The 60,948-nt window shown below is 37.0% G+C and overlaps 1 protein-coding gene across 1 annotated transcript; it reads left to right on the plus strand.

Moving 5' to 3' along the window:
* The first annotated feature begins 5,828 nt into the window (after window positions 1–5,828).
* IMPG1 (interphotoreceptor matrix proteoglycan 1) lies at window positions 5,829–58,846 on the plus strand. The gene is made up of 17 exons (XM_050314258.1): window positions 5,829–5,895; window positions 18,618–18,851; window positions 21,618–21,784; window positions 22,007–22,035; window positions 24,608–24,675; window positions 25,171–25,256; window positions 28,173–28,319; window positions 29,570–29,628; window positions 31,397–31,417; window positions 32,768–33,021; window positions 34,499–34,575; window positions 35,397–35,922; window positions 51,439–52,010; window positions 52,790–53,009; window positions 56,091–56,301; window positions 58,213–58,389; window positions 58,486–58,846. Exons 1-17 carry the CDS (start codon window positions 5,829–5,831, stop codon window positions 58,844–58,846), a joined length of 3,276 nt encoding a protein of 1,091 aa, XP_050170215.1.
* Window positions 58,847–60,948: the final 2,102 nt, after the last annotated feature.

Raw genomic sequence — 60,948 nt, forward strand, 5'->3', positions numbered from 1 at the left:
TTCCTGTTCTAAATAAAAAGGGGTGCTAGGACTTCATAACTCTGCTGTCAACAGCATAACAGCAAAGCTTTTAAAAGACCTCAAAGAAACTTGGAGATATTTTTCAACACAGGATTCTAGGTTTACATTCATTAAAGGAGATGAAGAACTGCATTAATGCATCACCTGCTCCAATTTTGAGTTCAGACTAGAATTCCACAATGTTCTCTGCTAGTGCAGAACAGAAGAACATCAGGTTTCTTGTTTTGGAGGAGAGACGTTTTACAGAAAATAGATAAGTTTGTTCTACCATTCAGTCTGAGCAGGAGTTGTAACCACTGAGTAAGCTTGACTTTAATGGCAAATTAATCTGAGGGATTACAGCTCTGTGCCTAATGGTAGTCATAGATCAGATCAAAGACTCAGTCAATCTACTATCTTATCTATATTTACAGCAAATAAATGGATAAGGAAATCACATAAAAGATGGGCAAGCAAAAGTGACTCAGTTCCTAGCCTGCCTTTAATGTGTTTAACTGACTTTGGGGAAGAGGTTACAACAGGAACACCACATGTATCCCAATCCTTGGTGGTTTTACCATTCAAGAATTTCTCAAATTCCTTCTTATTCTTATTTAAAGGAAATAATTTTTTATAAAATCATAATTAAATTGGAAAATTTATTGTCTCAGCAAGTTGTGGAGACCAAAAATATGAAAGGCTCAGGTAGAAGCTACACTTCAGATACCTGAAAATTAAATTCAGTATTTTCCTGTGCTCATACTACAAGCAAAAATAAGTAATTTAATCATTTCCTCAACTCTTCTGTTCATTTCTCTTTCAGGCCAAAGACTCCAAGCCTGTGTGACATTTCCTTCTATGGAAATATTCTGTTCCTCTGATAATCTTCATCGCAATCCCATTCAAATTTCAAATTATTCTAGGCACTATTGCTATTGCAGGACAACAGTACTGCCATTTCAGATGCCATTTCAGTTTTTAAACATTTGCTTTCCTTTCTATCCCTTCTTAGTAAACCACTAATGTTCTATTTCCCTTTTTGATCATGGCTAAAGATTTAAAATTATTCTTTCAATGTCTCCTTGCCAAATGGCTGTTACCGATTCAGTGCCAATAAATATCTGTTCATTGGTAGCTTTATTTTTTCCCCATTGATACAGTTTATCTGCAGTCTTATGATCTACATTCAGCAGCCAGCACACAGGTCTGCATCTGTTCACTAGTATTGTAAATCTTAGAGATTTTGAGCAAATATGCACCATCAGCAGATTTGCTCCACCTTCCAGCATAAAACCTTCAAATGGGAACACCTTTGAAATGCTTGATTTTTTCCTGTATTTGTCATCTTTTAGCAAGCTATTAATAAAAATGATCTTCCTTTTTACTCCACAAGAGCTTAGCTGGTTTAAGAGCAGACTCATGAAAAACAGCTGGGTACCAAGGGCATCGTATCAGCTAAATCATTCTTGTTACTGTGTTTGTTTATTTTATTATTTTTTTAATCCATCTCCCTAGTACAGAAGTCAGACGTGCTGAAGCGCAGTTCTCCAGATTTGTGCCACAACCTTCCTGAAAACTTTCCTTTGATATAGAGGCTGAGTTAAACACTCAGTGGCACAGTCCACAGCTCAGAACCTTAATCTCTGAGTTTCTTTTAAAATCTTGAATCTGTTATTGGCTATTTCTTGTAATTCAAATTTACAGCTTTATTCTAAACCATACCGTTATTCCACTTCTGACACTTAGTCAGACTAAAAAACATTTTCGTTTTCACAGCATTTTCTGCATTACTACTCTTGGGATGAAAGGGTCCAAAGCAAAAGACTTGGTGAGGAGGCAGTAGGTTTCGCTCAAGAGACTGGCAGCTGGCCATGTGAAGCCTGGGAAAGATCAGTGGGGGAAATCCCATTTTTTTACACCTACTGATGTTTATCCTGTGCCTGTTTGAGAAGCAGGATTTCCGTGTAGAGATAACACCTTCTCACAGAGTAGGCTTGAGGGCCCTGCTGGAAGAGAGGGAGACCATAAAGGACAGGGGAGTGCACAGCCTTGAGGTAACGCACACGTGCCAGGCCTGTTGTGATGCAGAGGCCAGGAACAGCCCCCACACTGCTGTTTTGCCCACTGCATGATTTTACAGCAGTGTATTTGGAATAAACTTTTCCTTAATACCTTAGCTATGCTTTGGTCATCTGGGTTTACCTGCATGCAAATCACTTTTAACACTATTATTTTAATGACAACCCAGTAGAAATGTAGTGCATTAGCCCATTGCTGTCACAGCCTATGGCCATCAGCAAAGGAAGTTGTGTGGCAAATTTCCAGGATATACTGGTTGAGTTCAGTTTTGAAGGAAGAATGTAAGAATTTCCAGAAGGAAATGTGTTTTAAAGAAGAATTGGTTTGAAAAATAAGAACATTTGCAAGCACAGTGTCTGGACGCCAATCTGTTCTTTCAGGGAGCAAATATTCAGCTCAGTTTCAAACTGACTTTTCCTGATGTGATCATATTTGTTCCCTGCTCTTAAGGTATTGTCAGTGAAACATAAAAAAACCCCAGTAAAAAAAAGTAGGTATTTTTTTACCTGACCTGAGAGATATGTATTTCTTTTCCTTTTTTTCTTTTTCATTGACTGAATAAATATAAATCTGATATTAGTTCAGTTAGCAAATAAAAACCTGGTGGTTGGGCAAAACACAAATACTGCCCAACTGGAAAAGCTCAAAAAGCAAAAGACATTTTTGTTCTTTATGGCAAAGTCTTTAAATCCACTACAGAGCTACTACTGATGCCTAACTTTGATATGCAAACCAGCATATCTAAAAATAAAATATTTGTAAAATTCAAAATATTACCTTGTGAAATAATTTTATCTGCATTTTAATGCATGAATAAAGGGTGAAAAAGCCATTCTTGCTTACACATAGCATCTTGTTTGTTCCTATTGAGTTTTTCTCAATCTCTCCCAGGATCATTCCCTCCATTTGCAGATATGGAGGCTGAGAAACAGGGCTTGGTTTGGTCAAACTCAACAGCAAAGAAGGGAGCAGAAGAACCCAGGTTTCCTCACTTTTAATCAGAAGCCTAAAGCTGTGCCTGGTGTATGTTGGCTGATAAGTACCAATCTGGCTCTTGTGGCCTGAAGGTCTAAAGGGTCATTTTTCTGCAAACAAAGGAAACCGCTTTAGTTGTACCTAAACAGCATATCATTGTATTATTCTAGGTATGTGAAGAGATTCACTGAGATGACCAGTATTGTGTCTGATTTAACCCATTTACAAGCACCTGTCCTGGGTGAGTGGATATTTTAGCATCCAGTTTTGCCCTTCCCATGTCATGGTAGTATATTTGTAATGCACTATTGAATTTCAGCAGAATATTTTAATCACCTTCTTAACAATATATAATTATTGTTGACAGCAAACCAACAATAAGAAACACTTCTAGATTAATTAACAGTGACCTATAATTAAACACTGCAATACTTAGAGATGGAGTGGTCCCTAGATAATATTGCTCTAGTTTTAATGAGTGTTTATCATTCTTGTTTGCTTCCCCTGTGGCATTTATCAAGGTTAGTTACAAAATTTCTTAATTAAATGGAAAAACATAGAAGACACTGTCCTAACAGAAAACAGCTTGAAATATTCATGGCTTAAGCATAATCTCAAAGTACGCAGACTCCTGCCCTGCAAATTTTTAATCACAGTTTACCTCTTTTCCTTAAATCATACCCTGACACTAAACAACAGTGCTGCATTCTAGGATTGTTCCTGTTCCTTTATCTCTGAAAGATAGAAATAGGTGTTATTAAATGCTTATCTTCTCCAACATGTGAATGGCTCAAAAAATATGTTTTCAAATTAAGCTTTGGTATAGGATTTGTCATTCCTGGCCCAAGCTTTGCTAACCAGTTTCTACAGCAATTAAGTAAATCTCTTTATTGCACATTTTCAAAATGCAGTCTGACTCTTAAATTAGATTCCTAATGGAATTAAAGGATCACATTCCTAACAAATTCCATATGGAGTTTGGTACCCAGAGTGCTCTGAGGAAATAATCTGACTTTCACCAATTCTGCATTTTCAGACATCACCAGAAACAGCAAATTCCACCACCTTGAGAAAAATTCTCTACAATTCCTATTGTTTCTGTTTGAAAGCTGAAGTAACTAAAAAGAAGTTAACATATAGGAGGAAGCTCCATCTTTCAGTTATAATATGCTTATAAATTCTTACTAAAGCTCACCTGGTTCATACAAGTAATATTTCTACGATTACACTATATACAATATGATTATTATATGCAAAATATGTAAAGACAAATATTGGTATAGGTAAAGAATGATCCTTATATAATATGAAATTTTTCTTCAGTAGAAATCCTGATCATCTTCACTGTTGCTTTGCATTGTACTGCTGGCAATGTATTCTTTATTTGCTTTCTTAGAACAAAAAAACTATGCATGAAAGGTTATACATAAAACATTAAAATGAGCACAGGAAAAATCAGAAAAAAAATGTGAAAATAAAAAAAAAAGATCTTGTTTGATCCCAGCCCAGTCTCTGTACTAGCTGGTCTGAGTAGTTAAAATCAGACAATCTTGGGAAGGGAGGGAGGTTATCATTGTTTAAATCCTAGGTAAAAATAGAATACTGGTTGGGTTCAAATGAAGGTTATTCTTAGAGTAACTTATTCTTACAGATTCTTGCTGCCAGTCTAGATACCTTTTATGTTAAAGCAGAGTTGCACAAAAATCTCCAAGGGGGACAGACCATTAGAAATTACAATCTGGTAGCATTTTTAGGTCTAATGCAACAATAAAAAAGGTCTTGAAAAATAGAAGGTTAAGGATGGACCACTTACACATGTCAAATATGTAACCAGAATAGTTATCTGGGAAGCTGAAGGAGAGCTGTCTGAAAAGTGTATTCACTCACTGCCAGTTCTTGGCCTGGTTAGAGCTATGTGCTTGAAAGAGCATTTCCCAACCCTTTCTGTTTTTCTCCCACCATGCAGCACTTCCCATTCCCCGCTCACAGTCTGGCATCAGATTGTGCCAGCCCTGAAAACTGCTGCAATTTACTGCTGAGTCATCACTTCACCACTGTCACAGAATATCATCATCACTGCTCTTATAGGAATATCGCAACAGCAACCTTTTGGTACGAGAAGGAGAGAGGATTCCAAGACATAGGCAGTGGAAGAACATAGCATAGTAGGTTCTTTCAGAAAAAGCTATCTTCTTCAAAGGAAGTTCCTTGGGTTTTGTGATCACTGGTTTGGAAAACAGCAGAATTAGTGCTCCCCGTGCTTTCACCTCTGCTCACAGGGTATACTTCCAGAGCACCCAAAGGATCAATGTTTGAAGGCAATGGGAACTAGAAGAGACTTCCGTTGTTTATCATGGTGTTGCTGAAGTCTTCTGGGGTTGACAGATGCCACTGCAGAAGGTTAATAAGATGAAGAAAGCTCTTCCAGCTGGACCGTAAGAGGGATTATGTCTGAGCAGCAGATAAACAGATTATTCCAGAAACAGACACTGCTTTTTTTTAAAACTTCGTCACTCTTGTCTTACCACTCCAGTCCCCCAGGGTAGAAGTGTGTGTGTTGAAGGGGTTTGCCCAGCTCTTGCATTCTGGCACCTGTTGCACTCTTCCTAGTTGCAATTCAATGCAGTCCAAGGCTGGGGACACCTGAAAAATAATAAGACAAAAGACGTTTGGGGATTTGAGTTCCTTAGGAAAACAGAATTCTTCTACTTGACTGAAACATTCTTATTTCCTGCATGATTGGTCTTGAAAACTGTGAATGATCAATAGACAGCATGCATTTGAAAACTGGATTAATATTTTTGATCATTTGCCTTGCTCTCCAAGTTCAGGGAAGCAGAGGTAAGTTCATGTATTAAAGGTTTAGATTAATTTTACATTGCATATGTTGAGAAAATAATTTCAAGATCAGAAGTTTTCATACTACAGAATTTTGTGTTTGGAGCGTGGTGTTTTGACAATTCAGCTAGAGACAGTACAGTTACTGACACTGCTATAAAGCTGAAAAAGGAAATGTTGGCCTCAATTCTCATGTATGTTTCCCAGGCTTTACAATCTCAATAAGAGATGCCATCTAGATTCATTTTACCTGCATATGTTCTGTTATTACAAAATATATTTTCAAAAACAACCATAATGAAGGTGAAAAATAGTTGAAAGAACGTCTAAGTGCAGACGTTGTAAAAGATGGTCTTTCATCCCTGAAATGAAGAGAGAATAGTAAAGTCTATCTTTGCTTTTACTCGCCATTGTCAGAAAAAAACTTCAAAAACTTTTAGATAAACAAATTCTGGAGAAATACACCGTTCTGACAAATATACAAAACCCAGCAATACTAGTAAGGATTACTGCAATAATAATTGTAAAATGATTTGCAAGAAAACAAACACAGACAACTCCTCTGTACTTAATTCATTAGCTAACTATGTCGCATTTTAAAAATATTTAAAGGGTCACAGCAATTTTAAAGCTTCTTCAACAACAAAAAGGAAATGATGGTATATGATTTTCCCAGATTATTTCTATATTCAGTACATTTAGAGCTTTGGTGAATATGTTTAATTTTAGAGGAGGTTCCTTAATAATGTTTCCATCTATGCTTTGATATTTACATAATTGAATTAAAAGCCAGCATAACAACTGCTTTATGTGCCCCCAAGTCAATGATTTCTATTTTTATGTCAATCTCAGGCCTGTTAATTAAATGCAAAGAATGTAAAATGATAAAAGAGAGGCATCCTCAATGTTCTCTAAATATTTGTTAAAGAGACAGTGTGAAATATAGTCTTCTGTCAATAATATTTGGAAAGTTTTATTTACACTTTTTGTCTTTCTTTTCTGTGCCCAGATTTCCTTTAAGAAATACAGTTTTTATATCTCACTTAAATGATGTAAATCTTCTCTAGTGGACAATTAAAGCACTGAAAAAAAATCCCTGGAAAAATGTACTATATAAGTTAACACTAGATTCATACTGTGCTGCTCTTTGATTTTACTTTTTAATACCATGTAAATAGTGTCATTTAATCACTAATGATATTTTAGAAATGCGGCCAACAATGAGAGAACGAGTGATATTTCCTGCCCAACAAGAAGAAAAGTTCTATGAAAATGCACTGGTTTTGCATTTAAGTTGCATATTCTGTGATGGAAAGAGACGGAATGAATTCCAGGCAATTCATGCATTGCAGTCCATATTTCTAATTATGAACTGAGAAAGCAATAATGTTAAAAGTGAGGTCACATTGTTTCACCCCATTGCAAACTGTGACTGTGCCTTACAACACATTTTGTGTAAAACACCAGCAAAATGCTGGGAGGCTATCTGGACAGAGAGGAATACAAAATTGGTGTCACCTCCCTAAGAGATGCAGTAGAAGACTTGCTACATAAAATGTTCATCAACATTCAGGAAACCACGACCACTCATGAACTTTACTTAACATCTTGCTTATTTAGCCATGTTCAATTTTTCTCATTTTTGATAGCTTTGAGGGAAAAAAACATTTCTATACATTCATGTGAATAATTAGAAAAATGTCTCCCCTTTATAAAGTATATGCAGTATTGATAAATGTATAATAATTCCTTTTTATTGACAAGAAGTCATGCCATGCATAATATTTTTTAACTATGTTATTTCAAATGTATGTACACAGATCTCAAAAAACTTAATGGTTGTGGTAAGAAACTTCTTTTTCAGAGCAGAGATGTTTCCAGAACTGTTATTTTATGACTTAGCTTTAGGGTCACATACTTAGACAAAGTGTTTTTCAGAAGTACACAGGCTCTCCCAATAGTCTGAACACTTGTACGATTCACTCAGTAGTGAACCTAACACAGATGTTTTGAGGCTTTTATGGCTGTTCAAGTTTGCAGGACATGTAAACTGTGACAGACTAGGAAGTGAAACTATGTTATAAAATATCCCCATTTTAAATGAAAAAACATACAGACAATTTCTAAATATTTATAGAGTTAATCAGTTGATATCTTTTTCTTATTAAAAAAACAAACAAAAAAACAACCAAACCCCAAACAAACCTATCTTAAATTCAAAATCTGCATTTACTCACATTTATATTTAATAAAAAGTGGGTTAACTTTTTAAAAGTGGGACTTGCTTAGTAATGTCTTTTGGTTCTTCCTCCCTCTCCCTATTTAAGGACCAAAAGAGTGCTTCTTCCAGACATTTGGAGGCTGTCCAGGAGCACCTCCAGTTCCACAGTAAACAAACAGAAAACAGTAGGAAGCAAAATAAAGATTGTAGAGACACAGTGGTTAACTTTGGCTGTAATTTTCCCACTGTCCTGACACAAATTGTCTCTAGCAATGGGAAGGGAAAGTGAGGGGAATAAAATCTTTGTGACACCACAAAATCTATGCAAAAAATCTGAATAGTAAAATCACTGAACACCCAGACTAAATACCAAAATCCAGAGAAGCTTTGAACACTCAAAACTATGCCTTGTGGCTGGATACATCCTGGCATTTGATACTGAGAATGTAAGGGAGCCAGAGCATGTCCAAGGCTGCTTTGTGTTATTTTTTATTCAGCAAGCAACTATTTGCTATTTACTCAGACATTCCTTAGGACACAAAGGCTTTGTGTTTGCTCTATGAAATCATTTTAATTCATTCTGACTCACCCCTTCCCGCTAGGCTGTTCCAGTTCAGCAATAAATGTTGCAGATCTTCATTACTATAATTGTCCAATAAAAAAAGGGTTAAGCAAACTTGTTAAGCCAACAGAAAAGGTAATTCAAAGAACATAAAGCTTCAAAGAAAGAAAGGACATCTGCCTTTTGCCCTAACATTATCTTCTACCTTCATCCATAAAATAAGAATTATCAAGTTAAAGTTAGGTTTCTTGGTTGTGCTTATAAACAAATTAAAACCTTTTTTTCAAGCAAATGTAGAACTGCATTCTATATGGGTTTTAACGTTACCTATTTTCTGGATAAAAGCCAAACTTGAATACAAATACTAGAACCTTGTCACTGAATCTTAAAGATTAATTCCAGAAATAGTCACACCCGTGACAGAGGGATCAGTGAACTATATGTGAATGAACAGCTAGGTATGCGGGATTTTTTTCTCTGAAAACACCTGTGGACAAGATGATCACTATTAATAGGATTTCTCCTTTTACAGGACATTATTTTACAGGCTGCAATAAAATAACCTGGAGTCTTAACCTTCTAAAAATGCAGATCATTTACCCTATTCTTTATTTCTCAGCTAACTGTGAAGTCCCCATGGCTTCAGCAGGGCACAAAGTGACATGGCCAACACCCATCAGATGTAGCAAACAATGTCTTCTTTACAGAGGAAGACAGTTCTTCCTCACAGAAGGAAAATTGTGTATGCATTCTACTACATACATTTCAATGCTTTAAAATATTTTGTATATGTTTTCCTCCTGCTTTTTTACCTCTGTCCAACCTAGTTCCCTTGGGATTAAAATTAGTTTTCTGCTCATTTTCTATCACACAATTCTTCTATTTTTATCAGGAATTAGATGCACTATCCTGCACATTCCATGCATTTTGTACTTTGTAAGCCCAGCTGTGTTTCAATTTCTTCCCCGTAGGAATGTATGATATTGAATAACACATGTTCTAAAGGAAATATCTATCTCTCTGCCTTTATATACATGTATACTAGCATCTAGTCACTGTCAGCTGCTATTTACTGGACAGACAATTCAGAATAGTAACCTATGTGGGAAACATATGATTAACAATCATCTGGGAGTAGCCTGACACCTGCCACAGTGTAGGTGTGTTTATACACCCATCCATAACTGTAGCACACCTTATCACTCTGTGCAAGCACACTACCAGTCTGACAGAGTAGCACTATCATCCTCATTTCACAAAAGCATGAGGACCTGAGGTATAACTCAGAAACTGAAGTCCTGACTTGTAAGAAGCATCGCAGTTATAAAGCAGGACAGCAACAGAGTTTGCTAGGTTGATTCTCACAGCAACTGCCTAGTCACACAGACATTTGCAAATTAGTAGGGCTCAGACTCATAGCTACATTAATTGTACTAAGGCCACCGTGCTTATCTTTTCAGGGATGAGGTTCTACTGGCTTTTAAACTTCTACTTCAGTGCAGAGCCAAAATTATCTTCTTACTGGCCACTCTGAATCTTTCAATACCTCTCTCAGACTTTACCCAATTGTAGATTAATAATCTTAGTAAGCCAGTTAGCCCCTAAAACTGGTATTTCAGGTATGTTCTAGGTATACCTTTCATACATATGAATGGACACAGATCATAGAAACCTGAGCAGTTTCAGGTAGGAAACAGCAAGGCACTCTTTTTTTGTGTGTGTGATTTCATGGTGACAGCACAAAAATGAAGATGGTTCTAATCAAGTTCTTTTCCCTTTCCTCTTCTCCATCAAAACTAGACAAAAAAGTTGCCATGCTTAGATTGAGAATTGGACTAGGTGTCCTCCAAACCAAACTCGGTCTATGCAGCTCGATACATAACTAAGTTAAACAAGGTTAAGTCCAAGTCACTCCCTGTCAAAATGAGGTGGAGTCAATTAGCCAGAGACTGCAGATTGTACTGCAGGATGAGTGACCCTAAACCCTGAGGAAAATCAAACTGTTCCAAATATACAAGCTGAAGCAAAGAGATGGCACTGGGGCTTCTTGCACCTGGAAGCATTCTCATATGCCAACCATCCAAATTGTCATCATATTTTAATACAAGTATCTCAACTAGCTCATTCTGCACTGAGACTCTTTGACTCACATCATCAAAACTTTTGAAATCTTGACACAGATGGCAAAGTATAACTGGAACATGAACTTGCGCTGTGTCACTGGCTTTCTCAGAGGACAGCTGTACATCTTGAGAATGACTACTCAGAAAAATAATAGCAGAGGTGTTCAACTGAGTGTTTCATCACTGCAGATCAGATGCATCTCTCCAAGAACTACTTATACATTTAAAGCATTTTCTTGCATCCTTTGATGTAAACCATATTAGTTAATAGAACAGCCTTTCAGGTTAGATGCTTCTAAGATGGCCAGGGATAAACAAACAAATGCATGTTTCACATGTCAACATTATAAAAGTCATTTTTAATGCTGTTTCTAGTCCAGATTCCAGACCTGAAGAAGAATGTTATAGGATTCAGAGGTTGGCAATGAAACCATAGGTGGTCTTTGATATTTTCTATGAATTCCAGTAGCAGAAGTTCACAGAGTTGATAAATAACAATTTGTACTTTTCTGTCTGAAAGAGAATGTATAAATTTCTGCCTCTAATGAGAGTTATTACATCTAGGAAAACATGTATTTCTTAAGATATTTTTTCAAGTTGGAAGAAGTGTCAAAATCACATGTTGACTCATAAAGCTTTCAGCATGTTCAAGATTTGTGGTTGGTACAGACAGCATTTAATATGAAGGTGGATTCACCTATAGTATAGGACAACTATATTCACAAAAGCAGGAAAAACTTATCAGTGGCATATTAAGCATTCTATTCTCATCTCTATAATACATAGATAATTCACCATAATTATTTTGCCATTAATTATATAGTTAGCATAATTCAAAGATATTACCAAATTATCTGCTTAGAGAGGGAGAAAAGGCTTCGTTTGACTGCTTCAAGGTCTATGAATAAATTTCATAAAACTTGCTTCAAATTATCTTCTTAGCTTTCTGTCTGAAGTTGGTTAACAATTGCGTTTCTCCACTTGGTGTAGAAAACCACATGGTTTTGTGTATCTGGGAGGAGGGGAACAGTTGAGGGATTATGATATCTGCTTTAGTTTCTCTGCGTTATCTACTTTCCAAAATTAAATTCTTCACACTTACTGAAATCCAAAAGCACATTGGCTGATGACAGCAGTGACCTTTGGTACCAAAATATAAATCCAGGTTAATTTAAAGGGTTCTGAAAAAGAACAATTACTTATGCCATCTCCTAGCTTTGAATATAAAACCATTAAAACAAAAAGGTTTGGAGTTTTTATTAAAATTCACCCATTTAATAATGTAATGGGTTTCAAAATAACTCATCATATTCTTCTTCAGATTTATTCTCCTATGTGTTCTGAAATGTAGATTGTTTCATTATAACCAAACACTTAGTATTTTTAACATAAGGATAACAAAGGAATATCACATAAGGATTCATGTGAGCCTTACCTTATTTGAGCACTACTAACAGTAACTACATTCCTCATCTTCCATAAACGTTTAAAGAAACATCCTCATGCATTCCTGCCAAGAAGCAGGATTTATGAAAACCCACCATTTTCCTGGATTCTCAAGAAGGAAAATCCCTTCGTACAGATCTATTTTTAAAAATTAACATAGTCTTTAAAAGGTTGAAAATTATAGAACTTACCTTTTAAGTAGAAGCCAGTATTTCCTCTCCTGTGTCATAGAGATCTTGAGCACAGCTTGTGAATATGTGCAAGGTGATGTTTTGTCACGGTGAATCCAAGCAAGAGGTACAGGGTTCAGACCAGTATTGTCTCCACTGCACTTCCCTGATGAGTCAGGTGATGCTGAATCTTACATCACAAGATATTAGAGATGCGTGAAGGATTTTGTATTGCTCGGTGTATAGACACCAGCTTGGTGGTACTTGAACTGGGAATTTGGTAGTGGATGTTGGCCAGTTTACCACAGCTTAACCTTACACCAAAGGCCTGGACCTGGCCCTCAGAGCACTTTGCCACAATGAGATACCAAGGCCTCACTCCAAAGGCGACGTTACTAATTAGTCATATTTAAGAATGGAATTCACAAACTCAGCATACCAAACAGGAATTACCAAACTCATCTTTGTCAATATTTATTCTGATAAATTAAAACTATTCACTTTTAATATAAATGTCTTCGCCCTCTTCTCCTCTTTTATAAACAGAGGCATTCTCTTCTGATCACAATTCCTCTTTTGAGCTTAAACATCAAAGTCAGCTGCTTATCTTTCATCAAAACTTCCCCACAGTAGTGGATACTGCCCTCTTACCCAGAAGTTCACTGGTTAAGTGCACTAAATCTGAAGAAGTGAGATACAAACTGAGTTCCCTCCTGTGCCTCAGGTACCCCAGTCAGAGACCAGATGAGACCCACCAGGATGCAACAATAATTTTGGCTGAGTCCCCTTAGTAATTCCTTTCAATGTTCTTTCACTGTGTGCATTAAAAACAGTGAAATAATATATTGGACCGAAAGATAACTACAAGCAAGCCATATAATCTTGTGTTTAAGAGCACTGAGTTCTCAGAGACAGACCTGAGTAGATTAAACATTAGCATTAACTTTTCTAACATGGAATTCCATACTCTGAAGTTTTTAAAACTGTGGGCCTTTATGGCTGTAAAAACAAGCTTGGACATGCAATGCAAACACAGTTACAGTGTCTGAAAAAGCCCTGGCAAAGAATGCCCAAACAAGAGTACAAGGAAAGGGCCTCCATTTTCACATCTGTGTAGGAAGATAGACATGGTTGCATGCTTCTCTGAGAGAAGATAAGTGCTGTTCCTAGTACTCACATGCAGGATCTCGGCTGCATGTGATGATAAGGCCACGTCATATTTTAATATAAGGAGAGAACATGTCATGGGCACCCTGTCTGTCACTGGCAAGTGCCACTAGAATGTGGTATCTTCACTATTGTCATGACAGGAGGAGACTACTGTAAGGAGAAAGAGTCCAGGATATTACCTCTCTTTGTACTTTCTATGCTTCATCTGGTGTTTACATTGATCAGCCCTTTAAGAAATCTCAAGATCAACTTTCCGTGGCTAGTCAGCCGTGCTTTGGTTTCTGGCTCAGATATCATCATGGTACTGTTGGCCCCACTATATATTTAGCAGCAACACATTTACAGGATCTTTGCTGAATTAAACTTGATAAGCTTTCCTCATCATATTTCATCAGTTCCCTTAAATAAGCTTTAACTTTTAATTAACAATTATTTTATTTTGCAGGCAATAGATCTCATTTATCAGTCAAGCATTCCTCTCTATCCTAAGACCATTCACTTATTTTTCAGACTCATCTGCTTCTTCACACATTTCAAACCTTGCAATGATTTAATGATGGGTTACTCAGACTTTTGTCACCCTGAATTTTGCTGCCAAATCTTTAGTTATCATATCTTAAATTCTTCTCTTTGTATATGATAACATCTAAATTTCCTCAGGGCAAACTAGAAGTTTACTGCAAAGATCATGCTGTAGACAAACGTTCCTACACAGAGATTGTCTACATTGTTGAAAAAAACTCCAACTACCAACACCAAAATTGAAGGACTCCCGAAACTGATACTATTAACAGAGAGAAATTAATAAAGTTGTAGAGAGGAACATCCACTACACTTATACAAAAAGGTACGAATATGAGCTTCTTGCTCCTGTGTTTATAAAAGCAAATTTAAAACAAACAAACAACAAAAAACCCCAGTGATGACCAGTTATCCAAATGGCTTTAAACTCTTTCACTAGAATCCAGTTCAATAACGATGCTTCTCCTTTTCCATTATGCAGATTATTAAAAACACATAAGAATTCTCACCTTTGAAAAATATTATTCCTGCCTTGTTATTTTAGTTAGGGTATAAATTTGATAACACAGGTCTCAAGAGACACAGAGGAGAGGCCTGGCCTAATTCCAAGGATTTCAGATTTTCTTTTTGTGAAATGAATACTATTTATCTGCCTGAAAACAAAACCTGAAGAACAGTACTATGCACTTGAGAGATCAGTACAGATATCAAAGCAATTTGATTAGATCCCATATGAATTAGATTGCTGTATCATGTTTTGAAAATTGCTTTATGGTATTTTGAAAAAATTTTGTTATATTTGTCTAAGTTCAGAACTGGAGGTCAGGAACTCCAGATTTTAATAAGAGCTGACAGAGACTATGTAGATAAAACTACCTCAATATTTTTCCTCAAGTATGTCACCTGCAAAATGAGGACAATGGTGTAGGTTCTTTCATGTGAGAATAAAGGAGGAGAATTACAGGTTTGTTTAAGACATCTTGGGGAATAAGCTGAAGTACACTAAACTAGTAGACTTCTTAGCAGACTTCTAGAGTTGTCTGCCCTTCTGCCCTAAAACTATCAAAGGAAACTCAAAATCTTAAGTTTAACTTTTAAAGGTAAAACTGAGTTAAACAACAGAGTTAAACAAGAAAAAGTCAAATTGGACAGGTTTTATTTAAGGTAAACTCTGAATATTTTAATTACATATGTTTATTTCAGAAAATAGAGTGAGGACAAAAAAATTTAGAAAGATTACTTATTTTAAGAAGAGCATACCAGCCTAGTATTATTGGGATTTTTGATCACACATGATCAAATGATGTACCCTGTAAAATTGCACCTCTCCAGTTTATTCGATTAGCATGTTGCATGGTAAAAAGGAAAGAGATCACCTAATATGTACGGATTCAATTTCATAATAGTATGTGTCTTTTTTGATTAATTTTTTTCCAATCCAGGGTGATGAAAGCAAAGCCTCTAGAAAGTCATAGATGGAGAAATATGTAAAGTATGTGGCTGAACCACCTGGGAGTTGTAGGTAAAAATTTCTCAGCTCAGAATTTCCAGAAACCAGGGGAAAACACAAGTCTGAAGAATTATGAGCAAATGTTTTTAGCAGAAGGCAGGTTTTCTCCCATTCACAATCAGTAAATATTAGGAAATTAATTTTGGGCAATCATATGGAGAGAAGGGCTGATGTTTTCTCCAATCGAAATTTTGCTTAAGTTTAGTAAAAAAGTGATTTCAAGGAGTTATGATAATAAGAGTTATTCTAGCACTGGAAATTTACTAACAAGAAGGTATAAATTAAATTAAACCCATTACAATAGAGATACTTTAGAAACAGATCCCTCAAAAAAAAGCAGTGAAAAGAGAAAGAATTTAAATCCACCCAAAATAGGCTGGCAGAACAGCTCTAATCGAAGCAGAAGAAGTCAGGTCATTTTCTCAGACTGAAAAACCCAAAAAGGGACTCTAACCTGAAGAGTTTGAAATCATTACAACAATCATTTGAGAAGAATCTCCTTGTCAGTCTTACAAACTGTATAGTTCTTAATTCAAGTTAATGACTTAGGGGTAAATCCTGGAGAAGAAGTAAATCCTTCAAGAAAGGCCTCTGCTTCATACAAAAGCTATCAAAGAGCTTAGTGACAAAATCCTCTGCCCCAGTTGGTCAGACTGCCTGGGCAGCTGGTCTGTTGCAGTTAATATACATTGTAAAAGGTGTACCTTGTGAAAGGACCTACAACTGGCTACCTTCCATGTGGATTTTTGGTTTTTTCTTCTAGGGTGTTTCAGGGGTCTGCCTTGAAAAATCAATGGCATTCTCTCATCCCATATATCGTTCAAATAACTCATTGTCTCAGCTGATGGAGTGTTTGGCCACTTGTGGTTTCTGATGAACTTAGCGATGCGTTTTCACAGCTTTTATGCAGTTTATGGGTTCATGATCAGAACATTAATGTGGAAAAGGTACTTCCATTTCATTGAATGTCAAACATTATATGACTGCATCATTATTTTAAATTACCTTGCAACAATGAGGCAGTTATAGATCTACAGACTGCTGCCTCTGGCATGCATTACACAGCATAATGATAACCTGTTGCCCTTATTTTATAACTTCCTTTCTTTCAGACAATATTCATCATAATCAACCAGTAGACTTTTTACTGTATCAGAATAGCACCTATCTCAAAATACAGATGTCACCATTATTTCTACACTGTAAACATTGGATGTTCATTTTGAAGTTAAATAAGAACTGAGACAAATAGATACACATACATGTACACTGACATACACGGTGAAACTTTCCCTATGCTTTATTTCAAGTACTGTTCTTTCTGTAACAGTATGCTTTTCAAGTATTTTTTCTTTATTATTTATCTGCCTACTTTTAGCATTTAATTAACACGGTTCCGAATTGTCAAGATAATGTGGTTTTAACCTTCCTTATTTTGTCTTGGTTTCCCTAAGAACATGATAATTAGTGTTTGTTATATGCAGCATGACATTTCTTCTTTCTCCAGCAAACTCCTAATCTTACATTTTTTTTGATAGTGCTGCTTTTACTGAATTTATTTTTTTAACATGATTATTTCCTTTTATTCTTCTGTTACAAGTTTTTAAGCCATTGTTCAAAGTATATTTTTCATTTGATTCATCAGAATTCAGGAACATATATTCTTTGCTTAAAGTTTCCCAATTCTTTGACAATTTCTTTTATTCTGATTACATTTCTCTTTAATTTTTATCTGTAATCGCTGCGTCAAGTTTATTAAAAGGCAACCAAAAAAGGTATTTCCAGATTAATTTTAACATCTTTATTAATATGTATACAAAATTTTGGAAGACAGTCTAAAAGGTACTAACTGCTCTCGTCACATGATCCTGCAAAATGCTGTATTTCAGCTCATTTAAATGTGTAATATATATGCTATTTTTAATCACCAACATTTTACATTAAATTTAGCTGCTATGTCATGTAATACTGAATCACAAATACTTAGGAAGTGGAACTAAATTAGTCGTGAATTTTGCATGTCTGTTGTGATGGGAGTTCCTGTGCTTGTCCACTGGGACACCCTTGAGGCATTTCCATTTTTAATAGCTGAACAGTTCCATAAGTAAAATTTAATCCTAGATCTTCAATTCCCACTCACTAATTTCGCTTTTTTAAACTGTAGTTGTTCCACTTTGCCAGGAATTGTTGAAGATCTATTGAAATACAATGCCAGAGCTTTCACAACACCTATAAACCAGTTGTAAAGAAACAATTGTAGTCTGTTCTAGCTAATACTTCAGTTTATGTGAGGGAAGGATAGAGGAGTGCACTGTGGAGTAAAAGAGGGAGAGTGGAAACACCTCCTTCTTTCCCCACGGGCAATAAAACTCCTGTTCAACTTTTGAAAGCTTCGGGGTCTAGTTCTTGGGATAGGTGCAAGACTATGAACCTGATGTGAAGGGATATGTGCCTTGAAGCCCAAAGGAACAGTAAAAATATCTTAAAGGCTGGAGATTTAAGGTACAAAAATTTCTCATTTAACTTCTCTGGTAGTGTAGACACCTACTTACACTGTGGACTGATACAGATATTCTTTACTTTCCCCAAGCTCCAGACCATTACTTATCATTGCACTGTAAAGTTCTCCACAGGTCAATATGCTCACAAACGAGATGTTGTAGTGTAAAGTTCAAGCACTTAAGTGTCCTTTGTGGATCTAATCTAAAGTCGCTTTTGAAAACAGGATTTAGGGCTTCTGACACTTTTACCCTACGTGTCCTGGGGTCACGTGTTGAGATATAAGGAAATTAGTTGCCAGGTCTCTCGAGCCCCAGTTCCCCCATGTGATCACAGGATGCTTCACCTCAGCACACTAATTTGGTCAGGGCATTGACACCACTATAATGTAACAAAAGGGACTCTCGAGTTCATTCCCATTCTCCAGACATGAACTTGCCTTGGATACCTACTACCTATGCAAACTATGTTTATGTACATGATATATTTTTATCTTTTCCAGAAATTCCTAATAAAATAAACCATGCTGAAGCCAAACATCTTGCAGATGCCTCAGGGTCAGACAAAACAGAAAGAACAACAAAGAGGTCCAGAGTATCAACCATAAGGCGGATATTTGACATGGCAAAACACCGAACAAAGAGGTCATCCTTTTTCTCAACCGGTGTGAAAGTTTGCCCACAAGAATCCATGAAGCAGATTTTAGCCAGTCACCAAGCTTACTATAGATTAAGAGGTAAGATGATTATTGTAGCATGTACTTCCTCCTGCAAAATCTTTCTTTTAACTGAGGAAACACAGTAATTTTCCAGAATCTTGTTCTTCACCTTTAGGTAGTGTATGTGCTATTTGCTGTATGGTTTATTTTTACATAGATAAGCATAATATAGATAATGTTACATGTGCATCAGAAGGGTTCAATACAGACAGGTACCAGAAGAAAATAAAAAAATGCACTCAAAGGACTAATGAACTTGGAGTAATTGCATGGTGTTCTAGCACGGCTGAACATGAAGACCAAATTGTGCTTGCATTACCATATAAAGATGTACCACCTTTCTCATAAGTGCAGCAGGTACCATCATTTCAACTCAGAATTAATCCCACCAGTTTAAGACAAATAATGAAAGTATCAATTGGTCATTGCACAAATATGCTGGTGTATCTGTAGTTACAGTAAGGCTGTAGAAGTGTTAGTATACAACAAACACTGAGATAATTGTCATCAGGTCATGAAGAGAACTTAGTCTTCTTTTCAAAATGTCTCAAATATTTCTTCTGCTCTTTCTCATCTAATTTGCTCTCTCCCCAGCCCTTTTTTACTCCCCTTGCCCATAGAGAGCCTACAGAGTTACCACTCCAATTCTAGGTCCCTAGAGAGCACAGTGCAGATAGGCTCCTGGGTTTCTTATTTTCTCTCTTCCTCCCTCTATCCCTCCCAGTCTTTCACTCAGTGACTGTTAAAATTTGTATTAGAAAAACGCATATTTTTGCACTGCAGCTAGATAGTCCAAAGCTAATTCTAAAATGTAGTCAGCATTTCTGGAATGCAAGTATCCAAGGCAACATCTACCCTCTAAATCACCTCTGCTTATCTGGTTTTCCTCTATATTGGTCTCCAAACACCCACATACATCGATGGAACATGGCTGCTCCTCGGCTCTCTTTCAGATAGCTCCCTCTGAAATGAAACCTGGATGCAGAGCTGCAAAACTTTTACTCCAGCAGCCACTTGCTACAGGCAACATGGGAAAATTACACCAATGTCTGTAGCTATTGCTATAGATACAGAAGTATTTGGTCTCCATTGTAGTATCCAATGGGCACTAGACAGAAATCTGAAATACTTTAAAGAGGTTGATCCAAGAAACATTTCTTAAATTCAAATTAATCCTGAAAGCCCCTGAAACTCACTGGTTACATCCCAGATGGGGCTGAAAACAAGCAGTCCTGAAATAGGCTGGTATCATTAGTTGAACTCAAAGAACCATAAGTATGACCCTTTCTTTTAAAAAAACTGAATATGACAATACTACCAACTTTTTGGAGAGCAGCATATCAGCTGGACTTTATGAGTCTTGTAGTGCAAGCAGGTTTAAACTTACAACTCCTTTTCCTCAGTAGCGCCCTACACTCACAAAATTCTCTGAACAGGCGTCATCCAGTTCTTCAACTGAAACTTGAGTACTTCCCCAAAAAGCAAGCAATCAAAGAGATGACTGCAGCAGAATAATTTGTACATTCAGTCAGAAAAAGCAGTTTCTACTCCCTTGAATAACTGCACATTTTGCATTACAGTATCCTTCATTAAAACCTCAGAAAATATTTCCTGCAAGGAAAGATCACAATCCCTGAATCTGTAACCACAGCACAAGCCTTCATGGAAAGGTAACCTGGTATCCATGCTGGAGCCTTACAGCCTGTGCCTATCTGGGGCACAATCTTACCTTTATTTTGTTTTGTACATATACCTTCAGGTCTGTTGTTTTCTCTGTCTAAAGTCTAGGAGATCACTTCTAACCCTCCAAGTCCCATGATACAATTAGAACTGCAATAGCACTGTGGATCATTTCAGTCCTCTAGAGAATGTTTCTGCTTTCTAAGAAAAATGACACAATTATTTTTTTTAACACACACAAATATGCCTCCAGGAATGAGCACAAGACACAAAAGAGCTCAGATATAGGAGCTCAGACAGTTTCTATTGGATAACCTGAGCCTACTGTGACCCTACACAAACTCTGAAATAACACACTATAGCATAAGTCACGATGAGGACAGTCTCTGATGTGGGGCAAACTGGGTGAAAGCACGGAATCATCTACACTACCTCCTCAGCTGGTCACGTGTCACGTTTATCTGGTAACTGGATTACTTATCATCAGATAGTGTATCTTTATTCAGCAGTTGCCGCTCAGAAAAACAGGTACTAGAGAGTTGCGAGAAAAAGAGGGTAGAAAAGTAGCTTTAACTGCTAGCTCATAACGAATATATCTCCTCAAAAGACAGCCTGTTCCTTTTTAATAGTCTGACCACATCTGCTCCACATGCAGCTGCTCTACTGGGAGGGCAAGTTGCTCCTGAGGTATTATTGAGGGGCCCTAACACAGTTGGGTGAGTATATCCCTACAGCAAGTTTAGAGTATACCTAGAGAAACTGACTGCACTAATTTCAGAGACACTGATAATGCAGATAATGAACTCACTCTAAGTACAAGTAGGTACCAAGTACTGAAAAAAAATGACCCATCTCACAGTAATGAGCTTTCCAAAGTAAAGTGCTACGGGCAACAGCTTTTAAATTGCAAGTTTCTCTTAAAATGGTTTTTCTAATAAGTTTGAAAATTCATCTCTCTAAAAGCATTTAATTTTAACCAACATTTCAAAGTGTGTTCCTTCATTTCGAATGATGAATGTGTATATACCAAACCACTTTTAAAAGGCTTTCAAGTTTACTTTTTGGTAGACAACATCCATCTCCAGCCCTTTTCTTCTTACTCAGTCTGCCAGGAAGCTGTGTGGGAAGCCTTTCGTATTTTTCTGGATCGGATTCCTGATACTTCTGAATATCAGAACTGGGTTACTGCCTGCCAGAGGGAAACCTTTTGCATATTCGACATTGGCAAAAACTTCAGTAATTCCCAAGAGCATCTGGAAATAATCCAACGGGTAAGGATTACTGACACTTGTTTAGAAACTGGGAGAGACTTCCAAGTCCCTCCCCATCTGCTTATTCAAGGGCAAAGAAAGTATTGCTCAGGAGGAGGTGGGGGCATACCTTAGAAGGAAAATAGAAAAGTATAGTAAAAAAAAAAAAGACTAACAGGTTTCTGGTCTATCTGGTTGGATACACCCACTAGTAAAATGTTGTTTTTCTTAATCTTTTTGCAGCGAGTAAAACATAGAACCTTCCAGGAAAGGTAAGTAGCACAAGTAGAACCTTGCCACTTGATGTTACTGCCTTTTTTGAGAAAGATACGTGTAGATGAGTGTGGATGTGAACAGATATACAGATAGCACTGTAGCATATTTGGTGTGTGCTGTGAGAGAGGTGTGTACTGTATGTATCATAGTACACAGCAACTGAATCACAAATAATGGAGGTGGCCAAATGTCTGAGTTACCTGTTCACTTTGAGACACCACAGAATGTTTTCTCAGACTAATGTGAGCATGAAACCCTGTCAGAGATATGGCTTTGCATTAGACCAGTGTTGACTGGAAGTGTGACAAAAGTTGCTATATAGTTTCTCATATAGGAAAGTCCAAGAGCTTAACAAAGGTTTATCTGAGAGGTTTCATTAAGCAATAATATGAAAACCTCTATGCCTTCACTTTAGCCTTCTCCTGCATTTTTACACATCATGACAGTGTCAACTAATGTGACACTTTATTCTACAAACTCTTCGAAAAAAATATGCTCCTGGTAACACTCAGAAGTCTGAGAATGGCAGGATTAAAGTTACAACACTTAACTCATCTCTCTGCATATAAATACTGTAGGACGCCCAGACAAATCATTGTCCACAACTCCTCTGAATAATGTACTGTTTTTTCCTTCAAGTATTTTTGATTTTCAGGACATTTTCAGGCAAATAATCTTTCACATTCATAAATTACATTGTTTCATGATCACAGAGATCTTAGGTATCGTTTTTTCATTCCAACATGATGAGATTTGAGTGCTTCTCTCAGAAATGTATTTTTAATAATGTAGGCCTTAATTAAACGCCTCTGGAAGGCCAAAGGGAGGTCTTTTCATTCAGTCTAGTGCAAACAGCAGCAGCAAGGCATTAAGTGAAGTGACTAATCTTAATTTCTTTGTCAACGGTGTGGTTTTCCCTAGGCACAATTCAGAAGATGAAGTAAATTCTATGAAATTACTTGTACTTTAGCTGGAAATACAGCCAGTCATGATTATGCATGGCTGGTCTTCATCTTTACTATTGTATGGTTTGGGAAACATTTTGTATCTTCTGTAGATGCCATGTAGAGAGATCGGTCTCCAGTTAAAACACAACACATAATTAGTTAACACTGTGAAAACATTATAAATAGTACTTTCATTCTCACTGCACAAGATATGCAGAGAATGTGGTAAATCAGTTGTTGTTCATGTTCTTTATTTATGTTATTAAACATCTCAGTTGGTCCCGTATAGAAATGTATTTCATACATCTTTTCTGTCTACACTACAGGCTTTACGCTATCTCAGTCAACACCACACCACACATTTACAATGCCCTTCTTCTTTCACTCATACCATTTTTCACAAATATTCCATCTGTGTGCACTGTAAACATTTTGAGGAATTCTATTCTCATTTATTTCAAAGACTGGGTTTTTTTATTTTCTGCTGTGGGTTTTTTTCCACACCCTACTTAGAACCCAAAACAATTGTAATTCTTCACACCCCAATTTCAGGAAAGAAAAATCTCAAAATGTCCCTAAGAACATTCTTACCTAAAAGTCTAAATTTTTCCAAAAGCTGAATGAATAAAAATTTGGTTTTAGGGTAGAAATTATTCTATAGCCTTAACTGCAGAAATATCTAATACATCTATTATAAAATGTACTTAGATATACATACTACTTCTGCTTTTAGGCAAGCCAGCAGCTGCAATTGCAAAAGGTATTCATCAACTCATCACTGTAAAACTTACAGCAGAAAATAATATCACTAATACAAACCCAAATCCTGTGATACAAGGCAGACAACCTTACATCATAACCACCATATTCTTTCTTGGGGACCATGGCAGGCATTAGCCCATGAATACTACATCCAGATGCAAAAATAAACATTCCTACATCTCATAGTAATCTGGATCCAGGAACCTGACTTGAAACCATCATTATTTGGAAGCATCCTTATGATATTATAATGTAGGCCAACAACTGAAAAATAAGTACATCCATCCTCTCCTCACACCATATCATATGAAACTCGGTACCATGAAATGTCCACTGATCCTAAAATTAGAAGATGCCCAAAGCTCTTACTGAACTATATTGACAGGATGAGATACAGCAAAGGAGATAAAAGTTAGTTTAGATGATGCACAAGAAGTCTTGCATCCATTTTTAGACTGTGGTCTACCATTCCTTAACCTCAAAGGGAAGCAAAACCAGACCCTATGCACTGATTTAATCTCTGTAATCCCATAACTCTGGTTGCAGGGATAAAATCAGTCATGAAATCTCATGAGCAGATTCCTAACAGGACTAATAGTCCTTGGTGGAGGAATATATCAAATCAGTATTTTTTTAAGAGCAAATATTACACTAAAGAAGAGGATAGAAAATACATAAGCTGTCAAATAAAAAGTATGATCTACTATTCCTCTGCCTGTTTAACAGCTTATAAAATATTCCATTAGAAATAACTTCACTCATTTAAGCCACATTTTTATATTTCTATTTTTTTTACACTTTTTTCATTGCCAGTACAGTATGGAGATAATTAAATCATTCATTTCTATTTGATCGATAGGAAAGATGAAATATCCGCAGAGAAAATAGGAGGCAAAAAGGTGGAAGAAATTCCTTCCATTTCTACAGGTAAAATCAAGTCTGCTTTTTGTATGTCTGTCCATTACATAGAATTGCTAAGGCCAGTGATTCTTAGGTCTTAAAATGCTTATAAATACTTATAAATAAAATACTTATTTAATGAATGCAGTAGAAGCAGGACAAGTTCACTGGAGTACAGTGAAAATGTTTTTAGCAAAATAATCTTTATGAAACAACTTTTTATCTCTTTACAGCATGCCTGCTACTCAAACGTAGCATTCCAAGTTGACTTTTGCCTTCAGTCACACACATTCAATGCTACTGATGTTTGACCTGGAAGAAAGTCTGTCTATTGTATAAAACATCGCAGCTTTCCCCACGCCATAAGTCATGGCCACCTTCCAGTGGCACAGCCTTGTGCTCAAACATACCCTCCTTAAGGAAAGCTGCTCCAGTGTGCTGACACCTGACCAACACAGAAAAGGGAAGATTTTTGATGTGAAAACTTGCTCTTGCCTGACTTTTCCTTTAACCCCCCTGCAGGCTCCCCTGGCACTCCTCTCTCTCCATATGCACCTAACGGGACGCTGCTCAATGAAATCGTTAACGACACGAAGACTCCTGTGAAGGTCAGGGCAGCCTGTTTTCCTATCCCAGTTTTCACTTGCCCTTTGTTTTTTTGAGCTCAGCTACAAAAAAAAAGGAAGAAACCTTATAAACACTTAGCGTTTATAAACACTTAGTGTTTCAAACCATGAGTCCTCCTATCTGTTTCAGTCAGGAGGACTGAAGGGGTCTATCAACATCTCCTCTGTGCCAGACTAAGGCATGATGTTTCTCGAGTATGAGGTAGAAAGCATGAAAGTATGGAAATCAGCTTTTAGGAACAGTCTTCATTCTGTGAAGGAGGGGCCTGTTGCCTATCTTGCACCATTTTGCAACCTTATTCTTCAATAAATAACACCAAGAAACCATACCTTCTAGGCCTGCCACAACACAGGAGATAAGACTAGCCTTCTCTTTGCCTTTTTCTGGCCAGAAAACCAGCTATCAAAGAAGCATCTCCACTGCTATCTCCTTAGAGCAGCCATGCAGCACAGCTCTAGGAACCACCCCTTCTTCTAAAGATTTACAGCAGCTGCCACCAGTTACCTCTGAGAGAGGGGTGGAGTGCTGGGAGGGGTTGTTGTTTTCCCTGTCCCGATTGCTAGAGAGGTAGCCCTGGTCTCAGCACAGCTGTGTGGCCTCAGGGAACCTTTTGGAATCTCTCTCTCTCTTTCTTCTCTTCCTCTTCTCTCTTTCTCTCTTTCTCTCTCTCATTCTCTCTCGGCATCACCTGGGAGGAGACTCAGCTCTTACATTTCCCCTCTGCTTTGCTCTGAGAGTTTTTCCAATTTGTAAGAAGTTTGCCCCTAGAACAGCTAATTGAAAAACCTCTGTGGGGTTTTGGGGGTGTTCTTTTTGAGTTTTGTGCATACTGGCTGTAGGAAGAGGCTCATTTGGGGGCAGGAATTCTGGGTGAGGCCTTACTATCACACCCCTGGCAAATTGCCACTGTTCCCCATCCCATCTATGTAAGCTCCTCAGCTCCAGCACAGGAATTGCACTGGCTTGATCCCAACTGAATGCTGGTTTTACTGCCCCAAGTTATTACATCCTTATAATGTAAGAAAGCAAAATAATCTTTAAATATTCTGAACTTTCTATTACCTACCTACCTATATCTCAGCTCTTACAGTGAAAGAGCAAATAGAATATGAGGAAAAAGTGGGTTTAAAATCACTTATTTGTGATGTTTGAGGTGTACCAGATGATGGTCATTAACCAGTTCCTCCTTGTTACAGATCTCCTTATTCTTTCTTGGCCGTCCTCTATCACCAGCTCCCTAAAGGTTGGCTCCTCAAAAGTTATAGGGCAGCTATGTAGAAAGTGCATATTCCTGAATTTTCCATTTATATGATAGAACATTAGAGAATCCTCTTTCTCTAACTGATGAACCATATTTTTATACACAACACAAAACATACATTCCCCTAAAACTGAGGTATCCTAAGGAATGATATAGCAGAGCTGAGTTTTGCAGAATCAGTGGGTGCAGAAAGTGCTCTCTCGTTTCACTCATTCTGTGATTCTATTATTAACATTTTACTTTCTCTCTTATCCCCTGATACTGCAATCACACTTATTTCTTGTTCTGCTTATTTTTGGAAGGTATTAAAGCCTAGGTGTTATGTATGGGACAGATGTCTCTAGGAGCCTTATGCCAACTTACCTGGCAGCAGAAGTGGAAACTTCACCTCGCTGTGAGATTCAGGCTAATGAGCTTGCTGCTCTTTTGGGCCAGTTTCTTCCTGATCTTGTTCTATTTGTTTATATTTTCTCCAAGGTGCAAGAAGTCTGGCTGAGAGTAGAATTATCCTTGAACAAATAAAAAAGATAAAAGCATGTTTAAAGAATACAGAATATCTATGTATTGCAAATAAGTATGAACATGCAATGTATATGCAGTACATGCAGTAAAGAATAATTTGGGTTTTTGTTCTGAGATCTTTGTATTTTTAACAGGCTTTCTTTAGAACCCTGAAAGATTTTATTCAGGAAAAAAAAAAGTGTAATAAAATACACTGGCAGTGAAATGCAGCAATGATATGCGTTAACATTAGTAATAAGATTTGTGAAGAAGGACTTAGAGCTTGGTAGAAGGCAGGAGTTTCCTGAGTGACCTCTCTGCATCACCTCCTAAGGCACTTACATTCCAAGACTTGAAATTTGAAGCTCAGCTCTACTTATGAATAAGGAACAAGAAATAACTTCTGATCTTGAAATTAGCAAATGTCACTTTACTTTAGTAACTTCATATTTAGGGTGAATTAGGAAATCTTTCTCAATGCACCCATAGTGGCTTTGACCCTTGTGGGCAGCACATCATAGCCTACAAATGAATTAAAATTTAAGGAAAAGCTACAAATACTGTTGGGAAACAGCAAACAAAATGAGTACTTTTAGCAGCAGTAAAGTCAACTGCACAAGAAAGGTGCATCACAGGCAAGGCTAATTCTACTTTATTATCAGAACACCCAAATGCAAACTTCTGAAACAGTAACAGAGAGTCTGGCACTGCTCTGACTGGCCATGGGTTTTCTGAATGTGAGATCCCAGCTAGCTTGTAGAATGTTCTTGTCACTCTCCTTGATGTCACACACGGTCCTCCAAAGTGGCAAGTAAAGCTGTATGACTTTACAATGATGGAAGTAAGACTTGGAAACAGTCTCTGTGCAAGAAATGGCTTGATTTTCTTCACCTTCATTTATGCATATCAAAGGCAATGCTCAAGTTACAATAGTAGAAACTTGTTTGCAAAGAGAGAAGAATTAAGCCAACAAATATGTATAGGAACTGTCATCTTTTGTAGAATACAGTTCAGAAAGTTATTTTGGCGATGGGCTTAAAAGGGAACTTAACCTGCCTATTAAATACCAGCACTCTGGGAAAAAAATCACTTAGGTTATTTCTTCACTTTTTTTTCATTTCTTCTTCTTTTCCAGGAGCTGGGAACAAATGCAGTCCCTGAACTCCCTGTGGAGCAAATGGTTGAATTCAGTGTAACTCTCACTGATCAGGAGTACACACCTGAACTTGGTGATCCCAACTCCCCAGAGTACCAACAACTAGCTGCCAAATTTCAGCAACAGGTAAGGAGGCTGAGTGAATGCAAAAATGTTGACTTTATACCGTTGGCTGAGGTTCATACTCTGAAACTACCCTCACCATGAAATAGAATTAGAATCTACTGCCCTCACTTTGAACAGATAGTTCCTATCATCTCAAGACCTGCAGTTTTTCCCCTTGTTCAGGCTATCTGTTCAGCCACCTAGCTAACAAGCCAAATGCTTTGACAGAAGTAGAGCCTCAGATAACTAATGAACACAATAGGAATATCATTCAGGTTTAATCAAGAATTCATGGACACTACTTTGTCATAATTTAATTTCTGCAATAAACCTAATCAGAAATATAATATAAATGTGTAAAGTAATTAGTTACTGTTGTCTGAACTATGCTTCAAAGGACTTGCACTCATTTTGTTGTGCATTGCCATAGTTTCTGTAAGAATTGGAACATGTATTGTGTTTTCATATAATTAATAATATTAACTGAATGTTCAGATATCAGTTTAGCAGCAGATAGCAGATAATGACTGGAGGTTCCCAAAACGTTTTCTTAGTAAAATTAACTAAAGCTTCTTGTCAGTTTTATGAACATTCCTTAGTGCAAGCTATTTTGTTTGCTGGTTCAGTTCCAGATATGCATAGAAAAATGATGAAGGATGTGCTGGCAGAGCTGATAAAAAATGGTTTCTCTGTAGATTTCCAGTATTACCCTCGAACAGAAAGTGCCTGCCGACTTTGTTTACTAACTACAAAATGCATCTTCAATTCAAAACCACTTAATCATACAATTGTTAACATTAGAATTCAAATTATGTTGTTATTCTATCTGTACAAGACAGTTAAAACTGTTTAAGTTATAAATGATTTGTCAAATAATCTAAACCTATCTGCATTTGGTGAATATTTCTAAGTAATTAACAATTTACAGTTGACTTGAATCACAAAATAATTCATGAACCAAAACTGCTGAAAAACCACTTCAATCATGTTGTTTGACTTGCTCTCTTATGATCTAGATTATCACTGATTTACATAATTACTAAAAAAGTGCTATATTTTGTGCTTCATTTTGCCTGTTGGTAGGTAATACAACCAGTATATACGAACTGAACATTGTAAGCTGAGCAATTACGATACCACAAAGAGGGCAGTTGAGACTGTTTCGTAAAGCTTTTTCTCAAAAAGAAAAAAATATTGTCTAGGTAGTCAACCTGTGCTTGCCTTTTAGTTACAGATATTACACTATATTAATTTTTTATGGTTTTATATAGATGAAAAGAATATTTGAGAAACTACCAGGATTCAAAGAAATCCGCGTATTAGGATTTAAGTAAGTAGGAAAACGGGGCTCTCTTGTCTGTTGGCTGCTAGGGTTCTCCTATTCCTTCTTATCCTTCAAGATGAAGAGACCTGTGGACTAGTGTGGGGGTGGAGGAGGAGGGGGGGCATGTTGCTGTAAGTCGAATACAGTTTTATGGAAATATTATAGAGACAATATGGAGAGAAGTGCTAACACGTTCCAAGTGAGACTATAAGGTTTTGAATTACTAAGTAGAAGTAGTTTCCCTGAGGGGCGAAGGATACAATAAATTCTTTTAATTGTTTGCAAGCAACCCTGTATTAAAGACTTTTTAAAATTACTACATGCAGAGAGTTAGCAGTACGATTATTTAAGTGACTACTTTTTTGTGTGGGGATCCTGTGCCGTTCATTGATCACAGTGAAGAGAGGGTTTCACGAGGCTACATGTGAACACATATAAAACTTTTCCAGTTCTTGCCTTCCAGGTGTTTCAAACAATTTAAACCTGTTAATTTTTTCAGTAAATTTGAGTTCTATCTTTCGATTTCTTTTAGTTATAGCTTCCTTGTATGTTTATTACTAATACAAGCTCTTATGTACTTTTTCAGTAGAGAATCTACAGGGGAGTGGGAGATAAAAAAATAGGTTATGCTTCTATGGATGAGAGCACATCGTGTAAAGAATTAAATGAAAAATAACTAATAGTAAGAAACTATACAAAATTGAAAAGGAATTAAGGGCAGGGAAAAAAGACATAAATTTATGTGGGCTTACAGCTCAGCATCAAAAATATTCAGTCCTTCTAATAGTATTTAATACATGTCAAAGAACACTCATATTGCAATGTAATTTTTGACTAGAGCATCCTTCTTCCTAGCATTTTTCTCTGCAAAACTGCTGGTGAAAAGGAGAGCAAAGACCAAAATAGACTGAAAATTAGTTGCTTATACTTTTATATTAAAATCAACAAAAAAAAGAGCTGCTACAGAAAAAGCAGAGAAGTCTACAGTAGCATCTCATAGTTACTTGCAATAACTTGCAATAACTAATCCCTTTCAGTTATGACTCCAGATCTGGGATCCATTTCAGTTTAGTATCTTGAACTTCAGATCTGATATGAAAGTACATTCATCAGTATGGAAGATCAGGATCAGGACTGATTCCCACCATCTAGTAATTTAGTTAACTCCTGAGAGGTACAGATCAGCAAAGACCGGTGTTGCTGTCCATTCTCCCTTAGCCATATTAGTACATATATTAGCAACATTTCCCACACAACAACATTATAAATATCCTAGAGAATTCATTAGGGAAAATAACAGGGCATTATATCCAGAAGGTCAACATAGGCATGTCTTCCAGAGGTAATTAATAGCTCAAGTTGCCCCTGTGCCTAGAGTCTCAGTAGGCACCGTGTATGGTAACAGCAATTGCTGCTACCACTGCCACACTGAACAGTGATCATTGCCACCATAAAGACAGAGATTAGCACAGACAGTGCTCAATGTGCACCATTTGGGGTGGGAAATAGGAAAGCTTCTATTTCAAACTATCATGGTAACGTAAAATTCCTCTCTCCCCGCACAAAATATGGTGATTTCCATTGTTTGGAAGGGAAAAAGTGAACTGATGAAGAGTAGACTGTCATTTTCACATGGAGATAAAAATTATAGATGGCACATACCAGATAAATTGTCAAAAGATGGTTATGATGTGTTTGACTGAATGATTTACCAGTATATATGAATCTTTGTTTTTCTTTCTTTTGCAATCCATTTTTCTGTGATGAAATGAAGACAGAAGAAGGAGAAAGATGGGTAATCTTTCTGTAATGCTTAATTAAGAGTAATAATTTTATTGACTAATTATTAATTCTGATTAGTAATCATTTTATGATATACATAGATACATCAGTAAATGTCCTTTATCTTGATGTGGCAAAGTGAATTGGTTGTGTTCTGGCTAAGTACAAAAACTGTGATATGAAGCATCAGGGAAAGCTTTTACTTTTATCTGAAAGGTTCATGTAATCAAATTTTGTGGAGATCTCTCTGAAGGAAAGAAAATGTTTGATCTATGAAAATTCACATTCAGATGACTAAAGAATTTTATCAGTCATATACTGAAAGTGAAGAATAAATAGGGAAACTTTATATTCCAATTTTCATTTTTGATCTGCTGTTTCCTAGCTGTATTCCCATATACACATTATTTTCAATAAGTATGTAGAATTTGATTTGTTATCTCCATTATCAAGCCATATAGAAAAGCAGAGACCAGTTACTAGCTTGATAAAATGCAGAGAGTTTTTGACTAGTAATACAAACAGATGCAGTCTATTGTTGTTGCTGCTTAAAAGTGCTCCCAGGGAATAATTTGTCTAGCAGTTCCCAAAATTTCTCTTTTACTCATACTTTAAAAGAAAGAATTGTCTAATGTTTTTCCTGAATTCTTGCAATGTCATATAAATTTAAATATATAGTACATACTAGATAAAGTGAAATTCCTCTCTCTACAGTTATTTGATATTGTAAAAAGCAACATAGTATAGAAATGTTTACAATGTACTCATTATTTCTCATTTTAATTAGGTGAATTTAACATTTGTCAAAAGTGATGTATTAATAATGGTGAACATTTGAGGTTTCCATTGAACATCTCATTTGGAGTTGGAAAAAGCTAAGACCCATTGTGAAAAGTGATTTGCTTGCCACATTAACTAATTTTTTTACTCTTCTTTGAAAAAGAGCAAAAAATTGCCTCAGTTGTGGATAAGATTTTTGTTTATTTGCAGTTTTATGGACTGTGTAATCCCTTTTTGGAGGATCTTGCATAATGCACAATTATGGCTTTTAGTAACCCAGCATGCATTCATGGCTGTTTGAATCAGTAGTCAATGACTGATCAGTAGTGAAATTAAACTGGATTATATCAGAATATTTTTACAGTTTTCTTTGTAATTTGAATTTTTATTTAAAATTATGAATAGTAGAAAAAAGCCATAGCAAAAGTAATTTGAAGGTGACAGTCTCATTAGAAAGAAGTAAATCTGCATTGCTTTTAAGAAGATAACACGCTATGGTTGCACATTTGATTGTTTGTAAAATTGGTTCCCAGTCAGTGACTGATTTTGCTGCATTGGGCATTTTTACCTTTTCCCCTTGCAGATCGAGCAGCACTATAGCACGGTACGTGGTGAACTTTGAGAGAGATGGCTCAGAAATCAAAAGCACAGCAGATGACATCTCAACTATTGGATCTAATAAGGTTGAAAGTGAAAAAACTCCAGTTTCTCCAGTTGAAGAGAGGGAGATATCAGGAACTAAACTCACAGTAACAGACCTGCAGCAACTGGTTGCCACTGCACTCCATGAAGACCACTCCCTGCCACTGGACCTCGGAACACTTCAGTTTACTGATGGTTAGTAGGCAGGCAGGTGCCAGGCACAAGTCTGAACCTTGCCTTTCCAAACTGATGCAATTCCAGTAAGGTGTATTTTGCTGTGCTTAAAGGGTTTTTTCATTTGATATAGCTCATTCTCTTTAGTGTTGCATAGCATCCAAAGGATGCAGAGATGTAAGTTAAGTTTTATAGCAAAGTGTGCCTCTGTAATTATACAGAGAATATATATGAGGATCTATTTTCTTCTTTTTTTTGTTTAGAAAATCTGGATATTTTGCCCACTAGGATAATTAAGAGCTGAAAAATAAAAGAAATACTATGAATATTCACTCTATAATTTTAACTTCCCAGTATGGATGGTCTCCTCTCGTTAGAAAGACAAAAAGTGAGGGCTTCCTCCAACCTAAAAATTAGGTTTTCTGAAAGCTCTGTCTTGATTGTAAGCAAGCCATCTAAGCTCTCCTTGAAGTCAGAGAGACGGACAACTTAAAGAGCATTTGTTCCCAAGATAAAAATCAGTAAAGGTGTATTTCAGTCTGAAGCACAGAGGGAGTATAGACAACAAGCTGGGTGTGCAGACCTCCAGCAGAGGGTTGAAAGTCTTCACCCTGTTCAGTAATCCAACTAATAAATGTCCCCTTCTAGTCCATCAATTATTTTTGCAAAGCTAGCATATCCTTCGTTTTGGAGGAAGTGGGTTAAAAGGTGAGAAATTATTTAAAATATTTTTTCATATGTATATTTACCAAAACAATATTAAACCACATACAAAATTTAGCTATAGTATTTAATTTGCAAACAGCAGCATTTTCTTGCCAAAAAAAATTATTCAGATGAACTAATACTTTCTGTAAGAATAAAATGTCATATTTAAATGTAGATTCAAAGTCCCAACAAAAAATACATCTAGAACACTTCAATAATACATATTTTAATCAACTTTTTCCCAGTAGTTATTTTTAATAATCAATTTTAGAAAAACAGCTCTTGTGCAATTACTTTTAAAGAGCTCCTCTGGGGAGGGTGAAGGGACCAACAGGGCACTAAAGCCAAAACACTGACATTAACGATGGTATGGGCTCTGGGTAAAACTGAAGTAAATTTAGGCTTAATGAACAATGCAATGTAATGAGTCATCATAATCCATGCAGATTTAACTGAAGGGTTTGTACTTCAGCTGATTTTAAGCATTCCTCCATGTTTCAGCTCTCTGCAGACCCATCCCATTTATGCTAAATAAAGCATAGAAAGAACACTGCATATAAAATTCTGACTTTCCTCATAATTGTCAAGGTGAATGGACATTGATGGCTGCCTCTTCTTAACATGGATTTTAAAAAGTAATTTTTTGATGGAGAACAATTTATTACTGCTTTTTACAGACCTTATGTGTTTTGATCAATTCTCAGCATGCTGATCTTGAAATATTGTTTTCTCTCCCTCCCTCTCTAATGTTTGTTTGTTTTTTGGGTTTTTTTGTGGGTTTTTTTTGCAGAATCTATTATACCACCTAGTGATTTTGATAATGATATCCAAGGCATGGTCACTATTCCTCTGGCAGGCCCTGATTTGGTAGGTTAATACTGGTTGTCATATTTATTTACTTTTCCATGGGAAATAAAATTAAACAGTGTTAAGATAGACATAAATATCAAAAGAAAAACATTTCTTATGCTAACATATCTGCTTTTTGTACTTGCTGTGAGGATGAATGTTTTGTAGTTATACTGCAACAAAGGAAGTTGCACTTTAGAGCATTTATAGGTTAATATTGCTGCCTGATTACCTCTTCCAGTTTTAATTACAAAGTAAACAATGTCTTACTGGTTCAGAAGTATGGAGCAATTGACAGGGATAATGAAGGCCATCTTTCTTTGGCCATTTTTAAAATTACAGGCAATGTGATTAGGATCACATGCACATGCCAAACATTTTATACATCCCATGACTTCATAGCAGCCTTCCATTGTCTGAAGGGGGCCTACAAGAAAGTTGAAGAGGGACTTTTCATCAGGAACTGTAACGATAGGACAAGGAGTAATGGGTTAAAACTGAAAGATGGGAAATTCAGGTTAGATATATGGAAGAAAATCTTTACTTTGAGGGTGGTGAGGCACTGGAAGAGGTTGCCCAGAGAAGTTGTGAATGCCCCAGTCCAGGCAGTGTTCAAGGCCGGGCTGGACACGGCACTGAACACAGTCTAGTGGAGGGTGCCCCTTCCCATGGCACAGGGGTTGGAACTAGAGGATCTTTAAGGTCCCTTCCAACCCAAACCAGTGTATGACTCTATGTTGACTTACCTGTTTGCAAGTTCATGTGGCTAAAGATTACTGGCCTTTATAGGAATAAAACTTAAACATAATAATGAAAACTGCTTTTTAAAAACTTTTCAGGAGGAATCTGTGAGTGTGGAACTCCCACTAGGTTACCCCAGCCCAGCAACAGTGGACCAAACAGGAGACACCATGGTTGATGAACTTACAACTGAAAGCCCTGATCTAAGTGAAGAGATCAGCATCTCTGAAGAATTCAGTAATTTTATTACATCTGAACCTGAGTTCCCTACCAAACCCTCCAGAGAACCATTCCCGGACAGATCTCCTCCACACAGAGTTACTGACCTCCAAAGTTTCACAGTGCCTTTCAGTGCTCTGGGGAGCACTAGCAGTCCTCCAAAATCAGAGGATTCCTATTTGCCTCCTCCAGCAGATGATTCTGCTAGCAGTGACTTAATCACCGATGGCTATGAGTCTCCAGTGGAGCAGGCTACCACAATGGCAACTTATACCATGGGTAGCTTTACCCCACCTAGTCTGCAAGCCAGAGATGAGGATAGTGAAGATGAGGAGAAGGCAGAACTGACTGATATAGCAGAACCACCTTTCAAGGAAGCTGACCAAGACGTTCCACCTGAACAAGGTAAGACACAAACGATTTTTTTAAGAGAGTGTAGGAGAGATGCAGTTGTTATGACACGTGAAGTCACATATTGGTGCAGCAATTGTGACATTGTGACAGGAAATTTTTCTGGACCGCCAAAGCTGAAAAATTTACATTTCTGATGCCCACTTCAGGAAAATCTAACCTAACCCAACAACAAATGTGTAAGGATAAGGCACACTTCCTACAGAGTATTATGGTAAAATTTCAAAAAGGCATGGGGAAAAAAAAAAGGATATCCGAGGCTAACATAAAAAAATTGGTATTTAAAACATGGAAAATAAATTACTTTGGGCTCTACAGTCAGTCATGGATGACAGCAGGAAGAGTATCATGAAACAAATTATTCAGATTTATTGTTCAGAAAAGTTTGTATATCTGCATGTCTGATGAATGTGAAAAACTTCTAAAAATTTCTGGGGTTTGTGTTTTTTATTCAGTTTTATCCACACAGTAGGGTTTTTAGAGGCATCCAGCTATATGAGGAAAAAAATACATAATAAATAAAGTCTATACATGTGGAGAAAAGTCTGTATAATGTAACCTTTAAATATCAAAATACATGATAGACATGTTTCCCAGAGTTGACCCTGCAGATGAAAAAAACTTCAGACAAAGCTATTAGGGTCAGTAAATTCAAATTTTACTTGCACTTCAAAGCCTGTGCTAGATGTCTAAGATGCAAGAGGTCACTATAGACACATGGGAGGAATTAGTTCTTGCATGAATATTTGTATGTTCTTTGTCTCAGATTTTTGACTGACCCTCTCAACAGAAAAGCAGAGGGCAGGTAAGCACTTAATAGGAGTCTGCAGAACTCTCTGATGGCCCTGCATAGTCTCTAAGCAATACTAAAAAAAATCTGCAGAGAAAAACAAACTAAAGACAAATCCAGGTCAAAATTCCCAAGTATGTATCACACAACACGCTTGTGTTTCTGGATCCCCAAGAACATCATGCTCAAAGCTGGCACATTTGGTCTCTGCTGCAGGAGAGTTTGCTGTTCCCTTAGAAGGCTCTATTCTGTCCCTGTTCAACGAGCTCTGTGCTTGCTCAGCCCTTGGCCTTTCATGTCCCTCCCCGCACTCCAGATGTCTCCTGAAGTGAGCGTAATGAACCCTCCTCCCACTTTGAAGATGTTCTTCCTGATCCAGCATGCCCAGATACAGCAAGAAGGGACCTGTGCCCCTGCTGCCCAGTCACGCTCTGTAAGGCAAACATCATTTTCATAGCTGATTGGAAACACCCCACTGCATGTCGATAACATCCTTTTGCAGAGGGCCCACATGGCAGAAATGTGAGAGTGGGGAATGCCCATTTACCATACCGTCTATAATATTGTTTGTCTGGATCCAGCAAATAACAAGATCAGCATTTTAAAGAATAAAGGATGTAAAAACTACCACTTGGGAACATACAATACTAAGCTCTGAACTTGGAAGAGCATAACATATTCTGTGGTCACGTTGTTTCATGGTAGTTTATGCACTGGGTAAGAACTTCTCGTTCTGTAATCTTGCCCTTTTTGCACGGAGTTATTGAAGTGAGAGGAAAGCAAATACTTAATGATTAGCAGAGTGAGCTAAAGATTAGGAAATCACTTCTTATAAGAATCAGTTGTCAAATGTTCCTGAAAATAAAGTTTATGATGAAAATCATTAAACGCAACTATTTTCAAATTCATGCTGAGAAGTCTTGCAGTGCTACTGATAAAAGCACAGCATACATTCAAATAGCATTCATTATAACCATGGAAAAGCATTACATTTGCAGGGGAGAGAAAGTCATGCATTTTTCATTCTATTCACTCATTGCGTTAGGGACTTGATGTCATAAAAAACACATAAAGCCACATATCTATTTCCCAGTTGGCTAAATAACTGAAAAACCTTGTCGCCTATCAGCTCCAAATGACTGAAGAGAAAAAGCAGAGGTTATATAACTCACCTGTGCTGATCCTTTAAACACTAAGAAATTGCTTGTTGCATATATAGGTTGGAACATGTCAATCTGCAAAAGAGAACCGTGAAAGAGAGATGTAAAAAAAAAATAAAAAAATCCTCCCACAATAAGGCATACTATCTTACACAACTTATGCCTAAAAGAAGCACTTGAGTATAAGAATTCCACCATTATTTCTGCAGCTGGGTAGCAGAGGGAAAATAATTGTCCTTGTCTAAAAAGAATGGATGCTGTGTTAGCAATGTCTCAAAACTGTAGTTATTTTTTTTTTTTTTAAAGCTTATAGTACACAAAACACGCTGCATATTTAACAGTCAGGAGACCTATTGAGGTTTAAAATGTGTACTCTTTAGAACTTTGTCTCTTTTTAAAGCTCTTCTCAATTCTAGCAGTCCTGTGTACAGCGTTTCCTGTATTTTTTTTGTTTCCCTATATACTGCATATTTCATAAGAAATGATACAATGTGATCTGGAAATTCAGGTTTTATTAAAGTCAGCAATATTGGTGTTATTAATTTTCATATGGCAAGCAGACTTTGCTAGGCGCAGAATTTTTCACACTTTTTTCCTGGCTGCATTTTGTAGCTGAATTTCTTAGTAATATTAAAAAACAAACAAACAAACAAAAACCCCAAAACAAAAACAAAAACCAAACAAAACCAAACAAAAACCCAACAAACAAACAAACAAAAACTTTTAACTATTACTTGTGTGAAATAGCAGGAACTTCTCTGACAGTGCTGTATGAGGTGGAACAGAGAGTTAGGGTCTAAACAGTTACCTGAAATTCTAGTGCATTAATTTCCAGCCATTTCCCCACTTTACTGTCCAGAAGATGGAGCAAATTTTTCTTCATCACATGTTGAAAACTTTAAATTCACCCTTCTTTGCCTTGAAAAGAAGAGCTGACCACCAAAAGTAACATAGTCTGAGATTGCTTTAGGCATCAGCTCTTTTTCATGGATGGACTTTGTTGCATTGGTTATCACACGTGTGCAGCTACAGCCTGGACATTACTACAGAATTCTGAATATTGAATGTCTACAACCTACACCAACCACTTTAACTGTGCCTACCTGAGGCAGCAAAACAAAGCAGTGAAAAAAATTCTCTCACACCTCCCAAAAGGATAATCAGACTCAGCCTCACACACACAAATATACACAAAGTTCTTTCTCCATACAACATCTAGAGAAGAGAGTAAAAACAGGTGAGGGATGAAGAGTCAAACTAAGGAGAGGTGTCTTTTTAAGCCATGTGGGATGGGATTTGTCAGGCTTGGGCTGCTAGGGGAGGAATGATCCAGGAGCATGTGTGAGGCTTCCTTTGGACTGTACTGTGCTCATTCTGGACAGTGATGTTGTCCATGGGCAGTAGAGAGCAGGTCAGTGAGGATTAGACAGCCGTGCTGGCCAAATGCTCACAGCAGTCACTCCACCCCTTGCAGTAGCCCAGAAGTACAAGGAAGATGGCAAGCTGTCTTTTGAGTAAGGCCACTCCTCAGAGATTTCACAATAGAATTAAAAGAAAACCATGATACAAATTCCCAGACTTCTTATTGAAAAGTTCTGAAACACCTGCATCAGATGTTGTGGTTTAAACATTTAACTTTTCAAAGGGTTTTTCTTTGCTCTAGCACCTCTAAAATCTCAGCTATTTCTATTTTTCATTTATTATCAGGACAAAAAAAAGCTTCTTTTCCTACTGTCAGAACTGATACCTGTTCACTGTTATCTAGCATTGCTCTTTCTTCTTCACATTTTTCCCCTCTGGAGTTAAAGCTCATTAATATATCTTCTCTATGGTTAATTTCTTCCTTTCTTTGTAGTCTTCCTGTAACTCTGTCTAAACCAGTATGACAATTCAGAAAGGAAGCCTTGTGTAATGTATTAGGCCAACTGTTATTTCAAAACCCAAGCAAATTTCAGCAGAAAAAAAATGTAAACAAATATATAAACAGATAAAAGAGTTCATAATGTCTGCAGCAACAATAATGATATATTTTGGCTTTCCAAATAGTAAGAAGAAATTTAATTTGTATTTGTTTTAATTGTAGCTACTAATGAATTGTACAATCCAGGTAAATGGCTATCCTAAAATCATCATGACCATCATGGAGGAGACATTATTTCTGGAGAAGTTATTCCAGAAATGTAGGACAAAATAAAGATAGCAGTAAAATAGTTCAGCTATTCAGTTGTACTGCATCTCAGTCTCCTCTACTTCGGTCATCCTCAAGCTCTCGAGAAAGACTCTGAGAGATGAAGACTCTGAAGGGCATATCACAGGGTTTTTTTCTGTGAGGAAAAACACATTTATGAGGAGTAGATGGTGGTCACATTTCTGTATGTGTAACTAATAAAAAACCTCATTAATTGCCTTAGTTGCTCTCATGTTCACACAAACTTGTTGTGAGTGGTCCTCTTTAATATTTTCCTCCTACCCAACAGTTAATTCAGTGGTGCACTCTTCACTTACTGCTATTTTCAAGTAATCTTTAGGAAAGTTCAGTTTTCTTCATGTTTGGGGATTCTTTCTGCCTCTGGTTCATCCTCAGCTGCTTAAGCACTGTCTTTGCTTAGCATAACTTTCTATTTGGCATAACCAGCGTTGTCTCAGAAAAGAAAACCCCATCGCTTCTTGCAAGAACCTCTCCAGATGTTCCCAGGATTGGAATTCGCCCATTCTTTGTGTCAGGAACGCTCATCATTTCTTTCACATCAGTGGTTATAGAGGGTAAGAACTCTTCATTTCCTTGCATGTTTTTCTGGTTTTCATATGTTTTTCTTGACCATAAACTGACAGGATTTTGTTGACGTTATCCCCCATCAGCTTCTCTCTGTGCCCTTTGCTTTGTCGCTTGCTGCTTCACAAGTGCAAAGAACGGTTTTTGTGAAGGTGCCAGTTGTCTGATGTTCGGAGAAGTGAACAGGTAGGTCTAGCTGTGTCATTTTCTCAAGCCCTGTATACGATATTGATTAGTCTGAAAGTTGTCTATGAACTGAAGATGTGGCTGAATATGCAGGAGTTTCAGCAGGCCCATATTAGTATATGTCACATTTAAGGAAAAGTTCATAGTATGTTCACTGTTTTGAGAAGTTAGAATTGCATATTCAGAGAATTACAACTATCTTGAAGAATCCTAAACATATTAGACTATTATACTAGCGTCTGGTCAGAATTTAATGATAGGTTGCTGCCTAGCTGCGTCTGCACCAGGAACAGCAGGAGCAATCTGAATAGAACAAAATCTACATCACGTCTTCAAAACACTTAAAAATGCTAAAATGAAATGACTAATCCAAATGAAAAGGTATGAGAGAAAGAAAGCACTATCTGTTTTCCCAATTTAACACATGACTTGTTTAAATTATTAAGCTACCTAACTGCTTCAGTTCACTTTTACTTTAAGGTTAAGCTTTGCTTCCTTCAAGTATTATTTCTTGTTCATGATCCCCCAAATACACAATATAAATGCACCTTAACTAAAACAGGTGATAATTTTGTTTATATGCAATTCGTAATTCCAGTGACTCATTGAACTGTGCAAAGTACAGAAAACAACTTCTATTTTTGCAAAGAAAACTTGCTTATTCAGCTGCCAATCTTCTGAGCCAAAATGTATAATGAAAAAATGTAACACTTCTTTCTGCACCCACATAGACAGCAGGAAGATATATCTCAGTGCTCTGCCACTTGTTTACTCATGCCATTAAGTCTCTTCCCCAGACAGAGGTGCATTGTTTCCATAAGTTCACCCCTGGACCAGATGCTCATATTCTACACACACACTTGGGGTGTCTTTCTCACATAGTCTTCAGTGTATATTGCTAGTCAATTCCATGGCACTTGCAGCTAATTCTCAGCTGCCTGTGCCCTTTTAGACTTTCACAGCTAACCATCTTTCAGTACCTCTGTTTCCTAAATGTATCATTTCTCCTGTAATTAGCATACCTCCTGATGATCATCCCATTCCAGTTCAATGCTATTTCACTCCAAACTAATCATCTCCCTCCCTCCAAATTCACCATAATACTCCACTTGTCAAAACTTAATCTTTTCATTGGTTGCAAGAAGCCCTCCCCTGTGAGTGAGATGCAACATATATAATACAGGCTTTCATGCACTTCAGTCTGGGATCCCATCTTGTGTTAAAACCAAACCTTTCTGTCTATGTGCAGAGACAAGATCTAAAGCTGAAAAATTAGGGAGTTCTCTTGCCTACAGCCTAGGAAGACAGAAGCAGCCACAAAGACTATAGAGGCTCAGAGGAGAGGAAGGAAGGAGTACTTGGCATATGCTAACACTGAAAACTTGACAAGCTAACAACCCATCAATAATTTTTCTTCATCTTTTTTACTGTGTGAGAAGGAGCTCTCTCTCCAGGCAGGACATAGAGGTGTTGCCGCATGTGGTGTAATTCCACTTTGTTCCAGAAAATTAGTTTTCTTTAGAAATAAAGGGCTAAAAACTTATTTGAGGCAGTTTAGAGTCTTCAGACACAATTGCAATAATTACAATCTCCTGATAAAAAGACAATATAAAAAGGCAGAAATAAATTCAGAATTTGAAGAGCCAGTATCACAAATAACTTTAATATATCAATGTCCTGAATAAAATTATTTTAAAGCCTTTGACCTATGCAGTGATAAAATTACAAAAATATTTTGCAACAAATAGTACAGACTTTTGGGCTGGGACTGTAAGATTAAACTTTGCCAGGTCACAGATGAATTAAACTAATGAAGTTTACATGTCATGAAGTCCAGTTGGAACTAGTATTAGGTGAAGTGGCACTGCTGAGACTAACATGCCCTAAATAATGCATTTCCCTCACTCATTAAAATCCTTGGTCTTGCTAGAAATGCTGGCTTTGAGAAATAATGTGTTATGATTAAATGATATTAAAACTTTGATTTTCTAAAATTATTACAGTCTTCTCTTTGGAGGATTCAGTATCCTTCCAGCAAAGTCCATTTGACCTCAACTCAGAACTTATAATAGTCCATTCCTTGTTAGACAAATCTCCTGACACCTGCACTGGACTATTATAGACAAGTTTTAATCACCTCCATCATCTGCTCCATGTCTGGATGCAATTTTGCATCTTGTGCCTTAGAGAGGGCTTAGCTTTCCAACTTTGATTTTCTCAGCCATCCTGAGAAGCCTCACACATCATGGATGCTAATATCATTTTAAGCTGCTTGTTAGTCAGTTTGAAAGATCCCATAGTATTTAAAACTAACAAACAAAAATACACAAAAGTCTTAAAGGGAGGTATATTTGCAATAATGTTTACACTGAATTTAATGAGTTTGTGTTTATGAAAATCTAGTATCTAAACTCCTGCCAGGAGTGTCATACACTTGCATATTGCAACTAAAAAAAGAAAAAAAAAAAAAAGAAAAAGAAAAAAAGAAAAAAAAGGTTAGTTCTGACTTCTGGTTAAAGATAACATGCATTTTTTCCAAAAAGTTCTCAACATTCCTTTCTCAATGCAACTTTACAGAGAGTTCTGTAGAGGAAAGGACTAAACACAACCTCAAGCAATGATATCCAGGTGTAAATCAGAAGAAGGCAGAAGTTTTCCTTTCGTTCTGTATGACATCTTCATACCAAGGAAGTAATTTCAAAGCAAACATACAGCTAATGGCTGTATGGATCCATTTTACTGCACTGTGTAGTTATTGCTGGTTTTAGCATTAAAACTGCCTCCTCCCTGACAGCAGGTCCCTGGTTGGTATGAGCTGCTTACATTCAGAATCCAAGTATGCTGGGTGGATTTAAGCCAAATCAATGCTATGGCATCTGGCCCAAAGTCATTATCCATATCACTAAAATTGAAGTGTATTCTTACAATGCAACATAGAGTAAAAAAGGCAGGATCTTCCCAGTTAAATGTCTCCTTCTGTCTCTCTTTCAGAGAGTCATTTGCTCCATTTCAAAACTCTGAGAAAAATCAGACCATCTACATCCCAGGCAAAATTTAGAAGAAAATACTCCTCATTCTGTGACTTTCATTCCATTAATTGTTTTCACAAACAGTGACTATATAGTATGGGGGGAAAAGTGTATTCAGTGTTTTCATTTTTCTTGGCGAGTCCTAAAGTGCTCCTCTGATGATGACATTTTAAGAGAGTCACCAGTTTTAACTTTCTAATTTCATGTTTTTCTTTTCTGTTTTAGGTCCTTGGTCAACACATTACCTGAATTTATTTCATGTGATTTCTATTTTGTTTTTACCATTTTGCAAACTAATAAACTTCAATTCCACAAAACTGTCTGATGGTCTCATCATCTACAAAAATTTCCTCTGTCTTTTTCCTATTACACTATTGAGAAAAATAGAGAAAATGGGCAGGAATATGGAGAGTAATTTCAGTTCTGAAGGATAAGTATTATAACCTGTCAGACTTTGTTTCCAAACATTCTAAAGTAAAATAAATCAAAAATAGTATTCCAGGTTTTCCATTTGAGGTGCTTCAAAATCATTACAGTGGCATACAGGAGTGTTTGCAACATTCAGATGGATGCTTCTTTATGTTTTCAGGTGTTTGTAAAGACCTCAACTGTTTTCACATAGATTTCATTATTTTAAACTCTTGAAAGAAATTTTTCAAATTTAATTGAGAATATTCAACAATGGGAACAAGAGCTGTTAATCCTTCTGAAGCTGTGGTTTTAAGTGAGATGTTTTTTATTCAGCTTTGGTTCTATTCCTTTGTGGAAGTGTATTTCTATTTGCAAATTAACTGCTGCTCCTTTTTTTTTTTTTTCTCTATTTAATTCATTGATGCAAATACCAATTAACTCCCGACTTTCAAAATTAGCGTGGTGCCTTGCTTGTTTAAGATATAATTAAATATGACTTTACTGTGGTAGAAAATAGTGAAGAACTTCAATACAAAATAGCTTACAATAAATAATATTATAAATAACAGCATTTTTAACGTTTCCATTTTAAATGTACTTATTAATCTCCTTACTTTACAAGAGCATTTTGATCTCAGTCAAATAATTTTTTAGCAAGGATTTTACTCAGAAAACTGACTTTTAGAGTGCTTGAGCACTCGTATGTCATTTTATCTGGCAGATGAGGTAAAGGTTCTGTAAATGGTAAAAGTGACTTGTCATGTTATGGAAATAACCTACCACTGACCTACTGTCCATACAAAGTATCTGATTATACCTGACCTGATTATACTTCTCCTGTCTGTATAGTATTATAAAACACTGGACTGCTGTCTCAACATCCACCTTTACATCTTTATTGCAAGTATGAATAGTGTTAACTGTCTGGAGCAATTAATATGGAAATGCTGACTTTTCTTCTGCTGTAGACAGAAGGGTGCTGAAGTAAATGGGTGTTTCTGCATCTTTTTGGAGTCTTAACTTTGAGAGGTAGAACAGTCACCATAATGAGGTGCAGCATCTATTGAAGTCAGTAGAGAGATTGCAGTGGGATGATGGTTCAGACCTGTGTTTAACAGATTGACTGCCCTCCAGTTTCTTTTCCACAGACACAACCTGTGCATAGTTTCAGTGCAAAATGAACTCAAACACTGCTACTCAGAGCTTTGGGGATGCTTCAAAAACACCAGCTATTCCTGTATTGTTTAATGTACTTTTATGTTTCTGAAATGCTTAATCCTCTCAAGCTGCTGAACGTGAGAATGCCAAAAGCAGTTGTTAAGGTTTAACAATCACATCTCTCAGCATATGAATTTGACACAGGTCTATAAATCAAGCTTGCCCAATTAGCTCAGTTGATTAGAGCACAGTGCTAAAAATGCCAAGGATGTGGGTTTGATCCCAGTAGGGGCCATTTACTTATGAGTTGAACTTGATGATCCTTGAGGGTCCCTTCCAACTCAGAATATTCTGTGAATTAATTGTATATCTATTGTATTTACACTTGTACCTAAACGATTAGCTTGAAGTTGAAAAATTTAAAAAATTATATTATATGTATTTATTGCATGACTTCAAATCTTTAAAGAAATAGGCTTATTCAGAAAAGTGTAACTGAAGTAAAGTCCTTAATCAAACAGCAAATGGCAAGCCAAATTACTATCTTTCATCCATACAATGGTCTGTGCATCAGAAAATGGTAATCAAAGAAAGAATGAAGTTGTAATACCACAAGAAATCGATATTCCAGAGGGCTCTTACAGGTACAGTGAGCAAACACAAAATTGCTAAAGGCAGACGTGGTTCAGGGAGCTTCCATTTCCCAAGGAGAGAATGATCAATCAAAATATTAACCCTCAAGACATTCTGTAACAGGAATTCTTTCTCTGTACTGAAAACTTTGTGTGAGTTGAGTAAGACCAGTTAACTTGCATCAGTGAAAAGTTTATGAACAGTCAGACTGTTGTGAACTGCATCATTCTGCTGCTCTAGGAGAGAATTCACTGCAATGAGGGATAAGTTGCAGAGCAGTGAAAGTAGTCGGGGCTTGGTTTTGTTCTTAATGGTTTGCTCTAAACCTTTATGCATCTTTGAGGAAAAAGTGAAGAGTGCTTTTTATTTCTTCAGTCATTGCAGAAGTAAGCAATACTCTTGACCCCCCCCAAAAAAGAAATCAGGGTAAAGATCTCATGTTATAACTCTGTTTGTGAGCAAACATCCCAAATTAAACACAGAGTCCATTGCCCCCGACAAATTACTCAGCAAAGCAGGAACGTCAGCAAAACAGGGTTGTCCAGTTGGTACCAAATAGAATGTTGGCCTTGATGTCAGTGTGTGTGAAGGACAGCTAAAGTAACACTCTTGAAAGATTAAATCATAATGAACATAGACAAGATTAGTAAGCTGTAGTTGGTCAATGCCCTAAATTCTGTAATGTTTTAGCTTTTCGGGTTTTGATTTTGCAAATTTTATGTTACCCTTAAAGTCTTCAGAGTGTCAGGTAGGACTGAGTGGCTCTGAGAAAAATGAGAAGATTTCCATTACTAAGTAGTATTTTATTAGGATAGAAAATACTCCTCTTGGGACATCATGCGACAATGGCATTTATTTGCATCTTTGGTGCCAAGAACATTGATAATGAAGCAGAGGTGAGAGGTATGAACATTTTCAGAGTAAACTGAAGGCTTCTCCTGTAAGTTATACAGAGTACTACATAGTGTTGGAGCTAGAGATGTAGCTCTCAGGCTGTTCTGTGAAAAGTTAGACTACTCAAAAAGTTTCAGCGTGGATGCTAAGGAAAAAGGGTTAAGAGAGACAAGATTTTTTTGGGACTGAAGATGGAGAAGAGATGGGGTTCACTCCCAGCAAACTGAGGTTCACTGGAGTCAGTGGAGAAGAAGTTCTGTTGGTTTCACTGGACATTGAACCTAGCTTCTGCAGAATTCATATAGACAGTAAGAATGACAGCCATAGATCATTCTGGCTCTTCTGGCTTGCCTTTACAATTAAAAAGAAACATAATCAGTAATTATTTACTGCAAGACACTTGTTGTGACACATTAGTTAATGATCCTCTTCTCCTGATTCTCCTGATCCTCATCTTACTTGTGCCCTAGTTAAAAATTAAAGGCCTTAAACATAAATTCATCACTTTGTACACAACAGTCCTGTATCCAGGGATTTGGTGGCATTTCAGGCATCAACAAAATATGTAAATTTGAATGCAGCTACTTGCTGTTTATCCATCTGGTACTGATATCAGCGGAGCTGCACATAAGGTGATTCTTACTCCAGATTATGGACCAGTCTCTTAAATGCAAACTTTTTCCTTTGTTAGTTATTTTCAGCAGCCAGCAAGTATACAAATAAATACATACATTGTAATACTGTAATTTTCATATACAGAGGATGTGCACAATACCCGTCATTGGACTTGGAAAATTTGTCTACTGCCAATAGGAAATGTCAGTGCTTATTAAGCTCATGGATGAAAAGAAATGCCAGGACCTCTTAATGTACAGGCTTCTGGGCCTGCTTATTAATGCAAACCCTCTAGAAAAATGTCTTATGACAATTTGACCTTTCCCAAACAATAACTCCTTATTCATGGTCAATTAGAAGTGTTTTCCTCATTAAAAAAAAAGACCAACTAATTAGATACCTAAAATAAAGTTGTTGAAATTGCAGTTGATTTTTTTCTGATAAGTCAAAACTATGTATTTTACTCCCTCAGCAGGGAATAAATGTCTGTATGCTGCACTCCTTTTACAAAGATTTAATATAACATGGGCCCAAGAAATGGTCTCTTAATTTTACACATCTTTGTTAACAGCAGTTTTAATTTAAGTATAAAACTCTCAGTACAATACTGTCCTGCCTTGTCCATGTAATAAAAAAAATATCTAGAGAGTTTATGTTTAGAGAACAGCTTTGTGGGAGGATAAGTGGTGACTGAGAGTTAGAGTTGTGGGTTTTATTGCCTGACATCAGTTTTTAATTCCATGACATTGTTTAACCTTCAATATGGTTACTCTCGGGGTATATTTGAATTCAGCAACTTATTTTGTTTCCCCTGTGGGTTCCCTACATCTGAATGATAGTGTTGTAGACCAAATTTTATGTTGAAATTAAATATGCTGAGATTGTCTAAAACTTCAGAGTTTGTACTTCTAGAGATGTCATTAAATAATTGTCTTCTGCTGTAAAAATCTCATCTACAGGGCAAACTGGTGAAATTTTACAAATACTTGCTTTATGATGAGCAATGTAAGTGTATTTTATGTTCCATTGCAGAATTATTTATATATATATATGCATTAAAAAATCATAGAAGACTTTGGATTGGAGTGGACCTTTAAAGGCACTCTAGTCCAACCCCTTTGCAATAAGCAGGGATGTCTTCAACTAGATCATTTTCCTCACAGCCCCATCCAACCTGACCTTCAGTGTTTCTAGGAATGCAGCATCCACCACTTCTCTGGGCAATGTGTTCTACCTTCATCATAAAAAAAGTCTTCCTTATATATAGTCTGAAAACCAATATATATGTATTGATGTTATATTTAAAAGCAACATTTAAAATGCAAAGGGGTTTTGTGGGGTTGTTTGGTTTTGTTGTTTTGTTTTTTTTTTTTTTTAGGTGACCAGCAGGTCAAAGGAGATTATTCTCCTCTGAATTCTACTCTTGTGACACTCCCCTGGAGTTTTGCATTCAGCTCTGGGCACCCCCAATATAAGAAGGATGTGGCCTTGCTGGAACGGGTCCAGAGGAGGGCCATGAGGATGCTCAGAGGGCAGGAGCATCTCTCTTATGAAGACAGGCTGAGAGAGTTGGGGTTGTTCAGTCTAGAGAAGAGAAGGCTCCAGGGAGACCACACAGCAGCCTTCCCGTACATAAAGGGGGCCTACAAGAAAGTTGGAGAGGGATCTTTTACAAAGGCATGTATTGATAAGACAAGGGAAAATGTCTTAAACTGAAGAAGTTTAGATTTAGATTAAGTATTAGGAAGAAATCCTTTACAGTGAGAGTGGTGAGGCACTAGAACATGTTGCCCAGAGAAGTTATGGATGCTCCATCTCTGGGACTGATCAAGACCAGGCTAGATGAGCAAGCTGGTGCAGTGGAAGCTGTCCCCTCAAAACTAGGTCATTTTTAAGATCCCTTCCAACTCAAACCAATCTATGACTCTATGAAATGTCTAGGTCTTCTTTGTTTCTCCCACAGGTTTTAACTTCTTAGGATTGAATTTTATCAAAATCTTGTGTGGATAGATGAAAAGCTTAGTAAAACCAGTTGCAAGTCATTTTGCTGTTGATTTCAACATATCACTTGCATAGGCAAGTCCCAGCAGTAACATGACACCAGTTAGACAAAGCACATCCAACAGAACAAGTCAGCTATCCCTGGGTTTGGGACTGGTGCTGTGCTACAGTAAGTGCTCAGTAGCCTTTTAGGTGAGTCCATTCACTTTCACATTGCAAGGGGCTGACATGACCTCTGTGGTCAGTCACCATCTGTCTCTCTCAGCTGGAGACACAGTGACTGATAAGAATTGGCAGCTTATGAAAACAGGTGATACATGCACAGAGATCATCTTGGTATACCCTCAAGGCCTTTTAAGTTAATTTGCTTGCAATAAGAGGATGCCAGAAGACCTAGTTTGTATATAGACCATATATATGTATATACACACACAGCTGTATGCCAAATGTGCAACATATGTATATGGTTATTTTACTTCAAACCTGCTGCAATTTTAAAGCAATTTCAGTACTTCTTTCTCCTGCAGTTATCTTTCCAAAATACAATCTGCCTAACAAATGCCATCACAATCACATCCTCAAGTGTATGCCTTCATGCTCAGAGAAGGTTGGTCTGTGGAGGTGCAGGCTCATCCCATCAGTAGATCATCCTGCATTAATGCCCCACGCACTAATGCTAAGAAAGCTGTTCTGAGGTCTCTTAACTGATAAGTGACTCCTTATCGGCGTAACAAGTAATAGCAAGAGCTTTGTAAACAGAGAACATCACTAGGCTTTGCTTTTCTAATCTGTCTGTATCCTTGATCACACAAGAAGCATGAGGATATCACAAGAGAAAAGCATCTCAAGTCCTTAATGAAATATTAGGGAATTAATTTCAAAGCATGGAAACAGAAAGGGGTACAAAGAACATCCATGGGCAACTCCTTTGTCCTGGCCAGGACAGTTGCCACCTCCTTCAGTCAAAGATATTCCCAATGCAAAAGTTTGCTCTCCTTTCATATTTTTATTGGCCACTGGGAGGAAAGTGGTGTGTAGGGAATGGAAAAGTTCGTCAACTGGAGAAAAACTTCTTTCCTAACAGCTGATAAGTGACTTTGCCTGCAAGGGGCTGATAAAACTTCCATGCAGAGAGTGGCATGTCCCTGGAAAAGGACAAAGTAGATATCAGTTGCTTGGAGGCCATCTTTTCCTGTGAAGGCCTTGTGGCCAGGCAAACCAAATTCAGAGTTGTATTTATGACACTTCAGATTTGGATTTCAGCTACAGCTATCACATATCCTAGATCCGTGCCAAGCCCCGATGGGGACCTCATAAAATTTCTGCTTCAGGTGCAGCAGATGATTTCTTAAGTTTTTAATTGTTTTCAGTGGTGCTGTTGGGTAAAGCAACGCAGCTTGCATCTGAGGGGGCTGTACTATTTTTCGTAACCACAATTTATGATTACTGGTAAGTAATAGCTTTAACTTCTCACAGAGGGGAACAGAATGACTCCAGCATACAAGTGATCCCAGCAGACATTGCAAAGCTCCGATCTACTCTTTCAGACAATATAAACTGACAGTGTGGTTATGTGCCTTGAGAACAAGAATGTTCTTTAGAGGTTCAGGAAATACTTACCAAGGGAAACTATTAAACACAGAACCCCCGGAAATCTCATCACTCAAACACGTGTATGAGGTCTTTTATTCCAGTAACTCCTTCCTTGGTGATGGAACATTTTCATGTTTAAATAGTACTAAAGCTTGTTTTTAAAAAATGTTTCTGTGGAAATACTATATACATTTTTTTTCCCATGCTCAATGTTTTTTATGCTTGCTTTTCAACATGGCTGTTTGTTTCTACCCTGTTTTTCTGCAGCAGTTAAGATAATGGAAGAACCAGAATCATCAGGCGATGATATTTTTGTTACAGCCAGCGCTGATGAAACGTTGCCTTTCTTTATCGGTCCAAGTGATCTCTCTACCACGCAGCCTGAAGGTGTTATTACAGATGTGCTTTCATCAGACCAAACAGCACCACTGCCTGCAGCAACCAGCCCATCCTACAGCCCCTCTGAGATCATCGAACAGTCCCTCGAGTTACCAGGTTCCTCAGCACCTACCCCTGTGAGCGCTCCTCCCGATGGCACCGGGCTGGGAGTGCAGGATATCGCTGCCGAGTTGGATCAGATGGGCGGGCTGAGCACAGCAGCTCTGGATGAAGGGGAGCACGGCAGCGGTTACATCCCAGTGCTGACAACTGAGCCTGCAGAAACCACCCCAGCTCCCACGCTGAAGTATGTAACTACCAGCTCCATGACAACTGCAGGCAAAGGCAAAGAGCTAGTGGTTTTCTTCAGCCTGAGGGTAACCAACATGCACTTTTCTGATGACCTCTTCAATAGGAGTTCGACAGAATACAAAGCACTAGAACAACAGTTCATGCAATTGGTGGGTGAAAATCAACTTGAACAACATTTGTGGCAGTTGGGTACGGTTGAAAGGAATACATCAAATTGCACAGTATTTTAACAATATCAGACCCTACTACAGTGGGTCTGATAAAAGCTGCATTTTTAAAGGATCCATAAACCTCACACAGTATGGAGACAGAATTTATTGGAACCAGTGATGAAAGTTTTTACTTGTTCAAGAGACTTCAGACATATGCCTAACCTGTAATTTATTTGGCTTTTTCTTACATTCGTGTCAACAGTATAGCAGTGCTGATTACATCTAAGGCTTGTGTCTGCTTGCTGGATTTTAAAAATAGGCCTTTAAAAATATATCATAGCTTAGGAGGGAGATTATGATTAGATATGGATTTTCTCTATGGTACAACAGGGCAGCAGGTCAGCTCAGTAACATGCCTATTATGCTATGTCCCAACCTGCCTGGGTTCAATGTTTGAAAATAATTAAAGTTGGCTTTTGAGTGAGGTAATTTTTTTCTGTTCCAGATGAATCAACTCCCCTGCTGCTATGCATTTCATTACAGGGGAAACTGCTGCCAATCTATCTCAATCTATTATTGAGAAAGATGCAGAAGTCCAGAAGAAGATAGTGCTAAGTGGAGAAGTTAATTTGTTCGTGGAGTTTAACAATCGTATTAAATTCAGGGAAATAAGTGTGTGATCTGTGTACTTGATAATGAAAAGTGACTATAAGAGTAATTCACAGCAGGTAGACACTGACAGGAAGTTAAAATAAAGGCAAATTTCTGTTTTGCAGCTACTTCCATACCTTCAATCCAACCTTACAGGTTTTAAGCACTTGGAAATACTCAACTTCAGGAATGGAAGTGTGATTGTGAACAGCAAAATGAAGTTTGCCAGGACAGTGCCATACAATATCACAGAAGCAGTACACTGTGTTTTGGAAGACTTCTGTGATGCTGCAGCCCAACACCTCAATTTGGAGATTGACAGCTATTCCTTGGATATTGAGCCAGGTAAGACTGTGTTGCTAATGTATGTGCTAAGCCAGAACCAAGCAGATAATCTTTTTCAGATTGTTACAGCTCCAGAAGTATGACTGTTTCAGAAATAACCATATTATGAACAGCCTCCCAGTAATTTGGAATAATAAGAAAAACCAAGATGTTGCAAATTATCTGCAGACATATTTTCATATTATAATGAAAAGCTGGGTGGAGCTGTTGGTCTGTGCATGTTCACTGACTGGTTTTCAGAGCCAAATATAGTGACTCTCTAGAATAAAGGGCTGGGTGAAGACAGGTATAAGAAATGTTCGTGTGCATTTTACAGGCATGACATGCAAATCTTGCACCTGAGTATATAAACATGATTTCTAATTATTATTGCAAAACTGTAAGCAAACCATAGCTCAGAGCATCATTAAATCTTTTTCAAAAGGGATACAGAGTTAACGACAGGGGGAGAAAAATTCTATAAATAATTGGGTTCTACAGATACTCACTAATCAGAGCATGACTATATGTAGCACTCCATAGATTTGTAATTCCAGAATCCCTCTTAACTTAATAGCTTTCAAATAAGTCTACAGTAGAAAGTCAGTAAGCACACATCTGGACACTATTGTTTTATCAGAAGGTTAATGTTTTCAAAAACTATATTGCTTTATAAAAATTGAACCTGAATCTATCTTCAGATTCAGGTAACTATTTCAGGGCTGAATTTAATTTCACTGTCATGGAGAAAAATGATATCAATATCTGAGTATGCAGATGCCTTTAGACATTTTGGTTCAGCTGTCTCTTTATGCACAGATCTCTGACAATTCCAAAACGAAAGTCCATTTACAATTCATGCAGGCAGTTTCTAACCAGTTTTCATTTTATGTATCTCCTTGTGGCCACTAAAAGCACAGACAGTTTGTGGTCAAGAAAGTTAACAAAATCACAGTATTCCAACCTTCAGATACTGTCATAATAAACTGATGTTTTGATGAAAAAATTATTAATTAATGGTAAAAAGTTAACTTTGGGCTACTACACGTTCCCTGCTTTAGTAGTAAATTTTCATTAAATAAAAATTAAAATGAGAACGTTCCTAAAATGCAAACACATAAAAATTTAAAAATCTTTAATTTTCATCCATATTGGTTGCTTTACTGATGTGGTATTTCAAACAGTATTACAATGAGTTTGCTGAGAGAGCTGTTCTTTCTAGGCTTCTGAGCAGTGGTAAAATGTCAAAACAGAAGAATTTGTGTTTAAAAAGCCACTATATTTCCATACAGGTATTTCAAAGCCCTGTGTTTTTATTTCAGAAAACAAACAAATTAACACACACACACAACCTGTTTAGTAAACTGAGGTAATGCAAGCAAATTCCTATTTATTTTGAAAGTAAGAGCCATCTAGTGGTAACAATGTTCCATCGAATTGAAAGTCTGATGGGGACTGACAGTCCAAAATATAGATCAAGATTCAGCAGCTGCAAAAGGATGACTACATTGGTCAGAAATATTACCATGAAGAAGGACTTTTAAAAACACCTGCACGTATTATTTCTGTAATCTAAACAAAGTGAAAACAGAAAGTATAACAAAGCATGACAGGTTTGTATTAAGGAAAATGAAACGTTACGACAAAAAAAAATAACCCTCTAACCCAGCAAAGTGCTCATGCCAAGCTCTGCTTGTTCTTAAGAGTTTACATGTACACACACTCGCAGTCCAGGTGCAAAGTACATATCAAATCGACACAAGCATTGTATATAGCAAGGGGAAATTGCACATGCTAGTCTAAAATTGCACTAGTCTAAAATTCAAAACAGGAACTAGCCATAGAATTAAAGAGGGGTTAAAAGTGAACATCTCTGATGGATTCATTTTTACCACTGAAGCATATTCCAGTGTGTGACTGAGATTTCCAGTACTACTAAAAAAATTCAATGCTCATTTTCCATTAAAATTATTGTTACTGAGCATCTAGTTCAGAGCATGAAGTGGCTGCAGAATTCTCAGCCCAGTTGGTACCTACAAGTAGTGGCTGCAGTATCCAAATCTTCTTTTTAAAATACATAACTATTAAGGTTCACATAGCCCAGCTCATACCTGTATATCTGCTCTCACTTCCTTCTCTGAATTGTCCTTTCCCGGTTTTCTACACCTTTTTTTTCCCTTTCTGGATTCACATACCATACTAAAACTGGCAAGTAAGTTTGCTGGCAAGTAAGAATTTGTATCCTCTGGTCTGCTTCTCATCTTTTGCCTTCTAAGGGTTTTATCCCATAGTATGCAGTAAACAGGCTCCAGGAGACAAGACTGGCAGATGAAGCCCCCTCTTCATCACCCCACCAGCATAAGTTGGGCTGAGCACTGGGTTAAAATTACTCCTTCTGGGTCTTTTTTTTTTTTTTTTTTTTTTGCACTTCTAGTAAGAAGCAGAGACTAGAAAGGAAAAGTAGACTTGTGTGACAGCTGGAGTTAGGACTTTAAGCTGTCTCTGATTTAGGCTTTCCCATGAACATCAGCAGGCTCCTTTTCACTTAATCTCAAAGAGGTATCCCTTACTAATATTTAAAAAACAAAACAAATAAAAAAAGAACAAGGCCTGCAAGCACATATTTTCTTTAGACCATGACAATATTTCTGGGTTGCAGATCTTAGCACTGTGTAATATTCAATAACCTAATTCCCTCCCTCTATCTTGTCCTAAATTATGTGTGGAGGATCATTACAGCTGAAACTACTTCTCACACATAAGCAAGGTTATAGCACAGCATCCATGAGTATAAAACTAGCACTTACAGTAAAAACAGGATAAAAATATACACGTGAAAATCCTTGTCAGTGACATGAAAATGACAGTTTAACAGTGATGGGGTAAATAAATGCAGAAGTCAATACAAACTTGCATGCTTGCTGTGTCATCTACAGGAAGAAGGATGTGTGTCCTTTTACGCTAGACTCCACCCTCCTATTAAGGTGCCCAAGTGTCAAGGCCAGTAAATGTGAATTGTTTTCCCTACAAAAAAAGCCACAAAGCCTGCTAAGTCACTTTGCGGTAATGCTTCAGTTAATGATTTACCCATCCTTTTTACAGCTGATCAGGCAGACCCATGCAAATTCATGGCATGTGACAAGTTTTCCGAATGCATAATGAATGAGTGGACAAAGGAGGCTGACTGCCTTTGTAAACCCGGTTACACCAGCCAAGACGGACTGCCCTGCCGGAGCCTGTGCGAGCTGGAACCGCATCTTTGTGTCAATGGCGGGAAATGTGAGTTAGTCCCAGGAAGAGGAGCTGTCTGCAGGTAAATAGATGGTGATCAACACAAATTCTCTTAACACCCTCCTGATAATGTCTATCACATGATCAAGTAGGGCTGAGGATATACTTTTTAACAGCATAAACTAGGCTAATAAGCCAAAATCTCAAAACATTCAGATGACTAAAGTTACACTGCAGTATCTTTCTAAATAGTCTCACCACAGCAAAATCCATTTCAGCCTGTTAGGACACAGAGAACACCATGACCTAGTTACTTTTTAGAAAAATTTTTTTAGAAATTTATTAGAAATTCAGCATCATTGGCAGAGATGACTCAAACAAAGCCATGCATTCTTTTCAGATTTCCAAATACATATGGGAAAAATGGAGTAGCACATTCATGGTTCGGCTACTGATTACACAGCAGTATTTTAAGAAATTACATTTTCCTAAGATGTATTAAAAAGGAAATCTATATTCATATAAACACACCTATGAGGACTACTCTGATTCCAGACCACCCAATAAAGTACATTAAGGCTGAGGCTACTATCAGGGTTTTCTGGGAAAGACAAAGATTAGCAGCTCCTCCTAACTGCAAATATATTCTGTAAGAATTTTCACACAAAATTATCTTAAGTCAATACAAGTACTTGGACTTCAAAGTCAATACAGAGTACTTCTCTTTTTAAAGGATCAAGTTTCTTCTCATTTTAAGACGAGACAATCCAGAGCGTTACGTGAAACTGTATATTCGACAGGCACACAGTAGCTGCCCAGCCACGTGTATCAGCAAAAAACAAGTTAAAATTCTTGCATTTGTTTATTCTCTCTTAATATTGACTTGACTAGGTTAATGATAGGTCTTTTAGCTTAGTTAGGATTAATGTCAAAAAATAAGACCACTAAGCAAATTATTCATATGATAATTTCACTGTAACAACAATAGTGCCATAATCCATTTTTTCAGTGGCCATCACAGAATAATAGAAGATTATATTGAATTCACCACAGTTACTGCCAAATTCCTGACTTGCAGAGTCACAGTAGGGTAACTGAAGTATTTTGTACTAGAAATCATCTTGTTAGCATCAAAGGTCCTCTTCAAACTTTACTGAGGTAGCAAGGGGTCCAGCCTATTCCTCCAAGACTGATACACTAAGAAAAATAAAACTTTTTCCTTTTAGAAAAGCCCTGACTTGATGTACAGTAATAACCAAACCATCATGTACAGTAATAACCAAACCATCATGCGGAATTATAAAAGGATTAAGAATAATGAGCAAAAATTTTAGTGAATTATAGCAAGTTACAAACTTACCCCTGGTCACATCCTGACAGCTTGTGCAAACTTGTACAGTGAGAGAGAAAATTACGGCCTACTATTTGCCCTTGTTTTGCAGGTGAATTCACTCAGCACCATGTTAGTTTTTCCACTAACTAGAAACCCTGTGTTCTCACATAAATATGGCAATCTTCTCCCTTGCTTTAAAGGGAGCTATTTATAGAATCACAGATTCATTAAGGTTGGAAAAAACCTCCAAGACCATAAAGTCCAACCTTTGACTGAACACCACTGTGTCAACTAAACCATAGCAGTGAGCGCCACGTCAAGTTGTTTCTTGAACACTTCTGGGGATGGTGACTTACCTTAAAACACACCTCAACTTCTCAGGTTCTAAACCTCAAATGTTATTTCTATTTCACCTATGGGGTTAGAAACTTGTCAGAGATGTTTAAAATGCATAATTTCCCTAAAATTTGTGGATTGACAAAGAATATATCAGTGCCTTTTTAACACTCACTCTCATGACTGTAAGAATATTATCTTTTCCTTATTATCAATCACATTATTTTCATGCAGACACATAGCAACTAGTTGTAGTGGAAATAACGTGCTCATAATTAATGGCAGATTTTGTTTTCATTTTTTGTCTTCCTCTCCTTATTGTAGATGCCCCGTACGTAGACAACAACTTTACCAAGGACAGCGCTGTGCCAAATTTGCTCCAGAACCCACACAACCCTTCACTTTTAAACCTCTCGTTCTTGGCTTAGTAAGCCTTGCTTTTCTTTTCATCGTTTTAATTATTAAGTTAAGAAGAAAATGCAAAAGAAACTCTAATTTGCAGTAAGCTGCTCACAATCTTTTTCTTCAAATTTCAAAATATTCCTTTTGTTTCTTTTGCAATCTAAAATCTTACCTAAACAATGTTCTGCATTGTAGAAGGCCTGCTCTCAGCAGCTGCAATTCAGAAAATGCTGTAAGGATTAATCCTGCTTTTGAACACGATGAACCCATATCTAGCTTTTGTCACACGGCTTGCAGTGTAAGTGCTTGTCTCGGTTCCTCAGAGATCACTGATCACGAAGCACTACACGAGCTTGAAAACACAATTCAGCCTGGAGGTAAAATGCACGAAAATCCTTCTCTTACCCCTCAGCAAACAGCCCCACCTGAAATAACAGGTCCATCTTCACGTATTAACTCCACAACTAAATCAAACTTGAATCTATTCTCTTGCTTGGCAACTTCAGAACTGAAAATACTAACATATTCATTGCTTTCCACATTTACTGCTGTGTAGGTTTCGTAACGGGACTATAGAACTGCTTTTCTTACAGCTCTCTTGCATGGCTCTGGTGGTCCATCCTATCTAAGTATTTTTTGTGATTTAGTGAAATAATTAGTGGTTTGACATTTTGACTTTTTTCTTACTCTTGTAGGTCACCAGACCAATTTACAAAGCCAAGACTGACAAGATAGTCCTTGAAATTCTTTGTTTCCAGCATCAGCCAGACAAAAACAAGGTTTGTGGAACTTTAAAACTTTGTTGTTTCCCATTTGTCGGTATCACCAGGAAGCCTCTTCGTAGTCATTCTGTAAAATGAAAAACTCAGGCTTTTTGGATGCTTGATATGACAACAACAATTTCTTCGTATGTTTTTATGCAACAAAGTTATATTCTGTATAACCATGTGCTAATGTGGCAGTCACTGGAACACAAGAAGGAAGCCGGAATTTCTAAAATGACAAAGTAACACAAAATGTAAACCAAATGGGAGGTTTAAAAAGCAATATAAAATTTTTAAAAATTAAAGATTATATAAAAATAACTTGAGCCAGGTTAAGCTACATACAGTTTGAACAAGTAGGCATTCTAATTTGAGTAGCATACTGCTCACATCTAAATGTTATTTCAAGTTTAAACCTCTTGTATCATTGGGGGGAGGAAATTGACAAAAGCTGAGTCAAAAATTTCTCTAAAATTGCCAGATTGCTTCTTACTTCTGATGTATCTGAGTATGCCCTCTTGAGAGATAGAAAAAAAAAAAAAAACCTTTACTTTGCTGTTTTCCTTTTTCTGAATGCCAGTCCAGTTAGGAACCAAAAGGTTTTGCTATAGGTGTTAGTACCCATTGTTATTGTGGGGAGTATCAGTACAAGACTGCCCTGGCATTAGCTGAACACTATGGGAGACACTGACTGCATGAATCTTTGGCTCATTACATATTTATTAGTATGTAAATAAAGGAGTAAGCTATGACACTATATAGGAAGATTGTTTTCACTGATCTTCATCATACCCAGGTCACAGACTGAAGTGAAAATAGTGGACTGGAATGCAGAGATAAAAAACGGACAAAACAGCAGGCAGCAGCACTTTGGAAAAGCTCAAGAATGAACTGGTTTCACTGCTTATAAAAAATACAAGCACAGAAGTTTGCAATTAGTGTTTTATACCCATCTTAAACGAAATGTGCCTGTGGGTAATTGAGACAAATAAACTTTCATACTAGCTAAACTGCTTAAAATTACTGCATAGAAAAGCACTAAATATTTTACTGAAGTAATAAAATGGCACATCTGTGAAAGAAAACTGGACCTGTGTCATCAAGACTATTTGAATTGTAAAAAGTATACAGACAAAGCTCTTCTCTAGATCTAGTCAAATAAATTAATTTAATGGGAAGTCAGGCAACCAGAAAATTGAAATAGATTCAAGAAATTAGGAGGCTACTTTTCACTGTTATTTACATTCACAAGGAGTGTTTACATCATCTTACGTTCAACACACTTGTAATGATTTGAAAAAAGTCAGTGGAGGGAAAAAAATTTATGAAGAATAGCTTTTATGAGCTGAAACTCATAGGACCACTTTGATATCACAATCTAAAAAACTCCTTTGGGATTAGAATTTTTAAAACAGAATATGCCACTTTTGAATATGATTTTTCAGGACAGGGATCTCTAGAACTTGTAAGCCAAGTTGAGAATTCCAGTAATTAAATTCTGTTTTGCTATACATAATGAAAGCAGTGACAGTTTTTTACGACATATTATTTACAATAAATACAGCTCTGTATTTATGAAGGCATGTTTGAAAATAGGCATAAAGTTCCAGCAGAAGCTAAAATAACCTTCAACTCCTTCCTAAACATGAAAAATGTCTACAGTTTATTTACAGAATCACTACATTGAAAATTATTGCAAAGCTAAGTTATAAGAGGGGCTTTGGTTGGGTGGGGTTTTGCCCAATTAGTAAATAGTCTAAAAACCAACAATCTTTAACACTTCCAGGGATGGGGCATCCACAAGTTCTCTGGACAGTCTTTTCCAATGCCTTGCCACCCTCACAGGAAATAATGTCTTTATATATAATCTAAACCTACTTGTCTTTCAGTTTGA

This window comes from Myiozetetes cayanensis, unplaced genomic scaffold (genome assembly GCF_022539395.1).
Source record: "Myiozetetes cayanensis isolate MyiCay16 unplaced genomic scaffold, myiCay2020 scf2-11, whole genome shotgun sequence".
NCBI lineage: Eukaryota > Metazoa > Chordata > Aves > Passeriformes > Tyrannidae > Myiozetetes > Myiozetetes cayanensis.

Excerpts from the sequence above, each read along its gene's own strand:
- IMPG1 (XM_050314258.1), top strand. The coding sequence starts at position 5,829 with ATGCATTTGAAAACTGGATTAATATTTTTGATCATTTGCCTTGCTCTC. Across the intron at positions 28,320-29,569 it reads CTGCCAAATTTCAGCAACAG|ATGAAAAGAATATTTGAGAA; the intron begins GTAAGGAGGCTG and ends GGTTTTATATAG. Across the intron at positions 53,010-56,090 it reads TTCCTTGGATATTGAGCCAG|CTGATCAGGCAGACCCATGC; the intron begins GTAAGACTGTGT and ends TCCTTTTTACAG.